The following is a 69,833-nucleotide window of genomic DNA, read 5'->3' on the forward strand; positions in this document are numbered from 1 at the left end:
GAAATATTGTAAGCTTGAACATTTGTACCCGTCTTTAATTTATAAGTTTAATGTAACGTCCCAAGTTATCTTTGTGAACAGTAGATAAATCTGATGAACAGTGTATCCCCTCTGATATGAGACCGACTTTTTTATTATACTTTTCTTTCTAAAATACATTTAAGCAAGGAAATAAATAATGATAGGTGAGTTGTGCTGCTCTGTTCACGTTATGAATATGTGTGTGTATTTAAAAGGTTTAACAAAATAAAGAAAAACCTGTTCGTTCTTACAGTTGATTGTTGATACGAAGTTGGTGTTCCGCGAGCAAACTGTATAGCATTAACTCGACGTGAAATTGACGAAATAAAGTTATGTACATTTGCCAAGGCTATGTTGATCATTGTTTGATCAATACTTGTTATAATTGTTGAAGCGACGTTGGTGAAGGAAATATGCTTCAAATACAGGTAAAGGACTAATCATAATCATTTTCGATAATATTTAAATCTGGCGAGTTTGGTTATCAAGTTAGGTGTCCAAACTGTTCCTAATGTTCTTTGATCCGATATTTAACCATTTCAGCACTATTATTTGTTGTCACTTTACCTTTCAGTGAAATAATAACGTCAAAACTATTGCAACCATTGGCAGAAGACATTCAGGAGGGTGAGTGTATTTTCACTCTCTTGATCACACATAAACACGCCCATTTGAGACTAAACGATTATCAAATCATGTTTCTAGTGGTCTTAGGTAAGTCTGGCACGGCCAAGTGTTTAGGGTGCTCAACTCACAATTTGAGAATCGAGGGTTCGAGTCCCTGTCTTACCAAAACTGCTTGCACTTTCAGCTGTAGGGATGTTTTCAATGTGACGATCAGTCCTGCTATTCGTTAGTAAAAGAGTAGCCCAAGAGTCGGCAGTTAAACCACCATATGGATACATTTTCCTTTTATTGACACATCAAACTAGGAGTTAAGAAATGAGGTGTTTCAGTTATTTTTTCCTTTCCTTTATCCAGTTAGTTAACTTATCCCTCACAAAATATGCGAACTTCAAAAACATTTTGCAGAAAAAAAAAGAAATCCAGCCAGAAAATTCAATAACTAAAAACAATCTTTGAATAACAGTTCAAAAACACAACTTTTGGGGCGGATTATTTTATTTATTTAAATTTATGACAACGTTTTGATCACTAGCTTAGTCCTAATCAGGTAAACTGTCGTCGGATGATGACCACAAGATAGTTGAAACATTGTCACAAAGTTCAAAACTGGAATAATCCACTCAGAAAACTGTATCAGCTGTCTTGGAATTCAACTCCTTACAACAAGCTTATAACAATCATTCAAAAAACACCTATAAAAGTTTTAAATATGTGAATAACAATAAGATCTGAAAACACTGTGTGGGCCCTACTTTGCAGATTCCTCTCTGATAAGGTATATTTTACCCTTCCCATATTTAGTGTTTGTGGCTTTTTAAAATATTTTTCATTAAGCAAACGTTACACAATGGGCTATCTGTGGTCTGTTTACTTCATGTATCATAATCCAGTTTTTAACATTATAAGCCACCGACTATAGCCTTGTTATCTGAAGAGCTGTTTCGTATGTATACATGTATATACAGACAGTAAAATATCTTTACATTATTATTTTCTTTTCAAAAGTTTTTTCGTTATATTATTTTTTGCAATGAAAACTTTTCCGTTGTATATATAAGTTAAATTATTCGAAAATCTTACACCAAGAAATTTATATTTTGACAAATGATAAGCAATTTCCTTTTACTTCATAACATTTTATTCAAAGGTTATAATAATTACATAAAAAAGTTTATTAATCTATTCACACTGCCTTATATTCTTTTTTTTAAGAATACGTTTGATATGATTAAAACAAAACGCTATAACCCTGCAAAGTGTACAAAATCTGTACTTACCTTTTAAGAGTAATTTCTGAATCCAATACCGTATATGTACATGTGTTTCCTTGTCAATAATCACCAAAAAAAAACTAAAAGAGAGCTGGAACGTATTGTTTAAGAATCTGACAGAACTAGTTTAGAAATCGGAGAACATTGGTTTGGTTTGGTGTGAATTTGGCGCAAAACTACTAACATTATTGTATAAATATTTATTATCGCAACAACTATTTTCAATATTCAAGACACTGTTATATTAATTCACGATATACAGAGTCGGAGTATGAATTACATTGGAATGTTTTATAATATTAAGTTTAGAAATAGTAAAAGGTGTTGTCTATATTTTCTTTGTCAAAAGAGACATTTTTAGGTAAAGTCCAACCTAACTTTGAATATGGAAAAAAAAATTGTATTTACTCTCATCGGTACTATCTAAAATTACAGTATTATTGCGTTGTGTCAACAACCTGATCATGTAGGGCATTTCGCCTGGATATAGTCAAAGGCAAAGAAAAAAATAATGGAGCTAAAGAGGTCAGGGTTAGCCTCAAGAGAAAAATAGATTATGACAGATAGCTCAAGTAAATCTAGGTATTCAGTTCGGCTCTACCTTCATTCGTAGATATTCCGCCTCTTTTCTTTAACGTCATACATGTCATCAAAAATTCTACCCCACCTTTTCTCATTCCCCTGTTTCTAAAAAAAGGATAAACACCGCCTCTAATTCTCGATTGCTGGCCTTTGACAAATAAGATTACACTATTTTTTTCGGTTCACAAGACAATTTTTTGTTCTATGCCTGAAAACTCAGTTCTGCTATAAAAAAGGGAGGACAGCCGACGAACATCAGATCAGAGTTAAGTCGAGTAACGTTAACTTTGAAGGCTGCGAGGATATTGATTCTTTTCAAGGTGAGAATCTCCATCTCGTAAACAATTTATGTTTAAAGGTTCTGCGCAGAAAGAGGTGAAAAGAACGAGTGGTTTTTGATTAAATGTTACAATCGCTGGGAGTTCTTGAAATTGAATAAGAGAAAGACTTAGCATACTTGTTTAAATAAGTTAATATTGTACTGCTAATTAATTGAAGCTTACACTATAATTAATCGTAACTTAAAGTCTTAATATATAAGGGTTTTTGTTTTTTTTGCTAATTCAAATTATAAATATTATCATTAAAACGAGTTTTGGATGTTTATTTGTTATTAAATACAAAGCTACACAATGGACTATCTCTGGTGTTTCACCACAAATATCAAAACCAGGATCTTAGAATTATAATTCCACATACGTGCTACTAAGCCAGTGGAGGAGGACGGGAAAGTTTTAGATATAGCCTCAGTATAAAATAAAAGCATATTTCAATTTATTTATTTCTCGAGTTATTTAAGTGCATGTGTGAAAGAAATTAGAAAAAGAGGAAGGAAAAGAGCGGCCCAAAGTGTTTGAAGCAGAATCCCTTGTATTAATAGACCGTTTACACGCGTGTGGCATCTAAAACACGGCCCAAAATGTTCGAAGGAAAATACCTTCTATTAATAGACCGTTTACACGCGTTTGGCATCTAAAACACGGCCCAAAATGTTCGAAGGAAAATACCTTCTATTAATAGACCGTTTACACGCGTGTGGCATCTAACACACACCCAAATGTTCGAAGGAAAATACCTTCTTCACCACAAGCACGTGAAAGACATTTTAAAATTTGACTTATATAAAATGCTTTAATTTTTAGTTTCTAAGGTTTATTATTGCTTGCATTATGTTGTGTCTATATTTTTAACGTTATAAGTTCAAAATGTTTGTCACGCTACAAGAAAATAGCTTGTAATAACAACGTATTATTTCAGTTTTCCATTCGAAGCAACTTGTATGCTTGTGAGTGTAATTTTTATTGAGATCTCTTTGGGGGTATCTTGGGTTACTATTCTATTTAGCCAATTATCAGCCTAAACATAAAACTTTCAACAGAATAACAAAAGGATAATAACATTAAAAATGTTTAATTTTTGAAAGATTTATATGCATTGAAAATTAATTAAACATTGCTGTCGACTGAAAAAAAATCATTAAAAATGAAGTAAAATTTTTATATAAACTGTACTGTTGGTACTTTTAACCCGAATAGTATCTTATATGCACAAGGACTAAATGACTAGAACAATGACTCCTGGATCTATCGGGCGCTGATTTTGAACTACCAACGAGACAGAAGGCAGCAAATAAGATGCACCTGCGCCTCAAAGACTCTGTCAACTTTGAACCTAATATTATGATTGACTGCGCATAAGGTCATCAATCTGTTGCAAAAAGAACATATTTTGTTGTTATTTCTAACGTGACTGAATTACATAGGGAATAAAGATAAAAACTGAGTTCATATCAGGTAGTAACTAAGTGATACTGGTGTTTAATGAGTAGTGTAATAAACTAGAGACATTTTTCTTTTAAACTCTCTAATTCTACTTACTTAATTCAGATGTTTAAAGAGAAATAACGTTATCCTATTTTCAAATAATTACTTGTTATCCAGTATCTTACTTTTCATGGTGCTTAAGATATTGAAGAAAGTGGTTAAGTAAATCCCTTTATGAGGACGGTTTTCATCTTTAGCGTCAGCAACGTTAAGCTGCAAGTTAAATATTGCTGGCGTAAAGCGGTGGTTATTTTAACTTGCTCATAGCTCCCGTGGATTTAATATGTGGCTTGACTGTAGGATCCATAAGTGAAACATATGAAAGCCCCTTAATAATAATATATAAACTACAGGGTGTTCGGAAAGTCACTGTGCAGTTTTGAAAGCAGCGATAACAGCATTCATTCAGTCTATTTCAAGCCAGCAACTGATAGTGGTGTTTAGAAACAAAATAAGAAGGATCCAGGCCTGTATTGATACCAAAGAGGGTCACTTTCAACATTGTTTATAATTGTCATTCATATTTACCTCTCGTATTTTATATTGAAACATGTCTGTTAATAAATATATAAGTGCACAGTGACTTTTCGAACACCCTGTATTATGAACAGTTACGTATAAAAGGGTTTAGTAGAAATGCATTATGTGTTTCTTTTTTCAAGTATAAATAGCATATACTTATATATGGATAGGAAAGAACTTTAAAATTCAGCCTTCTAAAGAAAATACTGGAACGAGATTCTCAACTTAACTGAAACTATCGAACTTTGTCTTGTCTTTTTCAGCAAACATTATCTCACCATGAAGACATCCACAATTCTGGTCGCAGCCCTAGCTTCCTGTCTTCTTCTTACATTTTCTATTCACCAGACTGAAGGACTTGGCCATAAGCTTAAAAAACTCCTACCGCTTCTGCTTCTGGGTGGAGGAGGAAGCAAAGTATTTCTTCCTCTTCCTCTTCCAATCCCTATTCCATTCCCTTATGAGTAAGTTGAACAACAATTATGTAACTACATACTTGAAGTGTCTTCATAGATTACTTGTTACAATTATCTAACCAAAATAATTTTGTTCTTGTTATCCCATAAAATGTTTTGAGTGTGTGTGTATGTGATTTATTTAATATTTTTTTAAATATTAATTTTATTTTTTAGGGTATTTATTTTAGCCAGCTAGTGGAAATAACCTTATTAGTAGTTTTAAATAAATTTGTTAATTAGGTTGTAGTCAACTAGTTGAATTTCCCGTCCTTACAAATTGTTGTCTTCTTTCATCTCACTGAGGCTTAGAAGTAAGTTCGATAACTGACGATGTGAATATTTGAGGTTTAAGCCCTGCGTTGGGCACAACGCATTTAGCCCATAATGCAGATTTGTACTTTAACATGCGTTTTTTTTCCGCTCAATGCTCTTTAAAGTTTAAGGTCAAACAATCAATCCTTTTGTTGTGACAAGTGAAAACATGAAATTACTTAATTTACTGCAATATGTGAACTCCTCTTGTAATGAACGACATTAAAACAAGTCGATATCTTACGTATTAATATTGTGGTGATAACATTTATTTAGTTATATATTTTGTGTCTGTTACTGGAATGAAACCTTAAATTTTAGAGTTAAAAGCTTTCAAGCTCAGCGCAGAGCTACCACATGGAGGTTAATTTCTTAAGTACCTTTAATTAATCAGTTATTTTCGTTCGTTAATAGCTACCAATCGGCACTTCGTGTTTTCTTCATTGTTGTTTTTTATTTTGTAATTTGACTTAACCAGATGTTTTTTCGTTCCCTGTTGGTACAGCGGTGAATCTTGGCTAGGAACGTACAGTGCTAAAATCAGGGTTCAATAGCCCAATATGGCTTTACTATCAGGAAGCACACACAAACGTTTTTCTTTTTTTACAAGAAGTTATTTTTTTTTCAAATTGTAGTAAGATTCTTTCATCAATTAGAAATAAACTACAGTTTTTACTGAGTTAAACTTGGAATATTTAGTTACTTTTTTCTTTTGATCAAACTTTTCCTTTATGTATATATATATATATAGTCAAATAATACAAACTTAAAACGGAAAACCTAGAGAAAATTACGACAAGATCTACCGAATTAATACTTTTGATGTCTGTGATACAAATATATATTATTTCTTTTATCAGTTCGTAGAGCACTGTCATCAGTGTTTGCTTCAAAATAAAAACAATTCATTAAATTGCCTTACTCAAAATTGCGCCACTCGACTCGTAATCTGAGGGTCGTGGGTTCGAATCCCCATCACACCAAACATGCTCGCCCTTTCAGTCGTGGGGTCATTATAATGTGACGGTCAATCCACTATTCATTGGTAAAAGAGTAGCCCAAGAGTTGGCGGTGGGTGGTGATGACTAGCTGCCTTCCCTCTAGTCTTACACTGTTAAATTAGGGACGGATAGCACAGATAGCCCTCGAGTAGCTTTGCGCGAAATTTAACACAAACCAAACCGAAGTTGCACATTTATTATAATTAGGTATCCACATAAACGTCTTTGATACTCAACATATTACATTACTTTTACTCTTGCATTAAAATAGGTGTTGATGGACGCCTCAGTCGTTATTTTAAGTGAATTCTCGATTAAACGAATTTAAAACAGTTCCAGGTTACATTATTCATAGTAATGTTTAACAGGTTAAATTTATTAATATGTTTTTATTACAGAAAAACACACATCAAGAGTTATCCTGTACCAGTTCCATTTCCCGTACATGTTCCAAATTATATTCCTGTCTACATAAAAGAGCACCAACACCATAGTTATGGAAGCTACAGCCACGGCTGGTGAAATTACATAACCAGTTATATGAACACAAGTCATTAATGTTATTGTGCAAGTTTTTTCTAATGAATAAATACTTACCAAAATATGTGTATATATATATATAAGTGTATGTGTTCGAAAGGGAATGTATATAAATGTATATCTCAAGTTAATTGAAATGACTTTATAATCAATTAAATAATCACTGTGTGTATATGTACGAGTGAGTTTTGTATTCAAATGTTTTATACAAAATAAAAACTAAATAATATTATTGTAATTTAGTTTCTTATCGGGAGTGTATTTGCACACATAAGTAAACATAATGATAATAAGACAACAACTTCTTTAATAATTCCTCCCAAACAGAAAGCTTAGTTTGTAGCTGGTAACTATCAACACTACAAATGCAACTGTTTTTTTAAGAAATATACTATTTTCTGTTTTATTCTTCCCGAAAAAAGGGGATCATTTAGCAAATGAGGCGAAGTGAAGTTGTTTCCCAAAAAACACAGAAATTGTAAAATATCCATTGGTAATTTATGGTTTTTATCCAGAAATAAAAGTAAAGTGATCATAAACTATTTTATAATTTTCTTTATTAAACAGATTTTCAAGTCGTTTGACAAACCTACTTAGAAGTTTCTGACAGTTTTGTTAACAAAACAACCACTCAAAACTAAAAATACAGTTTTGGCCCAAATGTTTGAATATTTTGTGACAAGTAAAATCATTATTATTAAAGTTGAATATAAAAATACTTAAGACCATCAAACTGAGAAATGTATGTTATATCAAGTATCTGCACGTATATTTTGTATAATGAAACAGATTCGGTAGATATCGTGAACGATTTAATAGGACAGCAAACACTTTCATTAAACAACTGTAAGAAAATATGTTATTCAGCATTTCTAATATCACAAAATAACCACACTTAAACATATATACTGAGAAAATATAACATCACGTTATTATAAATAACGTCTGCAATCTTATATTAGCTCATATTAAACATTCAGTACTTGGTCGGTCCTCCTCGTACTCTAATAACCTCTGCTATGCGACGGGCATGTCCATAAGGTTATTGAGGTAATCCATTGTGATTATATCCCAATGTATCACTAGAAGGCGCTGCAACTCAGCTACAGTAGCTGGTTTAGAGTTCTCAATAGGATTACAATCTCAAGACGTTGCTGACCATGGTAATCTTTGAAAGTCCTCCTGGTTAAAATAATCATCTACAATCCGTTACTGTGGGCAGTGGTATAGTCATCCTGGAGAAAACAAGCTATTTCCAAGCCTTTTCCTGGCATGTAGCAGAAACACTGTCTCCAAGTGATACCTGTAGGTGGAGCCATTGACGTTTCCTTGAAGGATATAAAGAGCAGCTTTCCAAAATAATGAATAACTGCCCAGATATGTACTGCAACACTCCCTGTGTGTTTCCTGTGTGACAGGTAGTCTTTCCTCATATGCTCCCCAGATAAACGACGAAAACGAATCCTACCACCAATCTTAAAAAGCCATAAACAGGACTCAACTGAAAGGGTTACATATCACCAGTGTCCTAACTGCAAGTTGGTATGCTATCTTGTCCAAGTAACACCGTTAAGGTGGTGAATTCTGATCAATATTGGTTTAAAAATACCTCTTCTTGCAAAATATCCTTGTTTGGCCAGTATAGTATTCACTGTTTTTTCTGAATACCCTGAAAAGAATATGTTCATACTATTCCTGTCATAAGGCACTGCAAGACTGCTTTCGACCTTAAGTTGTTAACCTAATTAAAACACGGTCATACCGAGAAGTATTTTTTTCGGCTTATTCTAGTAGACTTTCCTAGGATAACGTTTCCTATAGTGCAATGACGTTTAAGGATTACGGATGCAGTACGCTTGGGGCACCCTACTGTTCTGGTGATGTCCTTTTACGTCGTACCATTTCTAAACAACTGAACATTTTTGCGCCCTATTACTTCTAACTCGTGACGAGGCATGACATTAAAGCAAATAAAGAGAAACTGTCTGAGGAAATCGTTGATTTGTTTTTAAATTTATTACACCAAAATCTCACCTCTATATATAAACTAAGTGTATATGTCTTTTAAAAGAAAAAGTATCTTAAAACAACCAATACAGACCAGAATACTGTTAACATTCGGGAGGCCAGGCATGGCCAAGAGTGTTAAGGCGTGCGACTCGTAATCTGAGGGTTGGGGTTTGCATCCCCTTCGCGCCAAACATGCTCATCCTTTCAGCCGTGGGGGTTATAATGTTACGGTCAATCCCACAATTCGTTGGTAAAAGAGTAGCCCAAGAGTTGGCGGTGGGTGGTGATGACTAGCTGCCTTCCCTCTAGTCTTACACTGCTAAATTAGGGACGGTTAGCACAGATAGCCTCGAGTAACTTTGTGCGAAATTCAAAAAACAAACAAATATGCGGGCATTTACTCAATATATACTCCACTCATGCAGACAGTAACGCCCATATAGAACAGAATGTAAACATTTTGACTAAGACTGTATTTTGAGAGAAGAAGTGAATTTTTGTGTTTTACTTGAATTTACCTAAGTATTTGAAAAATGAATTTCATAATGCTCAGCTGATTTTACTTGCACAAGGAGGATTTCAAAATGGAAAACACCACTTCCCAGCTCAATTTTTGTTCATTAGTCAAACGACGTCATTCTTAGTTGTCAGTAATAATAGACTCTAAAATCTTTTAAAATAAATAAACAGTATCAAGCATGAAAGAGAAAATATTAAAGTCAGTAAATTCGGACCACGACAGCTTAGTTGCTCAGCGGTATATCTGTGGACTCACACCGCAGAGCACAGACAGCCCATCGTGTAGCTGTGCACGTAGTTCCAAACACACAAACAGCTCAGATCATAAAAATCGGCAATTCAAATATGATAATTTTAAGCATTTGGTGTTCACGCGAGTTGCTAAACAAAGTTACTAACGACTGGAAACATAACATTAATTATTGAGAAGTAATACGGTACTCTTAGGTACATCGATTATTTTCAGGTGGAAGGAAACAATATGAGAAGAGCTTCGACAGAAAATGTATTCATATGGACGATATGAGTTAAACACTTCAATTTATCTAAATGTATGTACAAAGTCTTAAGACACTTGCACTTTTCTCTAACCGTCTGAGGAACTTGTTTCATATGGAAAGTGAAAACAACTGAGATAATCAACTCATTCAAATAAGATCAAATATCGCAAGCTGTATATGTCACTTTGTCATCACACGAACTAAATAAGGAAGACTGGTGGAACGAAATCATCCATGACTACAATTCTAAGTAATTTTACAGCGACGACCACCGTGGTAGACTCTAGAAATACAAATGTGAAATGGCACAAAGATCATGTACGCTATGTGCTAACACATACATAAATATATGTAAGTGCATAAAATTTACAAACTTTTACTGAAAGAAACTTTACCTTATAAACTAAAATAGGAACAAACACCAGATATTACATTTCTCCTTCCTTTCCTTTCTAGTTGTCCTTGGCTTTAAACATTAACTCAAGTGAAATATAACAAATCAACATGAACTAGTCAATCATCTATACAGTATCTTATAATTGTACGATATAAACACATAATTCATAAAGAGAGCACGCAAAAAATACCTTTTGATTGGTTTGGTTTGTTTTGAATTTCGCGCAAAGCTACACGAGAGCTATCTGCGATAGCCATTCCTAATTTAACAGTGTAAGACTAGAGGGAAGGCAGCGAGTCATCACTACCTAACCCCTACTCTCGGGCTACTCTTTTACCAACGAATAGTGAGATTGACCGTCACATTATAATGCCCCACAGCTGAAAGGGCAAGCATGTCTGGTACGACGGGGATTCTAACCTGCGACGTGACCACTCTACTATATATATGTGAAACAAATGTACACATCTTTCATGCCTAAAGACATAGCCTCGTGTATAAATACTAAAATTTGCACTTCTGTACATGTAAGGATTCCGATTTAATTTCTCTTATAAATATCTGCTGATATTCACAAAACATTCTATCTGAGGACTCAGAAAGCTACTGCCGTAAAAGTCCTTTTCAGTTTATAGATAGATGTACTATATTTCTTGACAACAGTTTTACGCATGCCAACTATCATTGTTTTAGGTCACCAATGACACTAGCTGTTCTAGTAATTCTATATTCAAGTAGCTATTACACATTGTTTTTCGTTTTAAGCATCTTGCTATAAACTAACAGTTGACAGCTTGGAAAGCAAAGTTGTAATGCCTTTATAGTTGTCAATCTCTTGATCAATCAACCAACCTAGGAGTTAATAAACACTTAATTCCAACAATAGAAACAGAAAAGATTATGTCAGTGTCTCAGATAGAGTGTTCGAAAAGTCAATCCTATTCTCCTTTGTTATTTTGTTATCTGCCTCTTCATTGACTGCAGATATGTACTAACAGCATCTTCCTCCTCATCACCTGAGTTGATATATACAATACAATGATCCTATTGTCTTAGATATACCATAGCCAGTCCCAAGCCTGGTTGAGAAAGGAAGACGTTTGTCATCAGAGCTTGCAGGCCGAGCTTAAAACTTTGCAAAATAAACATGGCAAAACTACGTGGTATACCACAGAATAATAGGAGAATTAGAGTTACCAGTAGCAAGCAAAAGAACACAGGGAAGGCTTGTAAAGTAATGAAAAGATGGGATTAAAAAAAAAAACACATGAACTAGAAAACTATTGCAGAAGACCCAGCAATGAATCTAAACTATTGGAGGAGCGTAACATATGTGAAAAAGGTGACCCATACTAAAGAAAAAGCCAAGAATGAAAAAAAAAAGACCTTTTGTGCTCTGTCCTATCAGCCTTCTAAAAATGTGATTTCTGATACAAACAGTGCATGAATGGCTTGTTATTTACCTAGAGCTATAACTTGTCTGTATGTTCAATAACCTCATGTATGCAATATGATTATCACAGAGTGTAGTTTGATGCATTAAGCTATTTAAGTAAAATATCGTGACTAATCGATTCAGAATTGAGTTATCTATTTTTTGAAGACATATATTAAACATACACTTCTTTCCATTCTCGAACATCTATCCTATAATACCTTGTCGTAACATTTTGTCTATAAAATAGTAGCACTACCCAACTCTTAATACATAAATTCACACACATAACCTAAAGTAGAACTCAACCACTCTTTACATTTTGGTAGATATTCTGGACTGTCTAAACTGGGAGGTAGACAATACAACCCATCAATAATGAATTGTATATTTCTGCTGAACATCAGTAAGCTTGGTAAACAACCAAATAACTTTTGTCTACTACTCAGTACATTAACTTTACAACTGTATATTTGATAAGTTGTTTTAACCGTTTTGACAAATCGTGAGACTTTAAGTAAGACAGTGAAGGGCACATTTTCATCACCTTTAATGCTTTACATTAATCAGCAAATAACTAGCTGTATAAATGAGCTCCTCAAACCACGTGAATTTATCTAGGTACCCTGAATTACGCTAATCACTGTTCTTGCAAGATATCAGAGATGGGCTGCACTAGCATGTCAACCAGTTGATAAGTTTTGGCGCACTTGGTGAAGTAATCAATAATAAACAATACATATATATCATGTACTTTTTCAGACTTCAGGGCTTTTCTTCACAACTTAAAACTCTCCCTGATAAAGTTCTCCCTTATGTTACTGGTTTTTCCTCTGGCTATCACACATAGTAAACTGATTGAATCTTTGCTAAATGTCTCAATGCTAATATGGCTAGAAGACCCATTTTTACAACTTAGCATTCTTATTATATATCCTCTCATGTTCTACACGGTACTTAAACTAGTTTCCTAGTCTTTGTGTTATTATTTTGTTCCAAAAATGAAGTTTATTTTTACGTTTATTTAGCTGATATAAACAGCGATACTATTTCGTATTTTACATTGTAAGATACACTCTAGTAATCTCCAGTCCTTGCACTATGTAAAGTCTGAAGTATGATCTTCTTAAGAGCACTGATGACCACCAGATTCATCTCAAGTTAGAGACATGGTGTGAAGGCTTATAGTAGTAATGCACCACACCTTCTACTACTACTGAACACCTGTAAAATGCCATACGTTATGTATATCCATGCTACATTCCTCTGGGTTTCATAGTTATGCAACACCTCACTGCAGGACAAGTTGTGCCTAAGCTAAATCTTGGTCTTTTAGTTTCTTCTTCAGATGCACTAGATGTCATTCATGGATTTAGAGGACTTTTAAAAACAACAGTGTTACATAATGTCCAAGATTTATACATTCAATGAACATACTTGGTCTCATAGTCTGATGACACATCCATTTGTATTTCTGCTTTGTGCCTTTGGCCCAGATGATTATTTACGATAAATCTGTATCTCTGAAACATTCTTGACCAATATGAAATCACTCTTTGTAGGTATTTAATATTCATAAGACGTTTCAGCAATGCAGTGTTCTACAAATGGTGAATATACTATCATAAAAGTAATGGTCGTAATGATTTACAATTACATTTACAAGCAACTCATTTTATTGTGATGTATGTGTATTGATGAGCTATTGTATTACAACTAGTATATGAATTACATGTGTTAATCTATTTTGGATATGTAAAATTTATTCAATTTAACTATCACTGGGATCATTATCTAAAAGGGATGTATTGTCTTATCTTGAAAGTGCTAACCCTAAAGCAGAAATTAGTTCCAAGCCTGTTTTTTGTATCGACTTAACAATCAATATGACCATGCCATAGATTCATTATCGGGCTGGAATGTTTAGTCAAACATCAATGTGTAATCTACATAGAGCAGATATCTCTCCCACTGTAATCCTGTAATCTTTAAAGTGTCAGATGCATTAATCAGACTGAATGGCAAGATGAGAAATCCATTAAAGCAACCTTGAGTACTAAACACAGTCTTAGATTTGGTTGCACTATATAGTTCGACTTGTCAGTATTTATAAGCTAATCTGATGGCCTTCTATCAGCTCATCCTGACGTCTGCCTTCTGTGATAGCAAAAATGCATCAATATAAGTCACAACATTCGTGCCCCTTCAATCTACAAAACCCTTAGTGTATTTTTATTCCTCTTTACATCACTAGTAAAGGTAAGTAACCACTCTGCAAAGTTTACATTATTCTATATTTCAACATTCATTTGACCTCAGAACTAGATATGTTCCTGGTTCTTCAGGTAAATCAGTATTATATTATGCAGTAGGATGTGTTTCACCTGTATCTATGATAATAAATAGATATCATTCACATCAAATGTTTATCTATTCCCCTAAACACGTTTTTAAATTACACACAAGTTTCAGAACAATACCAGTACAAGAATAGTTAAGACTAGCCGAGTACAACTTAAGTTTGGTTTGTTTGTTTTTGAATTTCGCACAAAGCTACTCGAGGGCTATCTGTGCTAGCCGTCCCTAATTTAGCAGTGTAAGACTAGAGGGAAGGCAGCTAGTCATCACCACCCACCGCCAACTCTTGGGCTACTCTTTTACCAACGAATAGTGGGATTGACCGTCACATTATAACGCCCCCACGGCTGAAAGGGCGAGCATATTTGGCGCGACGGGGATGCGAACCCGCGACCCTCGAATTACGAGTCGCACGCCTTACGCACTAGGCCATGCCAGGCCCTTAAGTTTGGACAGAAAACAATGTATTCTATTTATTAATTTTACTAAAAAGAAAAAGAAAAGCCTAAATAAAATGATTTGCAATAAAAAGTGTTGTCCTCTTGACAATGAATATTCTGAGCATCAAAAAATAAAATAAAACATAAAAAAATGAGCAGGGAGAAAATTAAAATCGGCAGCCATATTCACGTATTTTAAAGGTGTTTTTTTTAAACATACAAATTAATGAAATCAGAACAGCCCTCAGAAGCCGCAACATAATTTATAATGGGAAGCTGTGCAAACCAAACTGCCTAAATACCTAAAGACCTAAAGGAAAATAAATTTTATCACTCATATACGTAATCGCATAGGCTACTAATCACGATATCCAATCGCTATGGACTTACCATAACTACTACATTTCAGCTGATTATGTTAATCTAGAGGCAAGGATAATTAAATAAGCAGTCAGAAAAGTGTTAAAGTTATTCGTTTTAAATATAAACAAATATAAGAAACAAATAAATACCAGCACAAACCAAAATTACGCTGAAAGATATTAACCTGAACAAGAAAATACTGACGATGTGACAATAATAGCGCATACACTGATATCTTGTATGAAAATCGTTTAATAATTTTCATGATGAATCGATTTCTATAGCCACTAGATAAGATGCTAGTTTGTTTATAATTAAGCACAAAATTATCACGTGTATTAAAAGCCGGTTTTTAATGTTATAAATCATCAGACTTACTGTTATGCCACTAGTGAATGGAGGGGACACATTGATGATTCAAGGGTCTAAGGGTTAGTGGAAAATTAAAATGAGGAAATGGCATTGATTTTGGGTGGACTCTAATGTTTAATTGACCTTAAAACAATATATCACGTTAAAACTTGTTGTATCTGTTCTAGTTTAAGATAAATAAGGATTCAGAGAATGGTGAAAACATTTCTGTGTTATCACTTGTGTAACAAAGGCAGAAGGATTAAGTGAACTAACATATAACGAGTTTCAACATAAGAAAAAACAATCTACCTACTCGAATTCGCAAATGGACAAAAACTACTAGTTTCCACTTATAAATCATCTGTAGATGTGATTGCAAGTGCAATCAAGTTATCATAACAGAGGCTCGTTGAAGGAAAATATAGTGTAAGCTAAATAATAGGATGTCATAAAAATATTGAACTAGAACATTCAGACGATTTGACATCTGTAGCATGTATAGCAATAACAAAAGACAACATCATTCATAATAGTTTATGGTTAATGAATCGTTTGTTTTGTTTTTTGAATTTCGCGCAGAGCTACTTGAGGGCTATCTGCGATAGCCGTCCCTAATTTAGCAGTGTAAGACTAGAGAGAAAGCAGCTAGTCATCACCACCCACCGCCAACTCTTGGGCTACACTTTTACCAACGAATACTGGGATTGACCGTCACATTATAACGCCCCCACAGCTGAAAGGGCAAACATGTTTGGTACGACGGGGATTCGAACTCGCGACCCTCGGATTACGATTCGCACGCTTTAACACACTTGGCCATGTCGGACCCTAATGAATCGTATAGCCATTACTATAATTTTTCTTCTCCAGTTCTGTATCCATAAAGTCCATAATTTGCTAAAACCAAGTTTTATGTAAAACAAATAATAAATTTCTATTAGAATCAATACAGAATGTAGTGATATCTGATCAAAATATTTTACGAGTACAGAAGTAGTAAAGTTATAATAAAGTGGTCAGTCATAAAATGGTGTGTTGACCGAGTTTTATAAAGGGAAACCTAATAAAGATGTAATGCTGCTTGCTAGTTCCAGCAGTAACAAAAAATGGACCAACTTTTCCACAATGTTTTCTTTCTTAAATAGTCCACTTTTTACATAACATCTTTATAGAGATTCCTTTGTATATAACTTTGTTTATACCTGGAAACCATGTCTTTATTTTTACACGTGTAACGGTTTGATCAGATATTCCTACACATATATTTTAAAGAAATATTTGTTTTTTTTTTAATTTCGTGCAAAGCTACACGAGGGCTATCTGCGATATCCGTCCCTAATTTAGCAGTGTAAAGCAGCTAGTTATCACCACCCGCCGCCAACCCTTGGGCTACTCTTTTACCAATGAATAGTGGGATTGACCATAAAATTATAACGCCCCCACAGCTGAAATGGTAAGCAAGCTTGGTGCAACCGGTATTCGAACCTGCGACCCTCGGATTACGAGTTGAGTACCTTAACCAATCTGGCCATGCCGGGCCTTAAAGAAATATACCTGTCAATTTATAATATCATTTCATCAGCTGCAACACCTTTTAGAAGTCTTTTTAAGTTACTCTTGATTTATTTTTATTTTCCAAGTTTAATTAATTTGTAATAAATTTTAATAATAACATAATAAAAAATTAATAATTAGAATTAGGTATTTGTATAAGCTGCTAGCCTTAATAAAGATTAATAACCGAAGGCAAGATGATCACATTAATATTTTTATTCAGTTGCGTTAAAACATTATGTCTAAACATAGATGTTAAAGATAGGCCTATAAATTTACGTTAAAGTGATATGCCTATACATTTGTGTTAAAAACATAAGTCTATACACTTACTTGAAAGTAATAGGCCTATACACATACGTTAACGTAATAATTTATACATTTACGTTACAACTTATACGTCTATAAAATTATTTTAAAGCAAAAGATCTAGATATTTATGTTAAATTTGTAGGTTTTACATTTACGTCAAAGAAATAGTTACTTACATTTACTTGAAATTAATAGGTCTATGCATTTACATTAAACTAATAGGTCTATAACTTTATGTTAAATTAATAGGTTTATAAAGTTAGTTTTTACTTTAATTTTTTTCATATATATAAAATCACGTGCCGTAAATAAAAACTAGATTTTGTTTCTTTATACAGTGATAAGCACACAATGGATTATCTATGCTCCGCCTACTGCGAGTATCAAAACCTGAGCTTTAGTGTTATAAGCTCTTCAACTTACTACCAAGCCCCCGAGACGCTGAAAACAAGTTACTAGCTATAAAAAAAATTCCAGAATCATATTTTTCCAAATATGGGCTAAATTTTGCTATATTATAAGTCCCAATGTTTTAGAAACTAGGTGGTTCCTTCTCATGAACCAAACTCGACAAGGGATTAAAAGCACAGACCAAGTAGTGCATGATACCGAAAATCCAAACGAAGAATTGGCCTGATTTTGTAGTAAAGAAAAACTTGCTTTCAAACGAACACAATATTTCATCTTTCTTTTTGTGTGTGTGAACTCGTTGACGAAAGATATGCCAGTGCTTTGTATTGTTCAATTCATTCAAATAACTGAGTTATTTCATGTTTCTAGTTGTTATACTATCAGTTAGCTTTTTTATTCCACTATCTTCACAGATATATTTAAACCCTTGTTTCTGAGCTACTTTTGAAAGTACCTGGGAAACTGCTGATACCTTTCACCAATTGTAGGACAAGATCTCTTGTGGACTGTAACCATGATCGAACAATCAACCTGTCATATCTGTTAGTTCAATGTAAGTGAACAGACAAGTTACTGTACTGATTACTACTGGTTAGCACTGTCTGCTAATGTTAATGAACTGTGGCATATATAAATATATGTACACACACACTACGACATACTCACCCAAAAAAATAATAATACTTCACCTTCTCAGACATACTACCGTAGTTATTTGTATGTGTCTGTTTTTATACATGAATATAAATGAATATATTTATTTATGTGAGACTGTATTACTGTCATTATTTTGGTGTGGATGATAGATGTAGTGCATGCCTTATGGATATTTTTATTTGTAATTGCCACTATGTCTCATTACATTTATTTATATCCGTACCTCCTTGTATACATGCAATAAAAAGGAAGAAGAATATATAATTAGAAACAAGACACGCTTTCTTGAATTTGAAATTACACTAGTCAAAGTGTTGAGCTTATTTTTACAACCAAATATGTGTATGTGATTGCACTATCCGTGTCATGTGCTTATTGGCATTGCAAATAGGGGACGTTAAAGTCATCTGTATATAAACAGTGGGGCATCTTGAACCTTCAGATTAATCGGTACGTTAGCCACGATTTCACTTCGCTTTAACCAGTCTGAAAACAAGGTAAGAAATTTTGACAGATACATTTCTGTGGTGTAAATGTATTTTAATGCAATGTAAATACAATTACGTTTCTAGACATCTATATAGCTAAGCCTAGTTTAAGATCATCTAAGTAAAATTACTTTCCTGGAAACGTTATAATCAGTATCTTTCTTTGGGTACGATTATGGTAAAATAACGAACACAATAATCACAGCAAAACTGGTTTGTACTACAAAGTAAAAAGTGTTTGTACATAAAGCGGTTTTGTAGATAGGTATCATCGTTTTGGTTGAAGGAGACTGCACCTAATCATGTAATCTAAACATTACTACATTTTATTTATTCGCACCATAATACCAGTACAATATCTTCTATGTAATGCATAGTGAGTAACATACAAGTACAATATCTTCTATGTAATGTATAGTGAGTAATATACAAGTACAATATCTTCTATGTAATGCATAGTGAGTAATATACAAGTACAATGTCTTTTATGTAATGTATAGTGAGTAATATACAAGTACAATATCTTCTATGTAATGCATAGTGAGTAACATACAAGTACAATATCTTCTATGTAATGTATAGTGAGTAATATACAAGTACAGTATCTTCTGTGTAATGCATAGTGAACAATATCAATTTCGTTTAGATATCGATTATGATAATAAACAACGAAATCGAAATTATATGTTTAATTAATATTTACATTTATATTAATATATAAAAATCAAACACTATATTCACTCTCAGAGAAGCACTTGGGCCCATCATCTTATTCTCCAGGAGGAAACATAATGATTACTTGTAGAGAGAGTGCGAAACCATAAATTGTGAAAAAGTTACTGTTTCTACATGACTAAAAAGGTTAAGTTGTTTGGTGATAGGTTTCACGTCTGCGACCCGTGACTTTTTGAGAATACTGAAGTATTTAGAGAAACAAATCATCATGGAAGAACAGTGGGATTTACCGTTACATTATAACGCCCCAAGGCTGAAAGGGCGAGCATGTTTAGTGCGACGGAGATTCGAACCCACGATCCTCGGATTACAAGTCGAGTACACTCTGTTGTTAATTGCTTATTATCAATACAAAATATTTTTAATAAGGAATTTTTCTCTTGTTTTTTCTAAAAATAATCTAATTGAAATAATCAATAAGCATAATCGTGATTACTTCAAAAGATCAAATGTATAATTGAAACAAACTGCAAAAACGATAGTTGCACAAGACTGGTTATGTTTATAGCATATTAATTTCATTACAAAAGGATTAACACTTTAAATTAATCCTTCTGACTGGTTTAGTCTTGTGGTCAGAGCAGTTTGCGGATGGCGGTTTTGAACACCTTCATTCACCATGCTCACTCTTTCAGCCGTGAGGTTATTATAATGTCATGGTTGAACCCACTTGTTGTTAGTAAATATTATCCAAAGAGTTGGTGGTGGGTAGTGATGAATAGCACCTTCTTCACAATCTGTCACTTCACATTTGGGGAGGACTAGCTCAAAAATCTCTCGAGTAGTTTTGTGTGAAATTCAGCAAAAAAGCACATTTCAAACGTCTCTTTTTTATTTGTAGACATCCAGCAAACATGAAGATGACAACACTTCGAATATGGTTAATAATAACAACAGTGTTGATGATGCTGTTGGTTCAAAATGTATATGCTGGTGCTTTGAAAGCTGCTGCTGGTTTAGGAGCTGGTCTTCTTCTTGGAAGCGTTGGTGGAGGACTTCTTGGAAGAGGAGGAGGATTTTTCCCAATTCCAATCGTTATTCCAATAGCGTAAGTTCACCATATCTCATGGTCTTACCTAATCAGGAAAGCTTTCACTACATTACGACCTCTTTGAAACATAATATGACTTTCAATAACAATGTTTTTACTTTCAATAACAATGATGTATTCTACGATAAGCTCAACTTTGGAGATGCTATTTTAAGGGGTAAAACAACAATTACAAATCATGTAAATTATATAATAGATGCCCTCTTTTCAATTCAAAATCTTAATTTTTCCCATAATGACTGGAAGAATGAAAAGTATGTTAATTTTGGAAAAAAGAATTTACCACACGAAGAAGGTTGAAAGATAGCTTTTACTGTGTACTGTGCTTGTAATAGTGAGAAGGTCAGCTGTAGTTTAATAATAACAGTTGGGTTTTAATCTATCCCATGTCGAGACATCAAATTGAAATCTGCGATAAATTCGGTATCAATGTCACAAGAATGATAACAAATGCATGAGATGCCACTCAAACGCAAGTTGCTTTCCAAATGCTTGCTGGTATCCATTATACAAGTATGTAGATGGATACGAATCGGATAAAATGTCTTGCTTTAGAACACAACAACGTGTCGCGAGCAAGTTTCCAATTCGCAATCATCCGACTACGAGTCCAAAACATTAGTCACTCGTCCCTCCATAACAGTAGGTTATCTTACTCTCGCAGCGGGTGAAAAGAACACTCAACACGTTAGCTTATTGATCACAGAGATATTGTTATTATTAGAAAATGTTTTTAGGTAGTAGGTTATGAACTGATAACTGACAACATTGTTTCCAGACTAACCCAAATGAATTAACCTCCTTGCAATACCTAGAATCTATATGCGTAGATAAAAGAGCAACGCATGTGCGCGTCTGGGATACTTCTTAGACTTCCATAAACTATGTAAAAATAAAACTAGGAGAAGGGAAGTACGAAAGACGATGCGTAAAGAAGGAATGGCATAGGTCATATTATGCATTGCCAAGGGTAAGATACTTAGAGAATAGGCCTCTAATCATTCAGAGCCCTATCTCAGAAAGAAATGTCTATGAAATTACGTGTTAAGGCTATTGTTTAAATTTCTTCATTTGTTTATAGAGACTGTCTCCCTGCTAGGTTTTAATGTTTGCTCCCACTACACAAATTTTGAAAGCGTCGCTATATTCAGTATTTTTTAGTAAATAAGTCGAACAGTTTTTCGTTTTTTATAGATCATTGGGCTTGAAGTGTTTTTTCTAATGGAATTTTAAGTAGGTGTCATGTGTTATGAAATAAATGTAAAGACTTAGATTTAACCTCGCAGTCATTGAAACGCCCCCCGCGGCCATTAGATTTGTTTATAACTGTACGTACCTAATTTCACACGAAAGTAGTCTTGGTTTTACGTTTCATACATTTTGTACATTCAAGTGCAAAATACTTCAATCAGAAAAAAAAAGGTTTCATATTCGAAGCACAACTCTTCTCCCTAGTAAAGAGTTATATCACCTACGAAGGATAGCAACACAAATTGAATATTATGTCATAATACAGTAAGTATTTTATATACATACCAGATACAAAAAAAAACAGGAGATATTGTATGATGAGGCACGAAAGCCGTTTAACACGTAACATGTTAATCATAAACCATCATGAAACGATTCATTATTTTCACAAAATGTGATTTTATGGAGCAGTAAACTAACTCGTGGCACTCAACATTGTGTTTACTTTAAAGTTATTATAATAAAATAACATAAATATTTTAATCCTTAGCTATATTATGAACCGTGGTGTCCGTCCGAGCTATCGTGTATTTTCCGTTTAAAAAAGGCCCGGCATGGCCAGATGGATAAGATACTCGACTCATAATCTGAGGGTCGCGGGTTCGAATCCCCGTTACACCAAATGTGATCGCTCTTTTAGTCGTTGGGGCGCTAAAAAGTACGATCAATTCCACTATTCGTTGGTAAAAGAGTAGCCCAAGAATTGACGGTGAGTGGTGGTGACTAGCTGCCTTCCCTCTTGTCTTACAGTGCAGAGTTAGGAACGGATAGCGTAGATATCCCTTGTGTAGTTTTGCACGAAATTCAAAACAAACCAAACCGTTAAAAAAAAAAACTGTGCAAACAGGCAAAGCTCAACATTCACTTTTGAAATGAGGGTAGAACAGACATGAATAATGTTGATGTCAAATTCTATTTCACAAGCAGGATATTCAACATTAAACTGTAAGGAATTAATCACACCATCATTTACATTTTACATGTGACGTAACTTTAAGAATTAAAATGAAGGATTGTCATTTGTTGAGCAGCTCTTAGCGAGACTCAAATTTTCAACAATTAATGCTCGTGGTGAGTGGTATAAGTCGATCAAAACTTTGTCTCTTTGTGAAACCAAGAGTGAAAACGTTCATGAAATAATTTAAACTAAGAGATTAACTTAAAATGTTTCGTTACTGGTACTTTTACTTGTAAACTTATTGAAAAGTAAGCTCTATTACTGTATGTTGTAATGTATTCAACATAGGGAATCTTTTGATTTTATTTCGTAAAAATTATTCACGAGATCAATTCTAGTATAGTATTGTGTAATTTATAGAAAGTATTTTAAGCCTAATTGTCACCTTACGCGCAACAAGGTCAAAACTACCAAGCCAGCCAGCCCAGGCTTCACTAACTTAGAATTGATAACTGGATGGAGGACATCTAGTCAACAGTAACGAATTCCACCTAGAGAGATATTCTTAACTGAATAGAGGGATTGACAGTTAATTGTATAACATGCCTGAAACTCAGACCTTCATATACAGTGTAATACACTAACACTGGGCGACGCTCAAGCAAATTTTAAAAAGAAAATCTCATTGTTCTATCGTGTGATGTAAATACTAGTTAGGTTAATTTTATTAGAGCAGGTACAAAGTAATACACACTGGGACTTCTTTTAGTAAATATACGTTTAATACAAGCATGAAAACATAAACTACAACAAGGAAATGTTGAAGCTATGTATGCTTTAATATAAGTTATGATTTGAAACCATTGTAACTCTGTTGGAAATTCTTCTAATTTGTCTTTGTTCGTAATGATATTTAACAACACTAGCGTTATAACTAAAGCACATTGATTACTTCATTGAAGTTTAAAGGAAAGTAGATAGTGACGTTAAGTTTTATACTCGACTGTATTCGTTTAAAGCAAAATTATATAGTAAAACACAGTATAAAGATATATTTTGTAAACAGTTCCAGTGGGTGCAATACTTATTTTTCCTTTGAGTTATACATAACTTTATTGAATAATATTCACACTTCCTTAGCACTTAGTTTGCATAAATTACATTTATTACTTTAAGATATGTTTATAGCTTCAAAGGGTTTTCAAACAGCAATATAATGGTAGTTTTTTAATTAGATGTAAATAATAAAAACGTTTATACTTAGAATATTCTGAATAAACGCATTTTACGTGAGGCAAAAGCAGATTCATTTTTAACCTTACTAATAACCCTAATTTTCATGTCTGATAAATAGGTATGGTGACAGTCACCATGAATATGGTGGATATGGAGGGCTGTATGACAGTTACTGATATTGAAACCATGAGAAAATTCGCAACGACAAAACGCAACTCTGAAAACTTCTACAAGTTATCTCAGCAAACAACTGTATATTTTAATCATCTATGTTCCAAATTTAAATCGTTTAAAAGCGAGTTAATGACCAAGATACTTCATAATCAACTGTGTGTAGTCTAGGTTTCTTTCACAGATACAACAAATTGAGTTTAAATTCATTGTTTTCAACATTTGATGTTTGGAGAAAATCTGTTTTTTATTAACATAAAGGTGTCAAAAATAAAACTACAAAAATAGTAAATGAAAAATAGATATTTTAATTATTACAAAGATTCGGGCTGAAAACCTCCTCTTCTAGTGATTTGAAGCCTTGTTTCATCAAACTTAAGAATCATCAAAGGAAGGCGCTCCAGCTCAAAGCGTTATGAACTTTGAACATCTATGTACCAGTTAATATTTTTTTATGGTTCAAGTTTTTCCCTTTTTTATTTTCGATTTAATCATACCACAAAGACTTTTGCTTTACTTTTCATGGTTTTTTTTATCATTGTGTTATTTTCACTTTTAATCATCTAAATAACACTGAATTATGCGTTATTTTAACCTGGAGTTTAAAAGCTCCATATAAATAAAATATATTAAAGGTGAAGGAAAAAAAAACAGTTGTGTAACAATGTTATAGAGGCTTACTAATGTGCAATATTATATATATGCACCCATTTTATTTAGTTGACTAAGGTGTACTTGATATTCAATTGTTTTTAAGTATATGTTTTACTAAATCCAAACATAATAAAGAAACATATACACACATATATGTATATAGATATACATGGATATATAAGTGTGTTTGTATGAATGATTTCAAAATAAAACACTTTATATTTACATAATCATTATAATTTTTTTAAGTTTACTGCTACATCGTTTATCTGGTATATAAATTTAAAAATCGAACAGCATGAAAAACTCACGTAACGCTACTATTATGTCCAGTTTATTAATAAAGCTATGACTACTTTTAAAGTCTTACTCGTGGTACTTAATTACAGATTACTATATTCATGACTACCATAACATTATTTGGCATACTTTGAAGTCCATAATTCGATAACTAATCATCATAAGATTATGATAATTAAAGGATAAAATAATGAGACAATAGAAACTACAATAGCAGTACTAAAAATATAGCTATCTTCAGGGAGCATTGTTAATAAAGTTTGCATACTTGTTACATACCAATATTTCAGTCCTCTAGAAATGGGACTAGCAGGTTGTCTATGAATGTTAAAGTTGGCCTGTCTAACTGTCTAAGCATTATTAGGGAAACTTTACTAACACTGATACAATATAAATGTTATACTGGCATAAAAATAATTAATGAGAAAGATCATGGCTCAAGGAGACTTGTTGAAAACTGACACAAAAAACGAACATGATTTGGTTCTGGTAGCTGTGCCCAACAACAGTCGTTAAATTTGTGACGGAAGTTAAACAAACTTTCGTTTTATTGGAGAAGAGAAACTTCAATAATAATGCAGTACCATTCATGTTACCAGAATTACATCTAACTCCTATAAACAGTAATTTGTAAAATCCTGAGTAACATGCTAAGACGGTACAAATATACGGTAAATCCCATAGGGAAAAGTGTAGATCACTTTGTATTTAACTTAAATATTTACAAGGAAAACAGATTTATCAGCAAACAAAACACATGTTAGCCAGATTATTTTCACGTCAGTTATTAAAGACGTTTTGTCACTTTCAGGAGTCTACGTCGGCTCATTGTGTTATACCGATTGTAAGAATGACTTAAATTTAATTTTTCCTCGTGTAAGAGTTGCTTATAGTTTTGTTAAAGTATTTAGATAAAGGTATTCTTCAGTATACTTTATCCTAAAAATTCAGTCTAAACTCTCAGTTTAAGGCTTTTAATATATATTCACGCACTAAAGGTTGGCCATCAAGCTTTATGTTCATCTTGATCGGGCCCAGCATGGCCAAGCGTGTTAAGGCGTGCGACTCGTAATCCGAGGGTCGCGGGTTCGAATCCCGGTCGCAACAAACATGCTCGCCCTCCCAGCCGTGAAGGCATTATAATGTGACGGTCCATCCCACTATTCGTTGGTAAAAGAGTGGCTCAAGAGTTGGCGGTGGGTGGTGATGACTAGTTGCCTTCCTTCTTGTCTTACACTGCACTAAATTAGGAACAGCTAGCACAGATAGCCCTCGAGTAGCTTTGTGCGAAATTCAAAACAAACAAACAAACAAGCATCGTGATCGATTCCTCACAACAAACTAAAGTGTTGTAGAAATACCCATACTGTAGATAATATGAACCATCAATAACCTTCCTTAACATTCTATAAGCGTAGATGGAATAAAAGCATGTGAATTATCTCACTACATATGCTAGTTTATTCAATCTTTTGTAATTTGTACATTGATGTTTGCGATATACCATGAGTAATTTTGAATTGCTTTCTTTGTGTAAAATGTTAATTGAAGAAAATTCCCAAAACAAAATAAATCACGAATTCTTCGAAAAATCTTTAAAAATTCATTATTGCACACATATGACAATTTCTTATAAACCCATCAGCTGCACTGATGATAAATTTAGGAACAAAATATGATGAAATATTTCATAAACGTATGATATGTTTGATAGAAATTCTCTGCAATTTAAAATACATATAAACCTTATAAAAATTGGATATATCATACTGTGCTTAAAATGATATTAAATTAAATATATGCGGAAGTGTAAAAATCTTTATTGTCACGCGTATTCTCTCTTTCGTCTTTTATATTTATAACCTTAGAGAAGGGCATAATTGCAGAATTTTGAAGCAAAAAGTGAGAAGACGGAAAAAAATTACATTATTTACATATCTATCATAAAGTTGTTATGCAACAGTTACGCCAAAACCATCGTGTAGCTCTAATGTTTTCAGGTTATGTGTTTGACTCAACAAATTAATGAATAAGAATGGAAATGATTTGTTTGTAGTTATGTACAAAGTTACACAATGGGCTATCTGTACTCTGCTCACCGTGGGTATCGAAACCCGATATCTAGTGGTATGAGCCCGTAGACATACACCTGTGCTAATGTGGGGCGAAGGGAAATGAACAAGCATGGTAAGGATGAACAATAGTATTCAGTACGTCACTTGCTAGGGGCAGTGGAAACACTATATAATAAGACCTGTGTGTGTGAAAATTGTGGGAAAGAAAGGAGGAAGCATACAGTAACGCAATCAACCAAATTATAAATTGTTTTGTTGAATGTGTAACTGATGCACACATTTATTAAAGCTGACAACATTAATATACGTTTTATCGCACTACAAGAGATGCTGATTGACCTAGTTGAAACAAGTATACCCACAGGGTGGCTCCGGAAAATTAGCTTTTATGTGACATCAGGTATTTGTAGAAATTGAACAACACCTTCAAAACCGGAAACACTGAACTCTACGAAGCAAAATAATACTTTCATAGTAAACTGACACAGATACAGCTCACTGTACGTTGGCCTCATGCTCGAGAATCTCCCAATGTTAACGGAATTTCAACTTCCTAATATAAAGAAAAAAGAATAATTTCAGCCGTCTCCTAAAGGCGGCGACATCATTAAATGGGTGTTACGGAATATAAAGTTTGGACATGTTTTAACTGGTATCAAGGGCAGTAGGTTTCTAAGTAATTACTCAAAGTTTTCAACTCTTCCATTAGAAAAATTTGGTCGACTTCCAAAAAGATCAGTATAAAAGACAAAGATTCCGAGTTCAAATGTCAAGTCTTTCTTTATTAGCACTGTCGCTACATCAGGTAAGATTTAAAATTGTAATTGTTACTTTATTCAAATTTGTTGTGAAAACCACAAAGAAATGTCTGTGTTTTTCATGTATCTCTAAGTAACAAACTTAATCATGTATGACAGCCAGATGTCTAATTAATTCAACTAATTTTTGTTTCTACCGTTTCCTTTGTAGCACTACGATGAAGAAGACGATACTCATTCCAACAGCTTTAGTCTTAGGCTTAGTCTGGGGAAGTTATTTCGCTCACGTACACTGCCTACTTTTCAAGAAAGTTATTCCTCTTGCTGTTTTGGGAAAACTTGCGCTTTTAGGAAAAAGCAAACTATATTTTCCATACGCATACAGGTAAAACGTGCAGTTCTGTAGAGTGGCGCAGATACGCTCTAATTTCATTCCTTTAGTCGGTGCATAGCTTACATTCAGTTATAGAGAAGTGCAGATTAAGATTTGTAATAGTTCAATGGGTTTCAGGACCACATACAGAGTTTCTTCTCGAAAAAAGTAAAATAAAATTTATTATAATAAATAATTTAAAAGCAGTTGTTATTATATTAACGTTCTATACCTGTTTAAAGATAACACCAGTTAATCAGTTTGTAATATAATCTAATATGTTTCTTAATAACCTAACACTAATTAAAATAAGCAAATTTAAATTTACATTACAATGATTTAAATTTTCAGTTCTGGATACAAAACCTGAAAACACTGGTCATTTCGGATATTCCAGCAAAGTTACACGAAAAACTATTTACCTTAACTGTCCCTAGTTTTAAATAGTACCCAACGGTAATTCTTGGGTTACTTGTTTCTTATTAAAAACTTACATAACACATCCACACACCCAAAGTGTGGCAACAGAATGCGGGCGCTTGGACACATTGTCTTGCACGCTAATTACTGGACCACGCCGGGCTCAAAATGCGACGAACAATTTAAATCATCAGTGTGCCCTGAAGTTAGTTAAGTAACAGAAAACTGATACTGAAACACAGGGGTACTTGAGAAAACACAAGGGTACTTGAGAAAACACAAGGGTACTTGAGAAAACGCAGGGATGCTTGAGAAAACACAAGGGTACTTGAGAAAACACAGGGGTACTTGAGAAAACACAGGGGTGCTTGAGAAAACACAGGGGTACTTGAGAAAACACAGGGGTACTTAAGAAAACATAGGGGTACTTGAGAGTTAAGAATGTTGATTTTATTTCTTTACCACGTAATTTTGAAATAGCTTCATATGTAGCTTTTTTTAAAAACAAAAGTTAATGAAAGGCAATGAATTTAGTATCTTAACCATACTTAAAACCTTCAGTCATGCCAGACTGTCAAATGACATAATTATATTAGAAGGTGTCTATAATTTTTATCTAAATTAGAACTCAAATTTGTTGTTATGTAACTCGAAGCTTATTTTAATGTGTTACCACGAACAACAAGAATAGCCTCAAGCTGATGTCACATGCTTAAAATCAGAGTGCTGATAAGGTCTCGAGGCATGAATGACCACTCTTAGTTTCCAAGGGGTCTCAAATCAGATGGGTTGTGACACGGGCTTTCAGAAACATCCTACACTTACTCGTTAGGACATGAATCCGGTGGGCATGCAGGCTACTTCACTGGAACATTTCCCTCTATTTCAACGAATTTGTCACGAAAGTGGTTGACAAAGAGCCAACTGCATCAAAATATAACAGCACGAATCATCGTAGAATGTGATATTTATAATGTAAGACATTAATGAATGGTACAATCACGATGTTTACAACTATCCATACCATACCTCCATCACATGATGCTCTATACATTGTGACCGGTACAACAACGATGTTTACAACTATCCATACCATACCTCCATCACATGATGCTCTATACATTGTGACCGGTACAACAACGATGTTTACAACTATTCATACCATACTTCCATCACATGATGCTTTACAACTATCAACATACAACTATCCATACCATACCTCCATCACATGATGCTCTATACATGACCGGTACAACAACGATGTTTACAACTATTCATACCATACTTCCATCACATGATGCTCTACACATAGCTTCTATACTGCACCTGTTTTTACGCTGCTGTTGGTGAGCAGCCTCGTAAGTTACCGTGAACCATGCTCTCAATTTTAAAATCACACAACTGATTATCAGATGACTATTATTGATAATAATGAACAAAAAGGATGTTTGACATTATTTTGTAACAATGGTTTCATTAGAAATTCTGATTAGCCTTTGAGTAATGTAAAATTGGTTTATTTGTTTGTTTGTTATATGATGGGCCACCCATGTTCTGTCCACCGCGAGTTGTGAAGTACACATTCCATTAATAAAAAATAAGTTTAGAAATGTTAAATTACATAATGCTGACTGGAGAATAGTAAATATAATTACAAATAACTAAAACGACAGCAAATTTCAGAGAATATTACAAGTTGTTTTATGTTTTATTCGGTTTACGCCTTCAACAGCGACCCCTTTTGTTTCTGTGATGAACTCTAATAATTAAAAGAAGTAACCTGTTACGTAATGTAGTTGTTGTACCTGATGATGTCAAGTTAGCTTGATGAAACGTTGTAACAATAAATATTATACCCTGTATATTCGATAATAAGTAAGTTTTATGTAATGAACTCTATAGCTCAGATTAAGTTCGTTATATTCTAATAATTATACCGCAATAGTATATTTTACATATGATCATTCCTATTATTACAAAGTTAGTGACATGTACGTAAACACTACAATACATGAGTAATCTTACGTAATAAAATGAAAGCCTATATTGGAAAAATAATTAAAATTAAACAAACTGAATAAGTAAGGTTTCAAGTTGTCATCAATAATAAATTTAGTAAAATTAAAGATGTTTGAGATTCCCTAGAGTTCAAGGTCGTTTTCTTTATTTGCAAATATGTAAAGACATTTTTTTATAACTTTAGTATTTATAGTCTTGTTTAAACTGAGTCTCAACTATGCTTATGCTATGTGATGAAATGGATAAATCTGAAAGCTTCGTGTAACATTACATATCGCAGCTTTACTTGTCTCACATGTTCACATTTTCACAAGTTACGTTTTCAGTCACAAAAACAAGGCTTATTTCACGATATTCACGATTAACGATATTCAACATGTGATATGCAATAAACGTCGGTGGTTTTTCACCAGTCATATAATCTGTTTAATTTGTGAGTTTATCATTTAGGTTTGGCTATTATCCTCATTTCAACTACTGGCCTTATGGTGGGTATCTTGGCAACTACGGAGGATATGGATATGGCAATCACTACAACAGTTACGGCCTTGAAAATTACTACGACTACAATAGCTACGGTGGTCATTGGAATCACTACAACAGGTGGAAGTAAACAAATATAATCAGACAACAAGAAATCCATTACCTTTTAATAGTTGACCCGTGTAGTTGCCTCTTTTAGTTACGTATATACATTTGTGAACTAGTTGTTTGTTCATGACACCACAAATAACAACCACCTCTCCGTCAAGCTTCGTAATGCAGAAACTGTGTACACAACATTTGTTGATCTCGATATTATGATGGAGGTTAACTTCGAGAAAATTATTTGTATGCGTTTTAAGAGCTTGTTCTGAAGTTGAAATAAAAAGCATAATATGTTACAAGAAAATTATAACAAAATATTAACATTATTTTAGAATTTTACAAAGCTGAAAATGTATCGGAGATGTATTGGGGTAAGATTTAAAGTGTGTTTAAACATCGATAAATATAATACTATCTTATATTAATTTGAAATATTTAATTGTAATATATTCTTACAAATGTATATGTTGTTATTTCTAGCATAAATTAATCAAATTGTATTGACTTGTTTAGTGGGTTTATAACTAACAAAAATATTATGAATAAAAAGATTTGTAAATTTTACATAAATTTCTTGAAATTTTTAACATGGACTTCTGAAGTTTTTATTTTACACTGCAGATTAAGTTTACAGGTTATAAAAATCTGTCATACAATAAAGAATGCCTTCACGAAAGTACTATTGAAAATATATTTTATTATTAAAAATCAGTGACCCAGCGTTGTTTGAATGAAAATAGCTTCCAATATCCTGACTTGTTTTAATTGAATTAATTATATCAGTCGTAATTTTTTGAAAAAAAACAAACAATTTTGTTTTACCTAACCAGATATTTTGATCAATAAAAATAACAATGTGCGAAAAAATAAAACTTTATTAAAGCTATTTATTTAAAGCAAAACTGGGTACATTGCTCGTGCTTCTTGCATGTACTTTTCATATCATTTCAAGTTTCCAAAACAAAATTCTCAACCTTTCGGTATCTTGATATTTGCTGTTTTGATATTTTCATGATAAAATATAAGTATCATAATAGTCAAATAACTAATCCAGATCAAACTGACAAATTTTTCTGACAGAAATATTCGCGAATAAATGCAGGTTCGGTTCAATGATTTAAGTAAACTTTCAGAATGAGTGTATTCGACTTAGTTTTATGAAATAGTATGTAAATAGTGGAAACGGGAGAATTTGGATACTTTTAATAAGATGAACAAAAGCTTTATTCACTAAAGCACAAAAACATTTGTTTGTTTGTTTTTCGCACAAAGCTACTCGAGGGCTAGCTGTTCCTAATTTAGGCACTGTAAGACTAGAGGGAAGGCAACTAGTCATCACCACCCACTGCTAACTGTTGGGGCTACTCTTTTACCACCGAATAGTGGGATTGACCGCCACATTATAACGCCCCACGGCTGAACGGGCGAGCATGTTTGGTGCGATGGGAATGCGACCCTCAGATTACGAGTCGCACGCCTTAACACGATTGGCCATGCCGGGCTGCACAAAAAAGATAAAATAAAATAGAATAAAACTGAATGTATATTTACGTTCAACGAGAACAGACCTCACAGTTATATAACGATAGTCTTGAAGTTTTTCCCCTCTCACAAGATAGATCATCTCAAAATCAAATGATCAACGAACTTCAAAAGGTCTTTTTTCTACAAAATGGAAATTCACAAATCAAAAAAGTGCCTTGATAATATCTATGTGAGTACCCTATTTGTGCACGCTGATTGATTGCCTCAAATACCACGATGACGTTACTTTATGTGCCATTAGGTTGCACCAAATGAAGATGACATAATAATTCCACAAAGATAAAAGAGAACGCGTTACTTGGAGATGTTACGTGATGTCATAGTTCGAGTGTTTCTCAGCAGAGGAGGCCCTGGCATGGGGCCAAACATGCTCGTCCCCCCAGCCGTGGGGGCGTTATAATGTGACGGTCAATCCCACTATTCGTTGGTAAAAGAGTAGCCCAAGAGTTGGCGGTGGGTGGTGATGACTAGCTGCCTTCCCTCTAGTCTTACATTGCTAAATTAGGGACGGCTAGCACAGGTAGCCCTCGAGTAGCTTTGTGCAAAATTCCAAAAACCAAACCAAACCTCAGCAGAGGGTGAGTTTTCTAGGAGATGAAAGTTTATTAGTTACGTAACTACCCTCCAGAAGCAGATGGTATTTCTATAAGCGGACGTTTTTACCAAGGATTTAATGGCTGATGGTGTTACTAAGGTATTATAGAAGGATTGTCTTACTAAGGATAGTGTTTCTATAGGCGAACGGTGTTACTAATGTTTGTGCTACAAGAGCGGCACAGATAGTTAGTGAGCAAATCACCACAGGGTGAAGTAGACCAATATATATCAGTATGTCATTAACATTCAGTAATAATCAAAGTATTAAAATTAATAATTTATCTAATTTGCATAATGTTGATTTTAAATTATAGGTGCGTAAGAGTGTTAACCTTTGTCATAGTTATAGTCTTACTTTTTAAATAAACTTTACTTAAGTCTGATATTTTAATCTGTAGTCCTTATCGTTATGATCAACTTTATATTTTTTGCTAAAATATTCAGTTGTATTATATATATTTTACAAAGACGGATATTGTTTCAATAGATTGCAGTGTTACTATACTTCCATAAGATTGTTTACATATTTCAACTTGTCTGCAATTATGCTTAAAATCTTCATTTATATATTTAACTGTATTATACGTGTTTTACTTTAAAAGGTGTTACTGTAAGCAGTTAGTGTTACTAACACGTGTAATGTACTGTTAAAAGGTTTTTATCACACCTAATGCTTCGTTTTCCTAAATATTGAATTAGAAAATGTCATTATTATTCCATTGCCAATTGTGTCTCTCAGTGACAATTTCGTACATTTATTAAGGTGCCAGTGATACCTAGTAGTGATGAGACGAGCATTATCTACTCTTGGAGAACAGTTACAATGTTTGGTATTGAATGTTTATTTTCGGGCTATAAGTATAAATGCGACGGTTAAGACCAGTGGAGGAATTAAGCTTTCACAGTTTATTAGGTGTAATTGGTACAATGGTTGGTTTTATTTGAAAACTCGAGACTGCCATATACTTTTATGGAAGCTAGTAATGAAGATGTTCCATTTATATGTAGAGATTGTAATTTTCGAGGAGAAGCTGGAGACTACTTCAATTAAAGAAAAGGCAATAAAAATGGCAGCAGGATTTCAAGAGGACTTTTACGTATAATAAATACACCAGCTAACAATGACTTTCAGGAAGTTAGAAAGAACACTATTAGAACTAAAAGTAGTAAATTTCATTGTAATGAACCTAATAAAGTGAGCAACGAAGTTTAAACCTTGGCATCTCCAGATGAGAAACTATTGGAGGGAAGGAAAAGAAAAGGATCAGGGAATGATATGTACGATAAGGAGGTTATAGTTATGGGTAAATTCTTGACATGTGGATATGATAGTCTGAATTTTAAATAAGAAGAAAAAAATCAGATTATGCTACCCAAAAGCACAGGTTGAGGATATAACTGACAGAGCAGGAGATTAAATAAAGGAAATAAAGAGAGATTCAGTTTTTGTAGTGCATGTAGGGACTAATTATGTAGAAAAAGGTAAGTCAGAGGAGCTAATAAATACGTACAAGGAGTTGGTAAAGCCATTCAAAGAAAAAGGCTATAACTGAATTTTGTTAGAATACTGCTTAATATTAACTATATGGATGAAGTTATAAATAATCACTAGGGACAAATGCTAGGCTTAGGTTAATATGTAAGGATGAGATGATTGGCTGGGTTGGACTTGTGGGGTCAGGTCAGATGAAGAAAGTGGCTTTTTTGGAATTACGATTTAAGTTTAAATAACATATGGGTAACTTCTTTTCTACAGCTACTAACTCAGCTGAAAGGGACGTTTAAAACTAGGACTAGACTCTGGTGAGGACCAGGATAAACTAAATGCAAAAAAATTGAAAAGCAGAGAAACGTTTTTCACAGGACACTTATAGGTGCTTATAAGGATAGGCTTAATTGTTACTATTGTAATGGTAGAAGCATAAGAAATTAAATAGATGACCTTAGAGCAATAGTGGGAATGGAGTATTTTTATACAATTGGAATAACTGAACTATGGTTAAATATACATTATTTTGATGATATAATTTCTTTAAAATGCAGGGTTACAGGCTATTTAACACAGGTAGAGTATTACAGATGGGAAAAGAAGTTGTTTTATGCTCAAAATGTGAAACACATTTTGTTGAAGTTAAGAATATCAAAGATAATAGCAAGCAGATTTGGGTTTCTATTGGAGGATATAAAGAGAAATGTTTTTAATGGGAATATGTTGCATACCACTAATTGATACTGATGAAATTAGTGCCATACTTCACATTGAAGATTAATGTTTCATCTATTAATGAAGTCATAATTATGGGTGATTTTAATGTCAGACGTATAGATTGGGAAATGCTAAAGTCAAACCGTGAGGGAAAAGGGTTTTTGAAAACTTCTCAAGACGGCTTTCTTCACCAATTACTCACTAGACTATTACAAGCAATGTTATTTTAGACTTACCGTTAGCTTCAAATAGAGAAATGATTATGAGGGTCGAAAGTGGAAAACATCTTGATGCAAGTGATAATTATATAAAAATAATAATTTGTCAAATGTTTCAGGTTTCAGATAATTTCTGTATGAAGTTCAAAGTTTCGCTGCATATGAAACCTTTGAATAATGATATTTTTGTTACAAATCTAAAACCAAGTTTGAAGGACTGCAACAAGATTATCTGTTGTGAACTGGCTAGATGACGTATTTGGAGACATTGATCATATGTGGAATATTTTTAAGTATTGAAGGTAAACATATTTCTTATAGAAAGAAAAGAGAAGCGGCAATTAAAAACCCAGTTTGGCTAACATGAGATAAAATGAAAGTAAAGCATCTAGAGCATCATAAATTTAAAAATTTAAATTGACTGACTTGAAAGGAGACTTAGAATATTATAAAAGAACAAGAAAGTTGCTGAAGCAGAAGATGAGAATGAATGTATGAAAAAAGTTGGCTGAAAATGTAAAAATTAACAGTAAGGATTTCTTTAAGTACACTAGAGGCAAACAAAATGTTTCGATGGAGGGTAGGACTCTTGAGGAATGATAAAGAAAGTCTGATGATTATGAAGGACTGGGTTATTAAATGTTTCTTTGACTTTACTAATAAAAATTTAAGAACTATTCGAACATTTGATAGACAAAAACAAGATCAAACAAGATGAGTGCATTAATTTTGAGCTTGATTAATAAAAGATTGGGAAGTTTTAAAATCAAAAATTCTTCTCAGCCAGATAACTTAACTCCCTGGCCATGCCAGGCATGTAAATTTAAGTAAGTTTAAGAGAACATATACGAAAAAGATAAGAATGTGAATGATAAGAGCTGGCTTTAAGATTTTTAAAAAATATTTATTAATTGTTTCAGTTTACAGGATGGAATAACTAAAATAGACCAATAGGTCCTATGTTGTCCCGAATCGTTATCACATGTTATGATGAAACCTGCTTATTAAGTTAACACATACAAATGGAAATTTGGGTCAGATGTTCAAACATACGTGTTAGAAAACGTTATTCCTTGGTAGCATTTTGTCATAAATAACTAGTCCCCCTCTGATACAGTGGTAAGTCTACGGATTTACAACGCTAACATCTGGAGCTCGACTCCCCTCGCTGGGCACAGCAGATAGCACGTTGTGGCTTTGCTAAAAGAAAAAACACACACACGTAAACGACTATGTTAGACACATAATTATTTGATCTTTAGTCTAAATAGAGTAAAGTTTCTTTCTTTTATGAATTATCAACATAAGATGAGCATAATTTACACGTTCCAAATATTTCTAAACTGACCATGCCTCGCCTTCTACAATTACTGTATGATGAGCGCAATTTAATCTCACTGAGTATTGAGCGTAAAGTGTTTTTGTTGTAAAAAATTTAGCAAAATACAAGAAATGTAAGCTGAGGTTTTCGTTTATAAACTATATTAATTTTTTTTACAAACTGAACTAAAATGACAAGTAGTAATGTAGACATAATGCTGAAAAGTTGTATGATAGGTAATGTAAATGAGTCAATCCGGTAGCTTGTAAACTAAGATATTTTTGGTATATTAGTGTACCTAATTCTTGAAGTTTTGTGAATAAATATTTCATGTGTGACTACACTCTCATTTAGAGAATGTACTTTTACTTATGCACATTGATAATATAATATCTCTGTAGCATATATTTATATAAGATTTGCCTAATCTGTTGAAAATGATTTTAAAATTATCTTTAAGGCAATTAGTGTGCAGGTTGGTCGTATTATAACATGTTGAGTAATACAGCATGACAATTATTCTAATCACGAAAACTTAAATTTATAATAGGAACGTAACTTTGCTTGATATTCTTAAAGAGATGTTATAAGCATTCAGAATAGAAAATGTAAATTAATGAAATGTTTCAAATAATCTTTGTTTGTTTCTTTTGTAATTTTCTCGCAAATATATATAAAAGCAAATTCGGTCCTAATTATGGACTGAAATACCGCAGGAGAAGCTGATAGTAAAAAACACCCAACCAACCACTGCTATTACTCTTGTCTTATAGAGTTCTTAAAATATACCCATAATCTCAAAGAGTGGAGCAAATTTTGAGGTGTTGAAATAAGAACCATAAGTACTTAGATTTGCATGTGCACGTTAACTTCTAAGCGGAACAAATACTGGAATCTCAACTAACCTACAACAAATGTGGATGAAAACTATTTAAAGCATAAGATTCGCACACCCCTTCTCCGTGTGTCAATATGAAAAGTTGTTACCACTGCCCTGAAATTTAATTTTAAATTATAAACACAATAGCCAACAAGGTGCGTTCCTTCTGTAATACATTTCTGAATGAGAAAACAAACTCAAAGCTTCATGGAATTCGTAGTTCAGTCAGTAATTCTCTTAGAAATATGTTTCGTTTGTAAACAAAAGATAGCAGGGGTTGCTTCTCATGTCACACAACGCACCAGCCTATTAGATGACTATCCTAAAGTCAGTTTATTAGAAAGAACTAGAAGTTATGTGTTAATGGTACTACTTATGCTAATAAAACAAAGTAAATCTTACTATCGTAAATGTTAGCTACATAAATGATTTTTTGAAATGATGTGTACAACATATACTTGTTAATTAACTTAATTTAAAAGTGTTGTAGCTATACATCTCAATTCAGATGTTTGGAATGTTTCTTGACATAGCATGATAAGCATGGTATAAAACTATAAATTTTGGAAGTTTTGAAAACAGTTTTCAGCAGCCAGAAAGCGATTTAAGCTCGAGTAGACCATTTGATTTATCAATGAACTCATTTTTTATTTTTTCCAGTTACTACGATAAGAAGTTGGTTAATCATTTTGTATATTACTGTCAGCCACTTAGTTAATCTTATGAATGTTTAATGTATATTTATATTAAATAATAAAATGTGTGATAAATTATTATAAAAGCCACAAGAAAAAATAACATGTATGTGAATTTGTTGTATTAGCATCTACATTGAATTTAACCCAATCAGCAAACTTTGGTTAAACTCACTTATAAGATGGAAGATGAAAGAAATAAAACAATTTTGTTATGATTATCGAGTAAAATTAACCTTATATTATTGTTTACTGAATGAGCCAAAATAACAAACCAAACAACAAATATATCATATAATTTCATATATATAATATTTTTATTCATGATGAATTACTGGTGGGAGATATTGTGTAGTTTTACTAAAAGGTGAAACCCGTGTTCTGGGTTTCATAAGTTACATATGAGGACTGTTTAGTGATGTCATTCACTCTCTCAATAGAAGCTCAGTCAATTTGACCGACCATGTGACGCCTTTGTACTCGTTTAAAGTCTTTTTAAATTTAATACTTCTGACTTTCAGCATAGTGTGTATATCTTCACAAAATTTGTCAGTTTTTCAGTTAATATTATAAGTCTTTCACACACAAAAAATAATTAGGATCCCTATTTTAGTGAAGTATTTCTAATGATATAAAATAAAGATATGTCCATGAATATATTTAGTATTTATTTGAATAGTCCGTGTGAAAAGTAATTTTCATGTTAAAATTAAAATTGCTCATCCTTATCTCATAAATCTCACATTTCCTTTATGTAGTGTTTAAAGCCTTCTAATTTCATTCAGACATTTATTGTGTAAAACTTTATAGTTTATCTCTAATTTTTACCCTATCTCAAAACGAATCGGTTTATTCGACCGATCTCGTAATCACTAAAAATCAAAATAAATTTAATTATCCTTTTTCTACAAATACTTCAATTTGTAACATGGAACAACATTCATTTATCCTAAATAGCTCTAAATTAGTAACAGTATACATCTACTAATAATTACATGTTATTGTTTTATTACTTTTTGAACCGTGTTTAAGTACCATTCTCGCTATTATAAGTTATAAATCATTCGAGAAACATGCAGCTTCTGTTACGCTAAAGAATTACATTACTCGTGAACTACACGAGCTGCTCGCGTCGGTACCTCGGGAAACATTTTTATTGTAATGTCATTATTCTTTATTTTACCTAATCTAATCACTAGCTAGAATAGGGCTGCTGTTCTAACTTATAGAATCACAGATCTTTCTGAGACCTTTGTAAAGCTACTTCATGCCATGATTGCCAGCAACTGTCAGTATTTCACCAGCAGTTCATTATTTCTCTTTCATACTGTAGAGTATTTTTTCAGCTTCTTGCCTAACTGATTATAGACCTTTTATTTGGTATCTGAGTTTCAGTCATTTATATATAAGAGATATACATGAAGTACATCTTATTTAAAAGTGCAGAAGTTTGTTATCAAACCAGTCTTAGTGCTTTGTCTGGTAATTATCAATGACCTCATAAGCCTGCTTTCACACACTATCATTCAGATCTTACCGTTTCCTGACAACACTAGCATCAGCTTTATGTAGCCAATGAAGAGAAGTATTGAGTTTCTCTTGTAGGCTGTGATAGATGTTAGGAAGATTTATTTTGGAGACATCTAACGTTTTTCAGATACTTAGGTTTGTGCCTCTGCTTCTGAAGGTTGAATGAAAACTCTATAGAGTTTCTGACTAGTTGTTATCAGCTTCTAGTTTCACAGAAGACAGGAATAAGTTTGATATGACTAAGGTGACTTTGACAGACAGTGATGAAATAGTTGGATCCTAATACTGTGAAATAGCAAATTGTATTTTTTATTATTCTGATTGTGTTTATCGTTCATTTATTATTTTCTTCTATCGTTTAGTTTATCTATGACGTTTACTTGCGTTAAAACACTAACTCACCTTCTACATAATCATTTATATGTTGAACTAAAACGTCTGTATAATGAAAGTCACACTAGCTTCTCTAGCAGTGACGTACAAATACTATTAACGTAGTAGAAGAATATGTAAGTTTATGTCCAGATGAAGTTTTGTTTGCGTGACCTACTCTGTGAATAAATAACCTGCCAGATGCTTCACTAAAAGAAATAATGAGTTACAAGATAATTAAAAAAGGATATAGCTATTGCTGCTTGTCACTCAGTATTGTTGTTGATATTGAAAGGTATTGTTTCAATATTGTATTTCATGTTTGTTTTTCGAATTAGTTTTTTTCTTTGTGTTTTTCCTGATTCAACTATTACTGATTTATCAGCATTTATTATAAATTGTTCATTAATAATGGTGCAAAGTTCTGGCCAAGCACTTATTTTTTAACTGTATTTTGGTAAGTATTAAATTTATTTCTAAGTATTGCTATTGTAAATAAACGTTTTCGTTGTTGAACCATGATTGTAGCAGCATGTTTATTGTAAACCGTTATAATACTTTGATTACGACTGCATTCAATTCGTCTTGTGCTTGTTCACCTGCTGAAAGATAAAGTTGGTAACTGCATAACTGTGTTTAGAACATGTGGTGAGTGGTACGGTACCACTTGAGTTTTTTTTATGCCAAAGCCATGTTTCTCAAGTACTTTGTCCCAAACCATGTTTTCGCAATCAACTTAGGCACTGAAGTTGTCTAGTATGACAAATTTGCTGGCTCTGGTGACTGAAAAAGGTGACGTATCAGTCAGATATTTCAGCCTTTGTTGTTGTTTTTTTGCTGGTTATAAAAGGGGAATGTAAGCACTGATCACAGTGACAGTACGAATACAGTTTAGCAATAAAGTGAGCCTTCTGGAGATTGATGTATTGATGGCAATCCCAACTTACTGTGGTTCTCTTCTGGATGGCTGTTTGAGCATACTCTTTTCATCAAACACAACTGGAGAGCCGGTTCGGTCACCTACCATACAACAAGTAGTACTAGATTAGTGTGATTACCAGCAGCATGCCTGACTTGATCACTTACACTGTAAAAATATCATGGTATTTGTTTTTAATTCCGTGTAAGGCTACACGAGCGCTATCTGCGCTAGCCGTCCATAATTTAGCAGTGTAAGACTAGAGGAAAGGAAGCTAGTCATCACCACCCACCGCCAACTATTAGGCTTCTCTTTTACCAATGAATAGTGGGCTTGACCGTTACATTGTAACACACCCCACGACTGAAAGAGCGAGCATGCTTGTTGTGACAGAGATTCGAACCTGCGACCCTCAGATTGCGGGTCGAATGCCCTAACCACCTGGCCATGCTGGGCCAAACTATCATATTAACACTGTAATAGTATAATGTAAGCATCGTAGGACATTTTAATAGCACAGATATTTTTAATCAGAATTTCATTTATTGTTTTCATGCAGACGTCCAGATACAATAATTTCATGTCCATTTATAGCTAATATATATAACAACACACACACGCACATGTAAAAATATGTGTGTGTGGTTATGTATATTAGCTATAACAACTATAAAAGTTGGCCATTAATATAAACAACCAATATAAGTGGCTTAGAAATATGTTCTTCCATTGTTAGCTGTTAAAACTTCTTAAGTTAATTATTGTACAGCATATATAACATTCCAAAAAGAATAATGAGAAATGAAATATTATCCCATCGACAACACATTCTAACATATAGAAGCTCTTGGCGACCTTCTGTCAACGAGACATATGATGTGGTCACTCTAGTATAATAGCATTTGTTATTGTTAGTCTTACAAAGCCAAGAAGTTGTACAATTTGAGTAACTAATTAATTAATTGTAATTAGTACTCATTAATTAGAACCCTACATTCTGTACATGTTGAAAATCAGTTAAATTACACTTCTTTCCCATTTGATGGCCCGGCATGGCCAGGTGGTTAAGACACTCGACTCGTAATCCGAGAGTCGCGGGTTCGAATCCCCGTCACACCAAACATGCTCGCCCTTTCAGCCATGGGAGCGTTATAATGTGAAGGTTAATCTCACTATTTGTTGGTAAAAGAGTAGCCCAATAATTGGTGGTAGGTGGTGATGATTAACTGCCTTCCCTCTAGTCTTACACTGCTAAACTAGGGACTACGACTGGTGCAGATAGCCCTCGTGTCGCTTTATGCGAAGTTAAAAACAAACCAAACCCATTTGATTGACGTCTACGTGGAATATATTTATTTAATACAGATTGTTTATCTAAGGTGTCACTTTAATATCTGGAAGAAGGATGGGCAATCTTTAAACTGTTTTCAGTCTTTTTGAGGTGCAACTGAAATAACTAGCTCATTGTTTATTTTGTTTGTTTTTGAATTTCGCGCAAAGCTACACGAGAGCTATCTGCGCTAGCCGTCCCTAATTTAGCAGTGTAAGACTATAGGGAAAGTAACTAGTCATCACCACCCACCGCCAACTCTTGGGCTACTCTTTTACCAACAAATAGTGGGATTGTCATCACATTATAACGCCCCCACGGCTGAAATGGCGAGCATGTTTGTTGTGACGGGAATTCGAACCCGCGGAATACGAGTCGAGTGCCTTAACCACCTGGCCTGACTCAAGTGTTGAAGTCTGTAATTAAATAAGTATCATACGCAGCCAGTCGGTTGTATAATAGTTATTAACTCCCTGCCACACATGCTATCAGTAAATAATCACCAGACTAAATACAGTTCTCTGATTGGTATTGCATAGTTATGTTGTACCTACCCCTCAGTTTTAGTTTTTGCATCTGACAAAGTTTTACTTTTCCTCCTTGTTGATACACGAATTGTTAAATGAACATTCTATTGACTGTTTTGTGATGCTTATAATTATTTACCTTCTACGGTTTTGTATTTCTGTTTGAACTTCGATTAAAAAACGTGCTGCCAATGTTTACCTTGGTTCACAACAGATAACAACAGAATAAAGAAGAAAAGGAGTCCAGTGGTGGCGTTTTATTAATTGAAAAGTTAAATGTTTAAAAGAGTTTTTCTATGCATTAACAATCTTTATCAAGTCCAAAAATGTTACATTAATCAGTCTGATTAGAGATATTACATCAACAATAGCCTTGACATGATTAATAAATAAACTAGGTGTTCCAATCCAGTGTATAGGTATTACTCATTGCGACTACAAAGCACGCTTGTATCATCAGTAAGTTTCAAGACGTAATTAAGATGTTGACCACGTTTCTTGAACGTGCTTAATACAGGGATTCAAATGTCAGTGTTTTTGTATCCACTAGAGCAAGATAGCACAATCGTTTTAAAAACAACACAAGCTATTAAAAACACTCTAACATTGACATAGATGTACAAACGTAAAAGTATCAGAATTTCTTCACGCAGGTGAATTTCGTCTTAATATGAGCAATCTAAATATGTATCCAACACTTACGATGCTTAAGTGATATTTTTTATGGAAATATATATACTTATTTATTCTTAACAATGAAAAATATTTCATATTAGTAATTCTAAATAAAATCAATAATACTTTGACGAAAACTGAACTTTACTAGAATAGTGTATATAAAATCAATGTCAATATCCTTTTGAACTCTGAACAAGCGAAATCTCTCGAATCATGTGTATCATTTTGGTTCAAGAACCCACAGGATATTACTTAGATTTCAGAAATTTAAAACTTCCCATGAGTCCAAATTTAGCTGATGCAATGATAGCGATTCGTTTTGTTATTGTCGTTTTTTGTTGGGTTTTTTTTTTTTTTGGGGAGTAAATATACATTTAAAATACTATCAGTCGCTGTATTTTGGTTGTATTTCATAGCTCTGAAAACTTTCCGTAACATTCTGTTTTTTAGGTTCCGATTCTGATGGTCCCTCTTGACGAGGGTAGTGTACGAACTGCTGATGATAAGACGGTTCACGGCTTGTAGGGTACTCTTCGAAATTCCAGTCTTCGTAATTTCCTGCTTGGTGTCCATAGCTGCGTAATTCAGAATCATATGTGTTCCAGTGTTGCGTAGACCCGTAGTTGTTCCACAGCTCATTAGTTTCATAAGAATTCCATGGAAAGTCGCTGTATTCTATAGTCGGGGAACTATAGCTGGACAGCGATAAACTATTGTATCCAGACGTGCTACATGAAAAAAAAAAAAAAGTCATTATACTCTGATTTATAATATTTATGTCATTAAAATGTTTGCAAAAACAAAGAAAAATTTGTCAAATAATTATTTCGCGAAAAACTCAACTTATTCGCCACAGGATAACGATTTTGTAAATGAAAAAAATTACGAAAAATGGCTGAGGTAAATATCAACTTTCAAAATTTTTTAAAAAGTATACATAGTTCATTTGCTAAATCTAGAAGTTTTAATTTTCGTGTAATATGAGAAGGTTTATAACTACGTCCACATCGTGACCAGTTGAAACTGTATCAGCTCTCATCAATTTAACTGTTTTGTAGAGCTATATTTAACGTATTATTAAACTTCAACTGCACGTGTCTAGATGTACATGATGTTTTTAATTACTCTAACGACTTTTGGTAATACTACTGGAAATATTGCACTTAGCTTATTTATCACTCACAGAATATAATAAATATTTTGGAAAGAATCATGAGAAATCTCAAATAACGAGGGACCAGAGGCTTTTGGAGTTTTCAAATTCGACTATACGGATTTATTTCAAAATCGCTCTTAACATGTAAGATATGTCTGATTACTATAGTCTAAATAAACAAAATTCAGCTTTTCAAAATGCCTGAGTCTGAGCCTCCAAGCAGAGGTTAATTGGGGCTAGGGTGACTTTTATAAATGGACTCATGGAGTTATATGAAGATTGTCATTGTTATGTGAAGGATGACACATTATTCATCTATTTAAGTTTTAAAAATTTTTATGTTAAACCTCCCCCGATGGGGAGTTTTAATGAACCGATTTATCTGAGTTTTTGCAAGAACATATAAATAAAATAAATAAATAAGGTGTACAGAGTGTTTTTATGTACTTATTGTTATCCATGAATTTTCCGTGAGTAAATGTCTAAAATATGTATATAAAAGGGGAACTTACCTAACCCTTACAGGTAGGGGTATGGGTAATGGAATAAGCACAGCATGTTTCAACCTTAGCAAGAGTTTTAGACCAAGAAGTGTAGCCAAGTTTCCCTGAACTTGATGGGAGACCATTAAAAACACCACACAAGAAATAACGAAGACAAGCAACAGTTTTGTGTTCTTCATTCTTCAAAAGAAAAAAAAACAAATACTAAGACACGTGTATTTGTATTTGTATTTTAAATACTCTGATACGTTATTTTATTATTTCCACAAGTTTTTATGAAAGGTATATTAATTGCATCCATGTAACAAGTGTATAAACTTATGAGAATCGTCAGAATATGGTCCCTTGTTAACAAAACCTTACATTTAATCTGGGTTTTTAACAATGTCTTTCCATCACGTAAATTATATACGAAAATACAATCTTTTGTAACTTTCTCCGATACTCTAGTGGTTTTCTCGGTAATACAGTTGATTATTTTTACTCGTAATTTGAAGTGACAGAAAACTACATTTATATACTAAGTCACTTTCGGAAAACAGAAGTTGCAGTTTATGGAAAAAAAACAACGAACATTAAGACCTTAAAATATAACACATTATATAGTTGTAACAACGCCTGATATTGTATTTGAAATTGCATACATATCGTTTCAAAATAACGTTGACTAGCCTATTTTAATTCTGAACTCTCAGTTTATGTATATGCTTTAATTGATGGTTTTAAATTTCGCGCAAAGCTACTCGAGGGCTGTCTGCATTAGTTTTCCCTAATTTAGCTGTATAAGACTAAATGTAAAGCAGCTAGCCATTGTCACCCATTGCCAAGACTTGGGCTATTATTTTACCAAAGAACTATGGGATTGATCATTAAGACATAATACCCCTACTGTTGAAAGAACGACCATGCCGGATCCGTGCTTTGATTAATAATACATTCTTAAATAAAAGTAATTAGTGATTACGTCACCAACAATAATCTGTCCTGGTAAGTTTAACTGTAAGAGTTTTATGACTTGGCATCAAAATAATTAAAAAAACATACAAACACACCGAGAAAATGAGCATCTCAAAGACATGGCATAAATAGGTCAATAAAGTTTGTGCACTGGATAGTCTCAAAACACCCATGTCGATTACAGACATATCAGTTTTACAATTTATTAAAGCTAAAACTTCGAATTACAAATTAAAAAACAACAACTTAAGTTGCAACCTAACAAATCCTAACGTAACTGTAAAGTATAAAATATAGTGCATATTATATATTTTGTGACAGAGGTCATTGGAGCGCGAACATAATTTTGAAGTGAATTAATACTTACAATGTTGATGTGGTAACAAAGAATGGAATACACAGGAACAGTCCAGCCAAAACCCAACAGGAAAAAAGAATGCTGTATTTTATTGGTTTACTCAAGTAACGGTGATTCTTTATATACTTAGTAGAAATGTTTACAACATTTGCTGGCCTGCTTTCACAGCAGGTTTTGGTACAGAAATACAATTCGTTAATTGCAGAAACGTAATACTAAAATACAGAAGACCTTTCATCAGAGCGATGCTCACGATGACCAAGCACATCGTTGACCTTATAATGTAGCTATAACAAATATATTTGCAAGGGCCTTCACCTTGCACAGTGGAAATTTTGAGAGTCATTGTTTTTTCTTCTGGTCTTCAGAATACTGGCAGACGAAATTTGTGTCAAGAAATATTCACTGTTTAAGTACTCGCATCTCAGAGTAAAAGCAAGATCATTTCATTTCTTGCAAAACGTGTCTATTCAAAGTTTAACATTTTCAATCAAAAACGATTGTAATCTTATGATTCGTAACTTCTATTCTTTCACTATTTAAATCCTTCATTAAACAAACTATACACATTGTTCCTTTATAAATTTTCATCGACTCAATTTCTTAAAAGTATTACCCTTAATAGGAAATAAAGATATTTAACAATTTTTTAAAAAGACAACTATTTCCAGAAAAAAAAGACAGCGAAATGAACTGTAAGTACTAATATGACTGAAAATAGTTATTATTTGTTTGAATTTCGAGCAAAGCTACACAAGGACTATCTGCGCTAGCCGTCCCTAATTCAATAGTGTAAGACTAGAGGGAAGGCAGCTAGTCAACACAACCCACCGCCCCAACTCTTAAACTACTTTTTTACCAACGAATAGTGGGATTGACCGCCACATTATAACGCTCCACGGCTAAAAGGGCAAGCATGTTTCGTGTGACGGGAATTCGAATCTGCCACCCTCAAATTACGAGTCGAGTTCCCTAACCACCTGGTCATGCCGGGATGGTAAAGTTACTGCACTAAAAAACTGAAAATATTTATCAAATTAGCGACATAAAGTCAGTGTATAGAGTAACTAAAGTCACTATTAGGCTAAAAATAATTATGAAATAGCTACTACAGACATTATTATTACTACAAACAGTTCTAAGAGTGACTAAATTAAAGTCATTAATAAGATGAAAATAATTATCAAAGTAACTAATAAAACCACTAAAAACTTAAAGTAGTAAATAATAGGCCTTCATAATCAAAGCACAACATATAATCCAAAAATAATAAAAAATCGAAATTAAAATGACTGATTACATGAAATTACATAAAACGTAGTTTGATTAACTTTATAAAACCATCAGAGTAATTGGTGGTTAACGGATTAAATCATAAAAATAAAAATTAGAAGCACTAGTGTTTCATAAAACATTTATTACAAGTAAAAATGCTAATTAGTTCTCTCTAGTATATCTTTAATGAATTCAATATTATTTTTACCGTAAATTATAATTTAATGAACATATGCAGTTCTTTTCCCTCTTTTCATGAAAAAATATAAAACATAATGGTTGTTTTACAAAATATAGTTTTGGTTTTCATAAACAATTAATTGATAGTGTTATTAAAAGTTATTTGAAAGGTTTGCACTTTCCTAAGACTGATAAAAAAAGCTGGAAATAAATAAATACTTTATTGTATTCTATCATTTACTGGTAACCATTCAGTAAAATTAAAGAAAAAAGATTAATTCCATTTAGAATAATAAGATTTGCCCTCACGTTAAGTTTAGATTTGTGTTTAAGTCATTGTTTTATTTAAGTAATCATCTTACTTAAAACAGGATCCTAATTACATATCGCTTTCACTTCATATATAAATTTACATATCTAAAGTGTAATTTGGTAATGTGGGCTCCACAGTACGTTGTTTGAAGTTCGCGTATCAGAGAGCTTGCGCAGAATACTAGATGACGAGAATTCCACTTGAAATAAACATGTATCTCGGAACTTCCTTGGTCATCTTCAGGTTAACAAAGAGATGGTTGAAACGTTGTTCTCTCCTTGTCAATAAAAGTGTTAATACCCATACCAGCTGCTCTGAGGTACATGCACAGAATATTGTATATAATCAGTCATCCATTCTTCGCCACTGTTAAAAGGACTGCGATGCAAATAGTGTTTCTAAACGCTTCAATATTTTGAGAAATATGCATAGCAAAGAGATGCTACGCACGAAATAAAGTTTGTGGATTCACAAGATAGTCCTAATATAAGTGTTAATCAAACAGTTTCTACTTTGCTCTTAAAATATTATTATATTGGTTACATACACATATGCAGTACATAAAATAAGTTGAGGATTAATTCTCTCTAAATGTTTCTAGAATAACTATGTAAACAATGATTGGTTTGAATTTCGCGCAAAGCTACACGAGGGCTATCTGCGCTAGCCGTCCCTAACTCTCTGTTACCTAAAGGATCGAAAATAACAATAATACACAATCTTACGGATCTCCAGTGACAATAATATAAAATCTGTTTCTTTGTTTCTCTGTTGTTTTTTTATTTTCGCACAAAGCTACTCGAGGGCTATCTGTGCTAGCCGTCCCTAATTTAGCAGTGTAAGCCTAGATGGAAGGCAGCTAGTCATCATCACCCACCGCCAGCTCTTGGGCTACTCTTTTACCAACGAATAGTGAGATTGAACGTCACATTATAACGCCCCCACGGCTAAAAGGGTGAGCATGTTTGGTGCGATCGAGATTCGGACCCGCTACCCTCAGATTACGAGTCGAACACCTTAACTCACCTGGCCATGCCGGGCATATAAAATCTAGTCTGTGTTGCCTAAAGGACCGAAAATAACAATAATACACAATCTACACTGTGTTACCTTATGGATCAACAATGACAATAATATAAAATCTCCTCTCTGTTATCTAAAGGATCGAAAATAACATAGAGTAACTATGTAAACAATGATTGGTTTGAATTTCGCGCAAAGCTACACGAGGGCTATCTGCGCTAGCCGTCCCTAACTTTACAGTGTAAGACTAGAGGGAAGGCAGCTAATCATCACCACCCACCGCCAACTCTTAGGCTACACTTTTACCAACGAATAGTGGGATTAACCGTCACATTATAACGCCGCCACGGCTGAAAGGGCGAGCATGCTTGATGTGATGGTGATTTGAACTGCGACCCTCAGATTGTGAGTTGAGTGCCTTAACCATCTGGCCATGTTGGGCCATAAACAGTGATGTAAGCAATATAAACTAATAATAGGATAACCTGTTCGTAATGATCTTTTATTGATTTCATACAACACGCATATATATAATTCTATATGCGTCTTCATCGCACACGTTTATTTACTGTACTGTTTTTAACAACTAACATAGTTTGAACATTTATGAAGTAGTAAGTTTATTTTTACATATAAATATGCTAACTTTTAAACGTTTTAGTAGAACTCTAGGCAGTCTTATAGATTATTAGAGACCTCGTCAAAGAAAATTACATTTATGCCTTAAAGTTTATTTTCTTTTCACGTGATATTAAATTAATAGTTTCTAATATCGCATAACACAGCCAGAAGGCTTTAGATTTTCGACTGCCTGAACCACTTTAGTTTGGGTGGTTCAAAATAACCCTCTCATGCTAAAATCTGTGAACTGAGATTTGAGAAACAGCTATAGCTGGCGCGCTAAGAAAATGGTATTTTATTAACAAATCCTACTCGTGTTTTTCTGAACACGAAATGATATTAATGATGTTCTTGCCATCTAGTGGCGTTAATATCAATATTGTTTAACACTACGAACAAGAACTGTAATCAAAACGTAGAAATCTATTCTGATTTGGTGCTTCCTAATGGCACAGTGGTGTATCTGCGTACTTACACTGGTAGAAACTGGGTTTCGATACCCGTGATGGAAAAAGTACAGATAACTCTTTGTTCAGCATTTCGCTTAATAATAATAATAAACTGATTTGCTTCATGAGGATATGTGTAAAAAGTTGGTGTTTGGCAGTAGTTCCTGACATGTTGTAATTATTCACAATACTGCAATAGAAACTTTTGCATAACTACTCAGTTAAGCAGCGTTTTTTTTTTTTAACGTAAGTTTAAACTTTAGCTGATATACATACGAGGGAAGTGTTACTAACTGGTAGAGATAGCAGTTATGTTAGTTCCACCCATTATGTCATTTATTCACACCATAAATAACAAGATTGTAAAGAAACAACATGATATTCCTTGTAAGTTTTCTGCATAACTAAATATCGTCTCTTTCTGTGCACACGAAAACCAAAAAGTATTTTGTATCGTGACACATAAGGTTAAAAAACTCCTAGCATTAACTGTAACGAATTTACCGTTATACGTTAATTTTTATACCTACGTTTGTTTCAGTTTGATGTATGTGATAAATGTTGTTGGATGTGTATTGCCCAAGTCCCGCCAGTTCTCTAAATTTGTAGAAAATTCTTAAGAATAAGAATCAACAATATTTGTTTTACGAAAACGCTAGCGTATTTTTGAACATTGATGAACGTTCTAGAATCTAGCGTGTTTCACATAAAAGCAGCTAGTCAAGAAAGAGTTTTAGATTATTTTTATTGATCAGATATAGTTAATACACTAAAATTCTCGGAAGCTACAATTATGATTAACGTCACATCGTAATGAAATCGTAATATGTACGTAACATTGGAGACTCGTCCGAGAAATATTATAATAGCTAACTTGGAACAATACCTGCTGACAGAGAAATAAAAAAAAACAACATCTACCACAATTAACTTTGTACTAGTTGCATATGAAAAGGTAAACAGGTTATCACTCAAAACATTACCTCCAATAGCGTATAAAGTCAGTATACATCTGTCACATTTTGTCCAGTTAATGGTGAGGCAGAAATTATAATATTGTTGAAGTAAATCCAAGATGCCACGGAGATTGGTCTTGAGATGTCCTCAGGTGTAATTCTATGAAGTCAAAAAGGACAAAGAAGTATCTCAGTTAGCTAGACACCTGTAAATCAATCAGTACCTGGAGTATTTGTATTCTGAGTTCTTTTTATGCATTGTCGACGTTGATATGATTTTAGGTGTAAAAACCACTGGTTGACATTGAGAAAAGTAAAAAACGTCACCTACTGATCAGTTTATAAGAAATTAGAGGACTGAAACATTCTTAAGTCGTAAGAAAATTATTGGAATAGCAGCTTCCTTTCTAAGTTCGGCAATATGAAGACAATAACACCTTCTACGGTTGTGAAACATCATAATTTGATATGCAGGAAACAGGTGCAATATTAAAAACAAAAGGGCCTGTTCAAAGTTGGTTTCAGAAAGCGATACAAAAACAAGAGTTTAACCAAAAGAAAAATCAGAAGTGTAAGACAGAATGAATAAACCGAGAGAGGCGAAATAAAAAAGTAATACACTGCCAGTATGAGTCAAAACTTAATTCTAAATCTATCTGTTGTGAATTAGAGTAATAAACAGCAATTTACTATGTTCACATTGGTAGGAATCAATTCTTGATAGAAAAAGTACAACCCAAAAAGGTGGAAGGACTTAGGGTAAAAAAAAAAAAAAAGCAAAGTGCATGTAGTGCGACCGTAACAAATAATTGTAACAATACTTTCAACAAGTTTCGTTAAAGTGGTCGGATTTATGATCCCTTGTCTTTATATGGCCTTCAATGCTGGACGAACGTTAATATATTCCATGTTCGGAAGAATAAATCACGACCGTTCCTCGTTTAACAGTACTGTATTACCTGTGTCATACTACATGTTGATCAGGTATCAATTAAATACAATTTAAACAACTATTTCTCTTAAATGATCATTGATAAAAAAAAAAAACCGAATGATGTATCTTCCTATTTTATCTTATAACAATTCGTATCACATATAACTTTCAATGATCATATCTGATATTTTCATTTCTTCACACAATTTTTCTTTTTGATGAATTGTTCTTGAAAAATAGCAAGTCCTTGAGGCACAGACTGAACGTCAAATTTTCTTTTCTTTACTTTTCTTATGTGAGCGACAAATAAATATTGTGATCCAGACTAGAATTTCAAAGAGTTATCCAGGCACATTATTAGTGAATCGTTTTAGTATTTATGAAGAAAGGCACAAGGGTTGAATGAGTTTCATTAATGTAATGTTTCCATACACGACAATTTTCTAAAGTCAACAACACGTGCATAGAATTTAAATGTATATTTTACTTATGATGAAATAAACAAACACTAGTGAAATATTGTTATTCTTAAATCTTTACAGGTTTTATATCTTTAATAACAATAGGCTATGAAAGATCGTACATCACGTATATTTCAGAAATTCATAAGACAAAAACCTCTCTTATGCAACTCGTGAAACAGCATTTCGATTTTTAACAAAAATATTTATTTTACATATGTTTGTTTGTTCTGAAGCATAAAGTTACACAATGGGCTATCTTTGATGTGCCCACCACGGGTACTGAAACCTGGGCTTAAACACTATAAGAATTCAGATTACAACAAAGTCAATGAAGAATTTTATTTTAGGTAGCCTATAAAGCTGTCATTAGTCACTTAAGTGTATGTGTATGGCGCGACTCGGGCGCGAACCCGCGACACTCAGATTACGAAGCGCACGCCTTAACGTGCTAGGCCATGCCAGGCCCACAAAAAACAGTAATGCAACGAAAACTTATTGTATTCATTCCATAAATTAATGATATTTAATTTCTAACATCGCTATTGACTGACCGACAGACAATACACTACTGTACTATTATGCGAGTTGTTGAAACAGGCGATCACTTCAGACGACCTTCGGCCCTCTTTCGGCTACTATTGTGTGTAGTTACTTAGGCTTAATCCAAACATTCCTTATTACACTATGTATGTAAACAAAACATCACAACCAAATTTAATCGAGTTAAAACATCTTTCCTTATATAGAACCAAATAATCTAATTATGAAACGAATAATAACATATCAAGGAAACAAAGTAGCACTAAATGACTTTAATAATATTGTCAGAGTAATTATTAAATGAATGAATACTTGATACTATTTTTATATGGTTTAATGAATTTACTAAGCTCGCATTTCAGGTTAGTTTGTATTTAGATTTTTCTCGGAATAGGAAATTAAACAATGATTGAACATATGGACAGTACAGAGAGGTTAATATATTTATATACAAATTTAGGGTGTTAATCATGAAACCCTTAGAGCTGAACGCATAATTAAGTGTTGAATAGTTTTTAATTTTTGATTTGGTTTAATTTTTTTATGCAAGATAAAAATTCTAAACTGATTTAATATAAGATTTTTAAAATTAATATTACATTTTTGTCAAAGGAACTTCCGTTGGTTCCAGCTAGACCTCTTTCATAATTTATTATTTTCAGTATTCTGTTTTTAATTGAATCAGTATGTTTGACCAAAATTATTCTGTTGTCATACATGAACTAAAAAACCTTAGGTGTTATGACTATTCCACAGAGATTGAACACTTACGTAAAAATATCCTAAGATGTTAAGGTGATTCTTTTTCTTCTTATTGCGTTTTTGGTTTTATAAACTAGGAAGGATCAGGTTCGCTTCAACTTCTTCCTTCTTGCAGTGAAACTGGAGACCAGTTTGTTTATTTTGAATTTCGCTCAAGGCTATCCGAGGGCTATCTGCCCTTTATTCGTCTACGTTTTATTATGATTCTTGTTTAGAGTTGTTACGAAAATCGTTAAACATTTATTTAAGTGAAACGTGATCGTTAAAAGAAAACCTGTTTTCATTGTATCTTCCAACCACTAAAGAAAACACTAAAATTAAAAACTATTTTCTTTAATACATTTTTAGAAAAAATATTGATGTATAGATTTAAAACAGTATTTAAACAAAAATATTATAAATGATATTTTGTGCATTTATTTATTTGCACACAAAAATGGAAAATAATGTATCTAGTAACACCTTCTTTGTTTATTTTTTTCGCAAGAAAATGCTACATTTTCTTATTTTACGTTTTGTTTAAGTTGAAATGCTAACATTTTTCCCCACAAGGAACTATCAAAAGTTCTACTGTAAAATTCCAAACCAAATACTGTTTTATGTTGTTGATTTTTATTTCGCGCAAAGTTACACGAGGGCTATCTGCGCTAGCCGTCCTTAATTTTGCAGTGTAAGACTAAACAGAAGGCAGCTAGTCATCACCACCCACCGCCAACTCTTGGGCTACTCTTTTACCAACGAATAGTGAGATTGGCTGTCACATTATAAAGCCCCGACGACTGAAAGGGCGAGCATGTGCAGTGTGACGGGGATTCGAATCCGCGACCCTTGGATTACAAGTCGAGTGCCTTAACCACCTAGCCATGCCGGGCCAGGTTTGTGGAACACAGAGATAAACTCTAGTATTTTTTATTTCAGTAAAAATGGAAATATATAATAATCACGAGTCTTTTTTCCAGAACTGTCTCGATAAAACAAATGTATCTTTCTATCGAAACGTGTATATCTAACAACGTTTACGTTAAAGAAAATGTCACCCTACATTTATTTTCTACTTTACATGTATGTGAGGGCCTGGCATGGCCTAGCGCGTTAAGGCGTACGCTTCGTAATCTGAGGGTCGCGTGGTTCGCGCCCGAGTCGTGCCAAATATGCTCGCCCTCCCAGCCGTGGGGGCGTTATAATGTGACGGTCAATCCCACTATTCGTTGGTAAAAGAGTAGTTCAAGAGTTGGCATTTGGTGGTGATGACTAGCTGCCTTCCCTCTAGTCTTACACTGCTAAATTAGGGACGGCTAGCACAGATAGCCCTCGAGTAGCTTTGTGCGAAATTAAAAAAAAAAAAAAACAACATGTATGTGATTTTTCTAACTTCCATTTTTTATATGTTTCGAACACGTATTCTCTTAGAGTATATTAAACAAGGATACCACTCTCCAAATGTTGGCTGTTTAAACATAAGTAGCGAAAATAAACGAGTCTTTCATCATCAAAACCATGAAAAGTTCCAATGAAGAAATTTTTTACTTTATTCTAAAATCTTCGATGTAGGCCATCGTTATACGTGAATATTCCTCAAATTGACATGATCTCTAGTCGACAATATAGAAAATAAATATATTAACTAATTCATAATTTCGTGTAATGCTTTTCATACTATTCTCATTCTGTTGCCATCTTTACTGTATTTTATACGTTTCTAAGTGTTTTGAAGTTTGTTTGGTTAATAATCCATTCTTTTTTTTCCTACAAGAAAAGATATGACAATTTGAAATGTAATAAATCTAGTTTCACCCGGCAAACTGTTGTTGTTGTCGTTTTTATCATTACTGAAAAAATGTATATAGAATAAAACCTTCAACTAGACCGCAAAAATTATCAACAAACTTGTTTACAAATAACATCTGATTTTGTGGGTCGTCACATGAAGATGAGCACTGCTACTTCTCTCATAACTTGTTCTGGTTTCAGAGTTTGTTTGTTGTGAATTTCGCTCAACAAACTTGTTTACAAATAACATCTGATTTTGTGGGTCGTCACATGAAGATGAGCATTGCTACTTCTCTCATAACTTGTTCTGGTTTCAGAGTTTGTTTGTTGTGAATTTCGCTCAACAAACTTGTTCACAAATAACATCTGATTTTGTGGGTCGTCACGTGAAGATGAGCACTGCTACTTCTCTCATAACTTGTTCTGGTTTCAGAGTTTGTTTGTTGTGAATTTCGCTCAACAAACTTGTTTACAAATAACACCTGATTTTGTGGGTCGTCACAAGAAGATGAGCATTGCTACTTCTCTCATAACTTGTTCTGGTTTCAGAGTTTGTTTGTTGTGAATTTCGCTCAACAAACTTGTTTACAAATAACATCTGATTTTGTGGGTCGTCACATGAAGATGAGCACTGCTACTTCTCTCATAACTTGTTCTGGTTTCAGAGTTTGTTTGTTGTGAATTTCGCTCAAAGCTATCACGAGGGCTATCTGAGTTAACCGTCCATAATTTAGCAGTTTAAAATTAGAGTAAAGATAGCTAGTCATCACCACTCACTGCGAACTCTTGGGCTGATATTTTACCAAACGAATAGTAGGATTAACCGTTACTTTATAATGACCCACAGCTAAAAAGACGACCACGTTTGGTATGACTGTGATACTAACCCGCGGCTCTCAGATTAGGAATAGAACGACCTAACCACCTGGTCATGCTGGGCCAGGTTTCAGAGTTATTGTGACTCCAAATCATATCATGTGTTTATAAATAATCGGAAGATTCCATCATACACCGTTTCTTATAAGCGTGGTGAACAGATAAAGTATCTAACTGTGTGTATGTTTGTTACCACGCCCAACGCTACACAATGGGCTATCTAGTGCTGTGACAAAGTATCTTACACATATACAATAAACAGTTAAAAGCAACGTATCAGCCCCTATCAGTTTCGGTTACTAACGTCTTGCAGGAAGAATTTACGTCTATATAAGATATATATTATTGTATTAAATACGAACACATTTCTCATAGCAGATTAGAACTCAGAAAGATTTAACTTATTTTCTAACATCACAAATACATTTCCAGATAAATTCTTTGGGCTCGGTGAAATAATACGTTTATTTTTTGGAAGATTAGAGTAGGACAGCAATTTGGAGATGGTAGAATATGGTATTGATGAAGGAATGTTCTTGTTATTTCGATCTTTCATTCTTCCCTTTTTGAAGTCGGGCGTGGCCTAGTGGTTAAGGATGCTTGATCCGTTGTTCTTGGCTTGTTCTCGCAAAAACGTAATTTGCATTTTGAAATCGTAAGTGTGTTATAAGAGTGAAGTTGAAATGTCCCAGTCCTTTCAGCAGCCCAAGAGTTGAAAGTGAATGCGTTTATTGGTTGCTTTCCCTCTAGTCTATGTGTTCAGAATTGGAGACATATAAGCACAAATAGTTCTTTGAGTAACTCTGCGTGAAAATTTTAAGATAAACTATTTTTTAGTATTAACAATTAATTTTAAGAATTATTTATTCTTTATCATCTCAGCCTTAAATAACAACTTAGTGAGGGGTACATCAAACGCCCCCACGACTGAAAGGGCGAGCATGTTTGGTGTGACGAGTATCGAACCCAGATCCTCAGATTACGAGTCGAACGCCTTAACCCACCTGGCCATACCGGGCCTATAATAATTATCGAATCCTTTACTTTTGGATATTTGAGTTTGCTTAAAAATTAAGAAATGACAGTAGTTTTTAAATGAAGTTGCCTCGCTCGTACAGTATTGCGTTTATATTTAAATTTTACAGTTGTTTGTGTGTGTGTGTTTTCCTATAGCAAAGCCACATCGGGCTATCTGCTAAGTCCATCGAGGGGAATCGAACCCCTGATTTTAGCGTTGTAAATTTGTAGACGTACCTCTGTACCTTCGGGGAACACAGTTCTTTGAAATCATGCATTTAAAATCGGACAGAGTTTGTTGGATTAACCCTCTCACAAACACGTACATTTTACTTGGAAAACGAAATGTTTCTAAATCTAAAAATTCACATTTCAGAAAAATCATAAATCTACATTTAAAATATGCTTCTAACATTCACATTTAAAACACATTGTTCTGCAGAAATATGCAGTAAGTTCCTACCAAAATGGCCCGGCATGGTCAAGCGTGTTAAGGCGTGCGACTCGTAATCCGAGGGTCGCGGGTTCGCATCCCCGTCGCGCCGAACATGCTCGCCCTTTCAGCCGTGGAGGCGTTATAATGTTATGGTCAATCCCACTATTCGTTAGTAAAAGAGTAGCCCAAGAGTTGGCGGTGGGTGGTGATGACTAGCTGCCTTCTCTCTAGTCTTACACCGTTAATTAGGGACGGCTAGCACAGATAGCCCTCGAGTAGCTTTGTACGAAGTTCAAAACAAACAAACACTCTACCAAAATAAATCATATTCATAAATGGTTGTTTACCAATATATTTTTATGATATATTACCACAATGCGCTTCTTTACTCAAGTGTACTCTAAACAGCTAACAAGGATGAACCATTGTTAGGACTTTAATATGAGTATTCATGAGTGTATGATTTTAACGCGACACATAAAATAGCAAAATTTATCAGAAAGACAAATCCATGTGTAACAATTATCTATGGAAATCTGAATTAAAAATAAAGTAAGCATTCTTCATTACATATTTAATTCTAGTGTCAAACACGCGATTACGACATAGCTTGAAATATTAACAGATGAGATAAAATATGTTTATTTGCTGAATGTTCTTACTTTTAAGCTATTCCACTTTCTTTGTTTGAAAAATTCGCATGCGATACTACAGAGACATCTACTTTGAGCTTATTATTATTTATTAGCCCAAGATTCAAATTTGGTAAATCTAGTTAAGCCTAGTTATTACTAAACAAAGGCGCTTAGAACATTAGCCTTGTCCAGTAAAAATTCGAACAGCTTCTTGAACTGGTTTTCAGTGACGATTACTTCGTTTTTTAATGATAAATATTAAGACCAGATAAACTTTATGGTTTTGGAGTCATTCCTATGTCTGACTGTTACAAACAGTTTTCTCTTTCACTAGAATTTGCCGGTTACTTTCTTGGCGCACCTGCGCTGTACGGAAGTGTTTTGTTGAAAAACAAGTTGTGTTTTATGGTACAGCTTTTTATCTACGACGGAAGAATAACCAGATCGTTCAGAATCTATCAGTAGAGAAACGTGAATTGAAATTGATTTAAAATAATCGGTAACTATCCAAAGTAGTTACTACTAATAAATTTAGTTTAGTATAAGTAACTAAAGGGCAAATAATTTATTTTCAAAATATTTTATATCTTCTTAGGTCTTAATGTAGGAGTGAGAGAAGGCGATTCCGTTGTTCCACACAAGTATTATACAAGAATAAGCGAAAGTAGTGTCATCATGTGGCTAAATATTAAACTATTATTTCAATATCACGTTTACTTGTTACACAGAGCGCAATTTCACGTTTATTTATGTGGTTTCTTTGTTTTGTTTTTTTTAATTTCGCGCAAAGTGACACGAGGGTTACCTGCAATAATCGTCCCTTATTTAGCAGTGTAAGACAAGAGGGAAGGCAGCTAGTCATCACCTCCCACCGCCAACTCTTGGGCTACTCTTTACTAACGAAATGTTGACCTTAACATTATAACGCCCCCACGGCTGAAAGGACGAACATGTTTGGTGTGACGGGGATTAGCACCCGCGAACCTCGGATTTATGGTGTTATTTGTGAAAGTGTAATTATTTAGGTAACTTTATTTGTATTTTCGTGTTTTTTGTGTTTGTGTTTTTCTTAAAGCAAAGCCACATCGGGCTATCTGCTCAGCCCACCGATTGGAATCGAACCCCTGATTTTAGCGTTGTAAATTCGGAGACATACCGCTGTACTAGCGGGGGGCTTGTATTTTCGTTTCAATAACATAGTTGTAAAACTTTCATATCAAATGTTATCTGAGTTTTGATTTTAAAAAAAAATTCTCTATGTTCGCAAATAATCCATCCGTATTTCCAAGCAGTTTATTTGTCCAACTATCCAATGTATCTATATGAACATTTTTCATCATTATATAATGTTTGTATTTAATAAAATAAGTTCAAACTTAATTAGTAAAAATAATTAACTTACTACATTTTCTATGTTGTAGTAATCTTAATATTTCATTAAATTTAAAATAAAACAGTATTTTAAAGTGTGTGAAATTAAAGCATGAACGTTAAGAGTGTTATTTTTAAAGTACTTGTGACTAATAATGGTTACCAGAGTATGAAAGAGGATTTTTACAGCATTGTACATGTTACATTTTACTTTGTTCAGCTGAAGAAATGATAAAACTTAGCTCTTAATCGCGCATGCTCACTGATCACTTACATATTTGTCTTAACATTTTTCTTCGTAGGTATTGTTCGAAAATCTGAGCTAAAGCTAACTTTATCATGGCAATGTTCACGTTAAAGTTTCAGCCACAGCCTACCAAATTTGTAAATGTCACGGCCCATAAAAGTTTGTAAAGGCACACTTTACCTTCTGACAGCACAAAATTACTTAGGTTCTGCTAGCCCTTTTGTCACCTTATGTGAATCTTTTATCCCCTGCTCAGAGGAGGTCAAATTAATTAAAACTGTTAACATCTTCTTAAAGGATTGTACAGACGAACCAAAACTAAACTATTACGCAAGTTCCTCCTGTTCTACAAATTTATAGAAAATTCTCGAGAGCAAGAATCAACAATATGTGGTTTACCTGTGTTCGAAAATTGTTGAATATTCGAGAATCTTGCGTGAGTATATAAAAGCAAGCCAACACAAGACAGAGGCAGAACAGTATCGATCAGTTACAGTCAATATACTATAAGTCTCTGAAGCTATAAAGACTTATTAATCGGAAAACTACAGAATTTAACCAGGAACATTTATAGAGTTCGAACATTATAAACCGTTCAACTTAAGAAAATTAACTTCGGGCATTAGTATTGCTACCAGGAAATTATAAGTTTATCTGCCTCTGTGAAAAGTAAACTTGTAAACCGTGTTAGCCCTACCAAGAATAGAGCTAGTTAGCATTCCTGTCAAGTGAAGTATACCGGTGTATCAACATTAAAGTAATTTAAGCCTCATGGACCTGGACCGTCGATAAAATATTAAGTGCCCCCAATGACGCAGAGGTATGTCTGCAGAGTTGCAATGCTAGAAACTGGCTTTCGATATCCGTGGTGAGCAGAGCACAGATAGCCCATTGTATAACTTTGTGCTTAACTTCAAACAAACAAAATATTAAGTTCCAGACCAGATAGAAGACTGAATATTGTTTGTGAGTTTGTTAAATTCTTATACAAACCAATATTTGTAATTACTGTTGTTTGATACATGGCAAAATTCAATTAACTTCTAAATTAACATTTCCAGTTATTTTAAATCTTAATACGTAACATACGTAATATAATAAATAGGAGACTCGTCCGAGATATATCGTAATACTTAACAGCACGTACAACATGGTATTTTCCTTGTATTTTTCCTTGTGTATCAGCATACCGGATTTTTATTTTTCATATTACTAGACTGCATCATTCTCTTATATGATTTTGTGTGTTCTTTCTTCTAGCAAAGCCACATTGGCCTACCGGAGGAATCGAACTTCTAATTTTAGAGTTATACAAGTGGGGGATTTTATGTGATTTTGATGAATTGTGTTTTTTTTTTTTTGTTTTTTTGCTGGTAGCTGATTCGTTCCCCCCACCCAGCAGCACATCGGTGTGCCTGCAGACTCACACCGCTAGAATTTAGGTTTCAATATCCGGGGTGGGTAGAGCACAGATAGCCTATTGTGTAACTTGGTGCTTAGTTCTAAACAATCAAAACAAACTGATTCTCTTGTTTTATTCAATACACTATTTGAAAATACATTTTCAAACTTTTTTCTGTGATCTTTTTAGAAAATGTTTTAGACTTTGATCATTTGTCACCTCTTTCATTACATAAAGAAAACAACCAAGAAACTTAAGTTATCCAATAAAGTCTGAAGAGTCCCGCATAGTGGAACAAAGTCAACTATTCAACTATGTACGCGTACTAATGACCAACTTAAATGTGGCCAGACATACTTTGGGAAACGGGATGGACCCGCACACTAGAAGAAAACACTTAGAGGCTCTTTTAACAGACAACATTAGACGGTTCAAAGAAGCATATCCAACAACTATGGCATTAAATCATTAGAAACAGGGGTTGGCATACATAAATCATTATCTTGTGTTGAGCAAATCTTATCAAATGTTTTTTTTGGGGGAGAGAAGACTCTTGTTATTTGCATATATTTATATATTATTTCATATTATTTATATTATGAGATAAGGTAGTCAATCTTTAATTTGTTCTATTACTTACAGATAAGTTAAAGTACAATATTATTTATTAGCCCAAGATTCAAATTTTGTGAACCCAATTAAACCTAGTTATTACTAAACAAAGGTGCTTAGAACACTAGCCTTGCCAAGTAAAAATTCAAACAGCTTCTTGAACTGGTCCTCAGTGACAATTACTTCGTTTTTAATGGTCAATATTATGACCAGATAAACTTTACGGCGTTGAAGTCATTCCTAGGTCTGACTGTTACAAATAGTTTTCTCTTTGATTTTGAAACAAAGTAGATATGTGTCCTTAAAAAAAATTCTGCAATTGGCAATAGAACTATAATCCATTGAAGTTGCAGGAAAACAATTAACGACTCTTTCTCGAAATTATGGGATATCAAATCAATTAGCGTTCGAACATCGACTTCCTTTGACAACAGTTTAGAAGAACTAAAAGACTAATTAGACAACTAGTGACACAGAGTGGAGGGAATAAACCATAAGACAATAATTTTTTTTAAGTTCATCTTGAAAGAATATATTGCCAAGAACTGCAGACATAAGTTTGTATAGAGTAAGAACCCTTCTCAAACGATACCAGAAGGAAGGAACTGTTATAGAATAGGAAACCTGACCCCGAGACTGTTAAGATAACAAGGAGAAAACAAGAAAAGCTTAATCAATCATATCGGAGGATCAACCAAGTTCTAACCAGAAATCTTAAAAGAGGAATTTTCTGAACTTATTGGCCAAAGTTTAACTGAGAATGCTCTATCTGTCCCAAAGAAAATAAGTCCATTGTTTAAAGAAACCACTTCACGGAGCTATTAATGGCAGGCCTTATAATAGATTGATCGATTCGAATTCTAAAAGCTCAGCAGTATGGCTTGATTTATTAATGAAAAGTGAGAGCCCCCTTCCCTCCAATAAGAAAAAATAAGAGACATTGCGATCAGCAAGTGGAAGAAAAATTTAGCAAGAGGAAGATAATAAGTTAATAAATCGAAACTGACAGTGCAAATATTCAAATTGTTTAAATACTAAATTTTATTCAAATCTATAACGTCCATTTATACAACGTGCTTCTGACGTACTAAGTATTAAATAAAATTATTGTTGAAATAATTAACTGTTATCTATAGTAAACAAAAGTTATATCTAGGTTACAGAGTGAAAAAAGAAAAGGATAGGATAAAAAATAAAATAGGCACTGTCAGAGAAAATTACATTTCATCCTCCACAATGGATACAATCATTTGGACAACAAACTATATCTCCACCTCAGTGGTGTCTCAGTGGGTAATAGAGTCGCTGATATTTATGCCTGTCAAAATACCAACACCGGCTGACCCTGATCTATAGCTTAGATACATCGATGACATGTTTGGACTATAGAACCATGGATTTAATTCTTTAATAATTTTATAATTTCCATAAATCCCAACATCCAGTTCACACCTGAAGCATTCAAATGACACGAGGACTACAAACTTTCTGGACGTTACCTCACGGATCGACAATGACAATAATATAAAATCTACTGTGTGTTACCTAAAGGATCGAAAATAACAATAATACACAATCTAATCTGTATTACCTTACGGATCTCCAGTGACAATAATATAAAATATGTTTGTTTGTTTCTCTGCTTTTTTATTTTCGCACAAAGCTACTTGAGGGCTATCTGTGCTAGCCGTCCCTAATTTAGCAGTGTAAGACTAGATGGAAGTCAGCTAGTCATCATCACCCACCGCCAGCTCTTGGGCTACTCTTTTATCAACGAATAGTGGGATTGAACGTCACATTATAACGCCCCCACGGCTGAAAGAGTGAGTATGTTTGGTGCGATCGAGATTCGGACCCGCGACCCTCAGATTACGAGTCGCACGCCTTAACACGCTTGGCCATGCCGGGCCCGATCAAGATGCACATAAAGCTAGATGGCCAACCTTTAGTGCGTGAATATATATTAAAAGCCTTAAACTGAGAGTCGAACACCTTAACCCACCTGGCCATGCCGGGCATATAAAATCTAGTCTGTGTTACCTAAAGGACCGAAAATAACAATAATACACAATCTACACTGTATTACCTTATGGATCAACAATGATGATAACATAAAATCTTCTCTGTGTTACCTAAAAGATCGAAAATAATAATAGTACACAATCTAATCTGTATTACCTTAAGGATCGACAATGACAATAATATACAATCTATATTGTTTAACAAACAAATAACAAAACTTCTCTTCCTTAACTTCAACTCCCGGCATAAAAACGTTTCCAAGAAAGGCGTAATTATTGGAAATTAAACAGAGTCTATCGCAACTATAATGGAAAAAAGTACACGTTCCGAATTAAAATCACTTCTTCTGTATATGGAAATTTTTTCAAAGGCTATGACGCACGAAAACCGGTATGGCACGTCCAACATGAAAAAATACACAGATAAACAAAGAGGTAAGAAATCCAAAGATAACATAAAAAAGTTTATTTTTATAGTACCTTTAGCTGACGAAACTATCAACAAGAAAAGGAAAACTATAATCACGAAATCTGAAATGCCGATAAAAGCTATAGAACGGTTAGGTCCAACCTCAGAAAGTGAACTTTCAAAATTTCAGTGTAATAAACTGAACTGTATTACAAAAACTTGTTTACAATCTAAATACGAGTGTCTTATCACCAATGTTATTTATCAGCTTACATGTAACATATGTTATCATAAGTACATATAAGAAACCAGAAGAAGCATACACACCAGGATAGGAGAACATATTGTCGCTCTTTATAAAAACAACATAAACAAAAACACAGTTGCAGACTATTTTTAATCAATCATGGACAAGTAACAACTGACTTAAAAACATCATTCTCCTTACAAGTAAGCCCGGCATGACCAGATGGGCCAAGGCGTTTGACTCGTAATCTGTGAGTCGCGGATTCGAATCCCGGTCGCACCAAACACGCTCGACCTATCAGCCGTGTGGGCGTTATAATGTGACGGTCAATCTCACTATTCGTTGGTAAAAGAGTAGCCCAAGAGTTGGCGGTGAGTGGTGATGACTAGCTGCCTTCCCTCTAGTCTTACACTGCTAACTTAGGGACGGCTAGCGCAGATAGCCCTCGAGTAGCTTTGCGCAAAATTCAAAAACAAACCGTACAAATTCTCACCAAAGCCACCAACACTAACAGAAAATTCAAAGAAACTCTTTTCATCGAATGATTACGACCACAGATGAATGTGGTAGCCTATAACTTTATTTTATTTTTATTTTATATTTTCGTTATTTCACTCTGTAACCTTGATAAAACGTTTTTCTTTTGCAATAATAATTTTCTTTCTACAATAAGTTTACTACCTAATATGTTAAACGCACACTGTAGAAATGCATGCTATAGATTCGAATAGAATTCATTATTTAAACCATTTGAAGCTTTGTACTGTCAGTTTCGGTTTGTGTTTTAGTTTGGTTTGAATTTCATGCAAAGCTACCCGAGGGTTATCTGCGCTAGCCGTCTCTAATTTAGCAATGAAGAGCTAAATAGAAGGCAGATAGATAGTCATCACCACCTATCTCCAACTCTTGGGCTACTTTTTTACCAACGAATAGTGGGATTGGCCGTAATATTATAACTCCCCGACTGCTGAAAGGGCGAGCTTGTGCGATGAAACGAGCATTCAAACCCGCGATCCTAAAATTACAAGTTGAGCATACTAGCTACTGTTGTTTTAGTGAACGCTCCTAAAGAAGTTGTAAAGCGAAACTTTGAGTGACGAATTAAATGAAAACAATATTTTGGTGTTATAAGATCGTTTATTTCTAGTATCTAAAGAATTCGTATTGTATCTGACATAGAATCATTCATTGTACGTTGGTCATATGATAAGTAAACTTTGTCTAATTTGTGTAATTACATCAAGCAGTCTTTGGTCTTTTACCGACCTTCATGTTGTATAAGGAATTCGGTACTATCAAAGTTCTTAGTTATTCGAAACAGATAAAAGGCAGCAAAAGAGAAATATAACAGACTAGGTACCACGTATAGGTTTTTATTCAAGTAAGGGAGCTGGAAAATGAAACAATACGGAGTTGAAGTCAGAACCTGAAAAACTAAATAAAAGATAATATTCTTTCTCATGTTGCTGTCAAATTGATAATTCTTAAAATGTTTTCTCAGCTGCTGTAAACAAACTTTATCACAATGTAAAAAATATTCTACAAAAATAAACAATGTTTTGGCTTCATCAAATAACATACTGCTCAAAAAATTGAAGGAACAAGTACATATTTCAGTATATTTTTGTCATAACTAAATTTATGTATGAAAAATATATCCGTTCGTCTATAAGTGTATTTTTTAAGCTTGCGAATGAAGTTTGAAGCAACTCAAACGAAACTCACATCACTCAAGGTATCCTATATAAGGCTGTTACATGAAACTATGCATTCCTCATTAATTCTCGAAACAAACATCAACATGGATCTTTTGCAGCTTGTTTTGTCAGTGTGTACCTTCATCTTGTGTACCCAAGCAGTCAGCGCCATCTGACAAAGAACAAGGTGGCCAGGGCGGTCCAGATGCTGGAGGATAGGCAGATCCAAAGGAGGGTGGCACAGCGCGTCGGTGTGTCACCAAGCGTCATCAATCGACTTTGGCGACGCTACCAGGAGACAAATTCTTATGGCAGGAGACCAGGTCAAAGCCGTCATCGCTGCAGAACAGCCAGAGAGGACTGCTACATCGTGACTACCGCTCTGCGGGACAGGTTAGCTACGGCTCGCTCACTGCGAAATGATCTTCAGCATTCGACTGGAACACGTGTGTCGACCCAAACAGTTCGCAATCATCTGCACGAAGGACGCCTCAGGGCCAGACGGCCTGCAATAGGCGTTATTCTGACAGCGCGACACCGTGCAGCCAGGTTGGAGTTCGCTCGTCATCACCTGGACTGGGAACTTCGTCAATGGGCCACCGTGCTGTGGACAGACGACAGCAGGTTCACTGTGTCTGGTGATGATGGACGTGTGAGAGTGTGGAGACGCCGACGAGAGCGATTTTCCACCTGTAACATTGTGCAAGTCGATGCTTATGGAGGAGGTTCTGTAATGGTCTGGGCAGTAATAATCTTGGGTGGCCGCACAGACTTACTCAAACTCGACAAGGGTGTTCTGAACGCACGACGAAAAAGAGACGAATTTTGAAACCCATTATGAGACCTGTTGCCAGTCATTTCGGCGATGGGTTCATTTTCATGCAAGTTAACGCGCGAGCCCACGTCACCAGACTGTGTATAGAATTCTTTCACGAGAAAGAAATAGAGTCTTTTGAGTGACCCGCCAGATCTCCAGATTTAAATCCGATTGAACGTTGTTGGGATATGTTGTCGAGGCGTGTTAGTGAACGCCAGCACCCTCCTCAGAATGTACAGGAACTCTGACAAGCCCTGGTAGACGAGTGGGCTAACATAGCCCAAGATAACATTGATAGACTGATTCAAAGTGTATCAAATCGGTGTCAGGAGTGTGTCACAGCCCGTGGAGGTCACATTAGATATTGAATGTTTCACACATTTCTTGAATAAACGCATGTAAACTGTTTAAAGAATTGTTTCATATGGGATATCAGTTTTGGTGATATTGGTCATTTTTAAAAATTTTATTTCTCCATGTTTTACCATTCATCACACATTAAGAAATGGATACAGATGGAACTGAAATGAGGCAATGAAACACTGAGATAAATTATGTAAGAAAACGTACTTGTTCCTTTAATTTTTTTTTAGCAGTTTATTTCTATACAACTACCAGACGGATCAAACGCAGTTCGTGTCAAAGGTTACTAATACGCCGATTTATGGTCAGGACATTAAAGTGTTGTATTGGTACTGGCAATTTTTCATAATTCAGAATATTTATTAACTTTTTTTAAATTACTATAAAAGTTACAAAGGTGTATTAACACTTCTTATTACGTAGTTACCAATAATATTAAAACTGTTATAAATAATGACAAAGTAACTGGATAATAATTTTCATTATTATCCGTTACTTTCTTTCTTTTGAATTTCGCACAAAGCTACTTGAGGGCTATATGCGCTAGTTACTCTAATTTAGCAGTGTAAGACTAGAGGGAAGGCAGAACGCCCCCACGGCTAAAAGGACGAGCATATTTGGTGTAACAGGGATCCGAGTTATCCGTTACTATAGAGAGAATGGTTTCCTTTCCATGTTTATTATTGAAATATTAATACCGTATTTTTTTTTCTGCCAATCAGCGCTTAAAATTACCAGGAGGTCGATTTTGTTCATTTCTTTTTAGTTAAGCGCAAAGCTACAGAATAAGCTATCTGTGCTCACTTCGGATATCGAACCTTGTTTATAGCATTATGAGCCTTTATACTATTGCTGAGCTACTGGGGAGGGGGTGATGAAGTTAGTGATTTATTGCTAAACAGAAACTATGAGCGCGAGTGTGGTGGGACGTATTAAGTCAGGGTGAAACATAAAATAAATTAAGAAATCAATTTCTGTGACTCTAGCAAATGTTTTAATATAAAGCGTTTTTAAACCTGTTATGGAAAAGAAAGAGCAGGCTTGCGAGATTAAATTCGCTGAGAATTACCCTTAAACATATTACTGGTTTATTTTTAAGTGTGTGTGTGTTTTTGTTTCA

The 69,833-nt window shown here is 33.9% G+C and overlaps 1 protein-coding gene and 1 long non-coding RNA gene across 2 annotated transcripts; both read left to right on the forward strand.

The window, feature by feature from the left end:
- Window positions 1-2,713: 2,713 nt before the first annotated feature.
- LOC143258169 (uncharacterized) lies at window positions 2,714-7,250 on the forward strand. Its single transcript, XM_076517177.1, has 3 exons — window positions 2,714-2,821; window positions 5,110-5,310; window positions 7,016-7,250. Exons 2-3 carry the CDS (start codon window positions 5,126-5,128, stop codon window positions 7,137-7,139), a joined length of 309 nt encoding a protein of 102 aa, XP_076373292.1. The 5' UTR covers window positions 2,714-2,821; window positions 5,110-5,125; the 3' UTR covers window positions 7,140-7,250.
- Window positions 7,251-20,538: 13,288 nt separating this feature from the next.
- On the forward strand, window positions 20,539-24,932 carry LOC143258170 (uncharacterized). The gene is made up of 2 exons (XR_013032172.1): window positions 20,539-20,738; window positions 24,245-24,932. It is a non-coding gene; the product is annotated as an uncharacterized LOC143258170 (long non-coding RNA).
- Window positions 24,933-69,833: the final 44,901 nt, after the last annotated feature.

This window comes from Tachypleus tridentatus, chromosome 7 (assembly GCF_004210375.1).
Source record: "Tachypleus tridentatus isolate NWPU-2018 chromosome 7, ASM421037v1, whole genome shotgun sequence".
NCBI classification, from domain to species: Eukaryota; Metazoa; Arthropoda; class Merostomata; order Xiphosura; family Limulidae; genus Tachypleus; species Tachypleus tridentatus.

Coding starts and splice junctions, on each gene's coding strand:
- LOC143258169 (XM_076517177.1), top strand. CDS start 5,126: ATGAAGACATCCACAATTCTGGTCGCAGCCCTAGCTTCCTGTCTTCTT. Junction 5,311..7,015: donor CCTATTCCATTCCCTTATGA/GTAAGTTGAACA, acceptor TTTTTATTACAG/AAAAACACACATCAAGAGTT.